General features: G+C 34.6%; 3 protein-coding genes across 6 annotated transcripts; 1 reads left to right on the forward strand and 2 right to left on the reverse strand.

The window, feature by feature from the left end:
* Positions 1-22777: 22777 nt before the first annotated feature.
* Positions 22778-25378, reverse strand: LOC18430259 (protein LURP-one-related 8). The gene is made up of 3 exons (XM_020664900.2): positions 24945-25378; positions 24185-24400; positions 22778-23268 (listed from the first exon to the last, which is right to left on the reverse strand). The coding sequence occupies exons 1-3, from the start codon at positions 25311-25313 to the stop codon at positions 23143-23145; spliced, it is 711 nt and encodes a 236-aa protein (XP_020520559.1). The 5' UTR covers positions 25314-25378; the 3' UTR covers positions 22778-23142.
* Positions 25379-36024: 10646 nt separating this feature from the next.
* Positions 36025-52627, reverse strand: LOC18430258 (1-phosphatidylinositol-3-phosphate 5-kinase FAB1B). 3 transcript variants are annotated; one of them, XM_020664816.2, is made up of 12 exons: positions 51111-52627; positions 50229-51023; positions 49480-49633; positions 46472-46816; positions 44041-44727; positions 43573-43904; positions 42938-43064; positions 39915-40085; positions 37849-39444; positions 36980-37246; positions 36394-36708; positions 36025-36236 (listed from the first exon to the last, which is right to left on the reverse strand). In XM_020664816.2, the coding sequence occupies exons 1-11, from the start codon at positions 51554-51556 to the stop codon at positions 36409-36411; spliced, it is 5220 nt and encodes a 1739-aa protein (XP_020520475.1). In that variant the 5' UTR covers positions 51557-52627; the 3' UTR covers positions 36025-36236; positions 36394-36408. The 3 variants fall into 3 exon arrangements, with proteins under 3 accessions (XP_020520475.1, XP_011621967.2, XP_088715693.1); XM_011623665.3 differs by having other exon boundaries at positions 36025-36708; XM_088859567.1 differs by lacking the exon at positions 51111-52627 and having other exon boundaries at positions 36025-36708; positions 49480-49644; positions 50229-50353.
* Positions 52628-60593: 7966 nt separating this feature from the next.
* On the forward strand, positions 60594-68531 carry LOC18430257 (bidirectional sugar transporter SWEET16). Of its 2 annotated transcripts, XR_016050225.1 has the most exons (7): positions 60594-60644; positions 60801-60837; positions 60958-61168; positions 61353-61514; positions 61612-61719; positions 63640-63706; positions 67967-68531. XR_016050225.1 is itself a non-coding variant. In XM_011623600.3 (6 exons), exons 1-6 carry the CDS (start codon positions 60611-60613, stop codon positions 68207-68209), a joined length of 795 nt encoding a protein of 264 aa, XP_011621902.1. In that variant the 5' UTR covers positions 60594-60610; the 3' UTR covers positions 68210-68531. The 2 variants fall into 2 exon arrangements, 1 of the variants encoding a protein (XP_011621902.1); XM_011623600.3 differs by lacking the exon at positions 63640-63706.
* Positions 68532-72089: the final 3558 nt, after the last annotated feature.

The raw sequence follows: 72089 nt of genomic DNA on the forward strand, positions 1-72089 counted from the left end.
CCTGTATACCACTAAAGTCGGTAACTTCTATGACTTCTCTAGTGTAATATGTGTGATTGTAATCTATCTTCTTTACCTTCTTTTTATCCTCCTGAGTGGAAGAAATTTGCAAGTCTCTGTATATGTAATCAGTAAGTTATGCAATTTAAATTTGTCTTTACATTTAAGATTTGTGATTATACTCATACATCTTGGATTATATTTGATATTTCTGTACTTCCAATAATTATCATTTTATTCGTATTTCTCTATTATATTTCTGTTCTTCAACAACTAATAGTTTATAATTCCGCAATCTTTTCATATTTATTATAGACAATTAAGTAAAAAGAACTAGGGTAGATTCTTGGGCTAAAATGGTATCAGAGACCTAGAACCCCCTAGGAAATCCATTACAACTTATGCTCGAAACTCTCCTATAAACACTCCATCACCATCAAAACCACAGATGGACGGATTTCTACGTACATCTGATAATATTATTATACCACAATATAAACAAGCTGAACCAGAATTTATCCAAGTACTACAGCTTGAAGAAACATTCACACGAGATGATATTATAAATGATTTTCTATCCCCAGAAAATGATAATATTAGAAAATGGTATGTTAAAGAATTTAAACCGAGATTAGTGGAATTATTTCATTCTCAATTTAATAAATGGAGACAAAAGGGTAATAAAGGAAAATGCTTTTTTGATTGGTTAAGAGATACTCTTAAACAACATAATATACCAATTCCTGAGTTTGAACTAAATACAGTAGAAACCCCATATATATATATATATATATATATATATATATATATATATATATATATATATATGAAAAAGTCTTCCTAACGCCTATAAATGAAAATAAATAGTGATTTCGCCTACCCTCATCACCATCCAAGTTTCATCTTGAGATCACGATTATTTGGTAGTATTTTATTTTTAATTTTTTTTTATAAATTGGAATGACCTGAAATGTAAAGGATATATACATCTTACTGAGGCACATCTAATAAAAATATAAAAAAAATTATCTGTGAAAAAAATTGACCACAATACCCTCGAAAGTTTTGGGGGTATTTTGGTTAATTTTTTTCATGCCAATTTTTTTTTTGTTTTTTTCAAAGATTGCCCTATTTTTTATGAATACACGCTCCAAATTTCAGGTCATTCCAATTTCTAAAAAAAAAATGAAAAATGAAACACTACTAGACAATCGTGACTGCACGATGAACTGTGGACGGTGATGGGGTAGGCAAAATCACTGTTCATTTTCCCCTATAGGCGCTGCGTAGTGTTTTCCATATATATATATATATATATATATATATATATATATATATATATATATATATATATATATATATATATATATATATATATATATATATATATATATATATATATCTAGGATTTTGTTAGGCTACACCATTTGGAGATGTAAACCCTTAAAGTTCTCAATATTTTTTTACATTAAATTACCCTTGAATTGTAATACAAAAGTTATCATATAGGGGCATTTTTGGTCATTTAGAAGGGTAGAATGGATATTTTTATAAAAAATAATATCATTCTATTAATAAGTAAAAACAATTAATGCATCTTGTGGGTGATGCCACACACCATATCGGCGATGTCATTGTCCACTATTGTTAATAAATATTTTTGTTTTTATTAGGAATTTTTAGTTTATCTTTGACTAATTACTTAAAATACCCCTAAACAAAAAGTTACTATACTATAGGATAAGGGTATCTAAATGTCTGAAAATGTTGAATACTCTAAAGGTCTACGCCACAAGTGGTGTAGCCTAACAAAACCCACATATATATATATATATATATATATATATATATATATATATATATATATATATATATTAATAAAAGTGCATGAAAAATGGACTTGTAAATTTTTTTTTGTGATTTTAAAACAACAAAACATGTGGAAAAAGTTTATATAAGGTTGTAACCTTAAAATGTAGAATTACACATGCACCTCAAAAATCCATTGGAAAAAATTGTTTTAATGTTGAAAAGACCTCTAATTGATCATTTTAACAATTAGATGTGTGAGTATGAAAAAAAAATAGATTTTGAGTTCAAAAAATATTGCATCTTACAATACATTATCTAGACCGTCTATTTTCAAAATTTTCATATATTTATAGATCTACTTGATTTTAACTATTTTTTAGTTTAAAATTTTGTAATTAGATATAAAAATAGATTTTGAGAAAAATTACATACATATCCGTTATAGTTTCTGTTATTACGGCTCTACCAAATAGCTTATGTTATTACCATTGTGTTTGTTTTTTTATGTCAAAACAAAAATTTTAAAAAAAAGACGACTTTAACTTTTTTCGGTTGTTGAACAACCGAAATCAAAATATTTTCGGTTGTTCCATCAATGTCGGTTATTGAAGAACCACTCTTGTGGCATATTTTCTCTACGTCTTTGAAGTCATAATTATCCGATAAAATCAAAAGGGAACAACTTGTTTAAGCACTAAATTTAGGAGAAATCTTAGGATTATGAGATTAGAAGATTAGGAGAAATCTTGTGGCATATTCTCTCTCTACCTCTTTGAAGACTGTTACCCTGATTTTATTGGATAACTATGGCTTCAAAGAGATAGAGAGAGAATATGCCACAAGATTTCTCCTAATCTTCGAATCTTATAATCCTAAGATTTCTCCCACGCCACAAGAGAGAGAAAACATTTTTTCTTTATTGAAGAACTGAAAATTTAAATTTTTTGAAAGAACCGAAATTGGTGTATTTTCAATTGTTGAACAACCGAAAATACTTAATTCGCTTGTTCAATAACTGAAAAAGAGTAAAATCGTCTTTCTAAAAAAAATTTGTTTTGACATGAAAAAAACGGATACGATGGTAACAACCGAAACTATTCGGTAGAGCCGTAATAACGAAAACTATAACAGATATGTATATAATTTTCCCTAGATTTGGAGATAATCCTAAAAAATAAAATTCACCAAAATTACATGTTATAATAAAGAGAATTTATCGAAAATATACCTATATTTTTGCAAAATTTGAAAAAAAAAAACAAAACAAAACTTTCAAAAACGCTGTCTACACCATTTCTCACTATTTTTGGGTTTTTGGACGAAAATACCCTTCACGGTAGTCTTTCTATTTAAGTAACCGTAAAACTAAACTAAAACCTTTTAAGTACCATAAAAACTAACACATATTATACAGCATTTAAAATGCCGTAAACCATTTTTTCCTTCTGTTTATATTTATCTCTTTCATCTCTATTTTTATATTTTCTTTCTCTCTCTAATTGTTTTTAATATTTGTCTCTTCTTTCTATCTCTAATTCTTTTTTATCTCTTCTTTCTCTCTCTCTAAATCTTATCTCTCCTTGGGATATTTCACCTTGTCCAAATTGGCTCCTCTGAGTAAATCAAATACTGACGACCTGGCCATGCAAAACAGAGGACATGATCTATCTACAGAAAGGATCATGATATTATAGAGAAAGAAAGAAGAGATAAAAAAAGATGAGATTGTAGAGAGAGAAAGAAGAGATAAATATTAAAAAAAATTAGAAAGAGAAAGAATAGATAAATATAAAAAAATTAGAGATGAAAGAGATAAATATTATTTAAAAAAACGATGACGATAAATAGAGATTGTAGAGAGAGAAACAAGAGATAAAAAAGATAAGATTATAAAGAGAGAAGAAGAGATAAATATTAAAAAGAATTAGAGAGAGAAAGAATAGATAAACATAAAAAGAATTAGATATGAAAGAGATAAATATTATCTAAGGAAACGATGATGATAAATATTAAATAAAGAAATGATGATGAGATTGTAGAGGGAAAGAATAGATAAATATTAAAAAGAATTAGAGAGAGAAATAAGAGATAAATATTAAAAAGAATTAAAGAGATAAATAAGCGATAAATATTAAAAAGAATTAAAGAGAAAAATAAGAGATAAAAAAATAACTATTAAAAAAAATTAGAGAGAAAGAAAAGATAAAATTAGATATGAAAGAGATAAATATAAAAGAAAGAGAAAATGGTTTACTGCATTTTAAGTTCTGTAAAATATGGGTTAGTTTTTATGGTACTTAAAATGTTGTATAATGGGTTTTAGTTTTTACAGTTTAAATACTGTAAATGGCTTTATGGATTGCTAGAGTTTTATTGTACTTAAAATAAGTAATATTACTTGAAAAAAAAAAAAAAAAGTGTAAAAGAGGTTTTTGAAAGTTTAAATTTTTTTTTAATTTTACGACAATATAGTTATATTTATGATAATTTTCCTGTAATAAAACTTGGAGGTTTGCGCCTTACTTGGTCACACGCATCACGCATGAACCTAAAGGCCGAGGTTTCGCAGTAGCGTCTGCTGTCCGGCCGCCACTTTCTCCACCCGTTCACTAACGCGTCTCCTCAACCGCTTGAGCTTCCATGATGGCGCGTATTTGCGTTTTCTAGATATTTCAAATATTTTTATAGTTCCTTTTTCTTGGTCTTTTTGAGTTTGGGAGCCCATTTCGTTTTGTCCATTTAACATTAGCTTGTTCCCGCACGATCACATCGTGTATTAGGCAAAAGAGCTAGAAATTTTGTCATCTCAAAATTTGGGACCTAGCCCAAGCTTTGACAACGTCGAAATTTGAGTTCTACGCGCTTTATGCCAAAGAAGCAAATGGACAATATCAAGGTTTAAACTTTAAAGACACACTTAGGTGACCCGTATCGCCCTTGTGGAAAATAGTTTTTGGGCTAAGCGGATTGGCGGTTCGGATCGGTGATCTGACTTAGTGAACTAACGTATTAAAATTTTAACAAAAATTAATAAAAAATTTTTAAAAAATATGGGACTCAAATTTTAGAAACAAGGTTTGTACCCGGATTGACCTATTATTCTATGATATAACCAAGTGGTTCTTGATATTTAGTCATTTGAACCAGGCTTGACGGTTCCCTATCCAAATTGATTGGTTTCGATTCGATTTGCCGATTTTTAAAACCATGGTGGGGCTCAGACTTTTGATAGAACTAACCGGTTTTGTTAGAAAATTCACTAAAATAGGCTGGTGGGAATGGCCGGTTACCAATATTTAGTTAGAACTAGACCAGCCCCAACGAATGGCGATTCAAACCACTAGGTTCGCTGTTTTTTAAACTTTGAACAATATGTTTCCGCGGGAACAGGAAACCATTTTGAGTTTTTATTATTTGTACGATAATATATTCCTAGACGCCTATATTGACGCTTTCAATGCATTTGCTTGGAAAGCTGCATGGCTGGTCTAGAGAAGGATCCCACTTCCTTTGCCCGACCACGAAAATCTCATAATATCTTTCCTCTCTAGGAAATCAAATATATATGATACCTAATAATCGCTAAAAATTCAACGATACCCCTCCCAATCATAATCTCTTCTCATTTACTTATTTTTCTTGGTAACTAAGAGCCTAGAGACCAGAATCTCAATTGGTGCAATTATTGGGTTCAAATATATAGCGAAAGGGAAAGGTGCACAATGACCTTTTAAGGGTTTAGAACTTTAGATTGAACCAACCTCATTCAAAGCCCTGAATTTTGCTTCTTATATTTAATTTTTTTACTTCAAAATAATTTTACTATAAATTTTGGGTTATAGTTTCATTTTTATAAGTAGAATGGAATAAAAGTAAATAAAATATATATTGAGTAAGAAATATTGTTCAAAATAAATTTAGCGGTATTTTTATTTAAAATATCTTTAATTATTTTTATGTAGTTATATTTATAAAAATGCACCTACACCTCAAAATTCAGATGAATATATTATTTAGATAAAAACAAACGGTAAAATATAAGAATAATTTTTCACAGTTGGATATGATCATATGAAATCTCAACAATTAAAAGGGTGCTTCTCCACCCCTCTACCTTGTGAAGGGATACAATTCTACATCGAGTTAAAAAAAAATTGATAAAGAAAGTTGCACCAACTGTGGTCCTCATCCACACCTTACATATTTGTCCGTTAGGCTTCGCAAATTGTTGCAGTTCAATGAGCTTTTAGTACATTTTAATATGTATTGGTGGTACTCTAAAAAAGAATATTATCCAAAAGCCTCATAAAGCGACAAGTGGCTTTTACAATGTTCCCTAGCATTTTAGAGATTAAGTTTCGACCTTTGCGAGGCTACAAAGGTCACTCTCTTCTAAGTTATTGAGACCAAAATTCTTAAAGGTTGGCATCAGGCTGGGCTTAGTCCTGGTGCGGCTGTTGTACCCATAAGCTTGGCCCAGGTCTGACTCTATTTATAGGACCGATTCGGACTAGGCCAAAAGCAGATAAAATACAAAAAAACAAGAAAAAAAAGGTAAGGCAGAGCAAAATGAGCCGTGACTAGTAGTAGCCCAGCCCGCCCTCGTGCCATGGGCTCTACTTGTTTTATGGCCGAGCAAAGGGCCGGACCGGGTTGACCGACCAATTACCGGCCTATCTATAAAAGGAAGATTGCCTGAAAAATTAATAAAGGTTGGCAAAAATCAATGGCTCCTATGCACCAAGAGATCCTTATCAGTCCAATACAATGATTTAAAATATTGAATATACGAATTCATGTTAGGTGCAGTATGCAAATTGTCCTACCAAGACCAGGCAAGGTTCTTCTCCTCAAATTAAACGTTAAAAAAAGATGCACTTGGGGACAAATAAAGTGAAGGGTAATATTGATATTTAGGGCAGTAACGAAGAGCATTTACGGCATCCTCTCACTATAAAAGCAGGGCTTTTCCTTGGTAACATTCATCCAGCGTTCAAAGGGAGCTCCTGCGTATTGCAGCAAAGTATCAACAAGCTTCTGCAACACGTGCGAATTCCGAACACTTGATCGCAATGGCTCTCCATCTCTCAACAAATCTCAAGCCTGCCCTCACACAAGCCTTCGCCTCTCTCAACAGGTAGAGAACTTACCCTTCTCTGATTCCCCTGTTTATTCCTTGCTTTTATTGTGTGATCACTGAGTTTTTCGAACTTGGGTATTTATAAAAACGAAAAATGTACTCTTTTTATTTTTCTTTTTTTAATTTAATTGTTTTTTCTTTGGTATTTGGCGCTCAAACTCTTTCATTTTTTTTTTGGCTCAAGATTAATGGTTTGTAATGTTTAACAATTCAAATAACTAATTTATCACTTCTCTGTATTTTTCAGGCGAGGATTTGCGGCAGCGGCAAGCGCGGTCTCGAATATGATGAGAGAGAACCGGCCGGATCACCTTAACAGAGTGAATAATAATAAAAACAGCAGTAACAAGGGATCAAAATCGTCATGGATGCCTGACCCAGTCACCGGATATTATCTTCCTGAGGACCATTTTGGAGAGACTGATGTCGCACAATTGAGGGAAGAGCTCTTAAACCAAAAAGGCGGTGGCCAAATATGAAAAATGATGGGAATATACGGATTCCCCCTAATCGATTTTGTATCGCTGGTTTTATTAACTACTTTGTTTTAGCCTACTTTTGCTAATGATATGGATTTATGGGGTTAGTAATGGCAGCATGATGGTTTTAATTTTTAAAGCTTAGAAAAGAAATCAAGCGTGTGTGAGACAGAGAGAGGATTATAATTTTTCATAGAGAGAGAGAGAGAGAGAGAGAGAGGGATTATAATTTTTTGTTTGGGTGTGGTTTGCAATAAGGGTGCAACCTTAAACAATCAAATTAAGCTGTACTCTCCAACTTTTCCTTGAGATGCAAACTGGGGAAGGATTGTGCGATAATCTATTGTTATCATTACAGTTTAAACTCTAAAAAAAAATGTTCAAATCAAGCGTATGTATAAAGGACGGTCCATATGTTACAAGATGTACTTTTTATTAGGACTTCAAATGTCTTTTGTTTTTTTTTTTTTATCAATACATCTGGATATTGATCGAAGAGGAAGAAGGAACTTTCTCATTGCTGTACAACTTGTGTTTGATGCATGAAACTTATATAGTAAATAGGTTTCGAACTTCCTTACTCCTTAGTGTTTAAAATAGGAAAGGGTTTGTTCCCCAAACTTTATTATGCCTCTTTTGTATTTATAATTATATTTGTATTATATTATATATTATTTATTTATATTAAAATTATAAAAGTATTTATATGTTAATAAATCGCTTGAATTTGCCGATTTTCTATGACTCCTCTATTTGATGATGAAGCCATTCGGTAACCATTCTCGGGAGATGGGAATGTGATTTTGGCCTGCCTCTTTGTTTTCAAGCCTTTAGCCATCTCGTATTTTTTAGTGATCAATGTAGCAATGTTTGTCGTTTCTCTCTCTCTAGAACTAAATGTTTCTCTCTTCAAAGAAAATTTCTACTTTTCGTGGGCACGGTTTGATTTATTTCACTAAAATTTCATTGGTTTTGTGCATAGGTTGTTAGATTGCGTGGGGTTAAGGCTCTTTTATATTTCAGCAAAATTTTGTTATATGGCGAGCGAAAATTGTGCGGGCTATGTCCAGGGATTTCGGTGCTCCAATTTCTCTCATGGGATTGCGAAAAATATCTACACCGTTCAAATAAGAAGCTTGCAGCTCAAACTTAATAAATAAGGCTGCAACCCTATGAAAACCGCATCCAAAGATAAATAGATTTTTATATATAAAAGATAAATAGTTAATTTGTACTCGTTTTTTTTTTCAAAAGTTTTCAATTTCTAATAAATTCTCAAAAAAAAAAAAAAAAAAATTTATTTCTTAGAGAATTACGAAACACCCCTTAAGCGGTGTGGACTTGGCCCACTTTCTGCGTCAGCATTAGGACCGGAAAGGTTAGTTTGGTCATTTCTCATGGAAAGTTATTCTTAGCACGAGGAAGATGAATTTGGTCATTTCCCGTGGAAAAGTTATTTGTAATCAGTCGTCAGCGGACGCATGTACGAAAATGCCGACGTTTGGCAGTTGCGTTTCAAAGCCGGGCCGCTCATTTTCCCACTCTTTTATTGACACGTGTTCACCACCAGTTGCCCCTTAATTGGCACTTCAATTATGCCGCATATTTGCGCTTTCTAAGTACTTAAAGGCCACGTATCACTTACTTCTATTCTCTCGATGACAAATTTCGAATGATTTTTTTTATTTTAAATTTTAAGAATCACTCAAGAATCCAAAAGAAACAATTAAAATTTTAATTTTTTAACACTTGCATGCCAACTCTTAAAAATTGAACAGTTTCTATTCAATCTTAAAATATTATTTTGTAAGTGTTTAAATGATGCAATTAGAAAATAATTTTGTTTAAATAGGTTATATCTTTAAAATTTGAGGTCAAAAAATTAATCTTAAATCAGTTTTATCTTAAGGAAGTAAATCGAGAGCGTACTTCCAAATTCCAACATAGTATAATATTTTTTTTCTTTAAATTTTTTTTACTTCTTATTGTATATTGAGTAGTTATAAGTAATTACGATCTCTTTATATTAAAGAGATATTATTATATAAAATTTCAATAAAAAATATTTTTAAAAGATTATTAAGTGATTTTTTTGTGTCAAAGATAAATGATCTCATTATATAAAATTTCAATAAAAAATATTTTGAAAAGATCGGTGACACGAGTCGCTCCATTCGAAAACCAAACCAGCCTAGATTAGACGATCGGTGGTCCACCTTAGTGCACTAGTGGATAAAAAAACTCAAAAAGTAAATAACAAACAAATTAAAAAATATTAAAAATAAAGTGGGATCCAAGATTTAAAAACACGTTTGGCAACCTAGATTGCCCTTCCTGAAAATAGGTTCCAAACGGTGGTATCGATCGGCTATCCGACCTCGTGAATAACAGTGCAAAAAAAATTTAAAATATTTTTAAAAAGTTGGATCATTTATTTGAAAGAATCTGCTAGTTCTAAATACTTAATCATAGTCGTAGCCGATTTTAAAAACTTTTCTTTGACAAAATTGGTAGATTCTATCATAAAACTTGCCAAAAGGGACTGGTGATAATTGGCTGGTTTCCGATATTTAGGTAGAACAGGACGAGCCCCATGATTCCCATTCCGAGCTTGGAGGTTTGCTGAATTTTAAAACCTTGAACAATATGTTCCCGCAGGAGCAGAAAACCATTTTGAGCTTTTACTAGCTGTCAATAATGTAAGTTTAGACACGTGCTCTTTTGACGCGTTCAATGCATTTGCTTCGGAAGGCCTCCAGGCTGGTCTACGGAGGGATACAGCCTAACCACGAAATTCTCATAATATCTTCCCTTTTTCGAAATTAAATAAATTTGATGCCCAGTAATCGCTCAAATTTCAATGATACCCCCTCCCAGTCAGGATCTTCTCTCTTTTACTTATTTTTTCGTGTTAACTACGAGATTAGAGACCAGAATCTCAACTGGTGCAATGATTGGGTTCAAATATAGCAAATACTTGTTAAAAGGTGCACAAATACTTGTTAATGGTTTAGATTAAACCAACCTCATCCAATGGTCAAAACTGAATTTTATTGTCAATTTTTTTTTACTTTTTTTATTTAAAAAGAGTGTTAATATGAATTTTGGGCTATAATTGCGGTATTATAAGTATGGAAAAAGTTTATATAAGGTTACAACCTTAAAATTTAGAATTACATATGCACGTCAAAAATCCATTGGAAAAGGTTGTTTAATGTTAAAAACCTTCTAATTGATTATCTCGACATCGAGATGTGTGAATATGAAAAAAAAAAAGAAGAAGATTTTGAGTCTCATAAATAGTGCATATTGCAACACATTATCTAGAGCATCAATTTTCTAGATTTTCATATGTTTATAGATCTTCTTCATTTTAACCATTTTTGGAGTTTAAAATTTTATAATTAGATATTAAAATATATTTTTAGATAATCCTAAGAATTTTTTACACCAAAAATGCATGTTATGATAAAATTTTCGAGGTGTGCCTTAATTGGATTGTTTAAAGTTACAACCTTATAGAAACCACACCCTATAAATATATTTAATAAGAGTAATACAAATATTTGAATAAAAAATATTTATCACAATAAATTTTGGGATTTTTTATTTAAAATATATTTAGTTATTTTATGTAGTTATATTTACACAAATTCACCTACACCCCAAAATTCAGATAAAATATGTTATTTACATAAATAAAATATAAAATATAAAACTAATTTTTTAACTGTTGGATATGATCTTATGAAATCTCGGCAATTGGAAGGGTGCTTCCGCACCCTTCTACCATGTGAAGGGATACTATTCCACAGAAAAAGGCCCTAATTGTTGGGTGGTCCAAACATTCCAGTCAAAAAAATGATAAAGAAAGTTGCACTAACTATGGTCCTGATCCATACCTTACATATTTGTTTTTTTTCTTTCTCTCTCTTGGTAAAACTCCATCTCTCTCTACAACTCAAACTCCATCTCTTTCTCTCTAACACATAAGAATGTGTGCTCGTGTTCCAGCTCAAGCTAAACCCCTTGACCGGTAAACTCACCGAGAAGCGAAGAAAGAAATGGAGTTTTAGAGAGAGAGATGGAGTTTGAATAGGGTGTCATTTTAGTGTTTGTTTGGGTAAAGCATTTATAATCAAATGGATCTAGGGGATTGTAAGATAGCAAAGATGTAGATTTTTTTGCTTACAAGTAGTATTTTCAATTTTTGGATCTCATTATATATAAAAGTTAAAAATAAGGGATAAGAAGATATTTTCTCAAAAAAATATTACCCAAAAGCGTCGGCTTTACGATGTTCCCTAGCATTTAAGAATTAAGTTTCGACGTTTGCGAGGCTACAAAGGTCACTATTTTCTAAGTTATTGAGACCCAAATTCTTATCAAAAGGTTCGCAACAGGCCGGGGCTTGGGCTGGCCAACCTTGGCAACTGTTGTTCCCATAGGCTTGGCTCAATTCTGACCTTAGTTGTGTTAGGACCGGGTCGGGCTAGGCCAAAAACAGATGAAGACAAAATAAAAAGATACAAGAAGAAAAGAGGGTTAGGCCGAGCTAAATCGGCCACGACCAACAGTACCCCGGCCCTCGTGCCATAGTTTGCAGCCTGAGCTCTACTGTTTTTAATGCCAGGCAATTGAGTCGGACAGGGCTGAAGGACCCATTGCCAACCTATATATAAGGGGAAGCTTGCTTGAAAAATAAATAATGGTTGTCGAAAATCAATGGCTCCCAGTCACCGAGAGACACTTCTCACTCATGTTACCTGTAGTAGGACAATTTGCATACTACAGGTAACATGACTTCGTATGTTCAACGGGAAGAGAACTTAACCTTGTCTGATTCCCCTGTTTATTTCTTGCTTTTATCGTTTTGGACATTGAGTTTTTCGAAATGAAAAATATACTCTCTTTTTTTTTTAATTGAAAACTTTTTTTTCCATATCCTGTTTTGGCCCAAAAACTTGCATATTTGGGCTCATAACCCTTTAATTTTTTTTGGGTAAAGGTTAATGATTGGAAATGGTTAATGATTCAAATAAGTCAGGCGAGTATTTGCAGCAGCTGCAAACGTGGTCTCAAATATGATGAGAGAGAACCGGCGGGATCACCTTAGCCCAGTGAACAATAACAAGAACAGCAGTAATAAGGGATCAAAATCGTCATGGATGCCTGATCCAGTCACCGGTTATTATGTTCCTGAGGACCATTTTGGAGAGACTGATGTCGCACAATTGAGGGAAGAGCTCTTAAACCAAAAAACCGGTGGCCAAATGTGAAGATTGATGGGAATATATGGATTCCCCCTAGGCGATTTTGTATCGCTGGTTTTGCTAACTAGTTGTTTTAGCCTTTTATTGCTAATGATATGGATTTATGGTGTTTGATAGGTCTTGCTTACTAAATGGGTGTATGCTGGTTTTAATTTTTAAAGAGAACAAATCAAGCCTAAAAAATAGGGGGGAGAGAGAGAATTTTAAATTTTCGTTTAGAGAGAGAGAAAGCCCTCACAGGTGCCTAAATGACTAGTACACAGCATTTTATAGAAAACAAAGGGCTTCTCATCCTTCGATGTGGGATGATTTTCCACAAAAAGCCATTCAAGCAAGATGATTCAATATGTATTATATTATAATTGCTAATCAAACACATCAAGTGATGTGGTGGTGTTGGTTGATAACTTTGAATTTTTGGGTGGGCGTCTTGAGTTCGAACCCTGCGTGTTGTCGTTTATAATACAATATTTTTTTTAAGATAAAGATAAAAAATAAAAAGATTTTCAAGATAATGAATAAAAAACTTGAAATAAAATAGAAAAAATAAAAAGCTTTTCTTATTGTAAAAAATACTTAAAAAATAAAAAATAAAAATCTTTTCAAGATAAAGATAAAAAATATAATACAACATTTTTTTATTTTTTTTGTAAAAAAAATACAAGATAATGAATAAAGTATTTCTTGCCAAAAAAATAAAACAAAAGGCATAAAAAAAATTTTGACAACAAAAATAAACAAAAGCAGAAAATACTGTTGTAAAAAATTAGAAAAAATAAAAAATAAAAGGTTTTTCAAGATAAAGATAAAAAATATAATACAACATTTTTTTATTTTTCTTATAAAAAAAATACAAGGTAATATAACAAGTATTTTTTGTAAAAAAATAAAACAAAGGGCATGAAAAAATAAAATGTATTTTGGCAGCATCATTTTTTTTTTCCTTTTAAAAAAAAATAAAAAGTAATACAATAAGCAAAAAAAATATAGTACAACGTCTTCTTCTTTTGGCAAAAAAAAGAAGAAGTTAATCAATAAGTATCATATTTTTCTTGTAAAAACAATAAAAGATAACACAATAAATATTTCTTGTCAAAAAAATAAAAGGTATTTCTTAATACAACCTAGGAATAAATGGTCTAATATTATTTTTTATTTTTATAACATGATGGTCTTTAACATAAATTTAGTAATATTAATTTAAAGATAGGATTCGTACAATGAAGCCATTTGAAATCTCTCTTTCTGCTAACAATCTTTTCTACTAGTTTATTCTAGAAACCTAAAAAATTAAAGAAAATTAGTACGCATTTTAATAATTACTAGTTTATTCTAGAAACCAAATCTTTTATTTTATTTATTAATTATTGTATTATAAATCATGTAGTGTATTATTTTTCTTATAGTTGTCAATACTGCATTTTAAATTAGATGATATTATAAAATATTTTGGATTTGTTTGTATTTATATAATAAAATAATTATAAAATATTGTTGGTGTATAATATTATAGTTAGTTAGGTTGTAATAATTTGGGTTTTTTTAACGGATTAAGGTTTTCCGCCAATTCGAGATTTTAGTGGCCAAATTTTCATCGATTTAGTCAACTCTTTATTGTAGCCCATATATGATTATATAATTAATCCATGATAATTCTATGATTTCTTTTGTGTGATGTAAATTTAATGGTCAACATAAGTTTATACAGGGAAAGAACATCTCAATATTCATAAATTGATGAAAACAATAAAAGTTAATAATGTAGTACCACCATTTCTTATTGGATTCCTAAAAAAACAATATTTATAATGAATTTTAATAATATTTTTGAATTTTTTTAAAGCTTAATCCCAACGATTCGGCCAGATTCTTGATTCGAATTACTGATTCACCGATCTGAATCGATTTTTGAGATGCCCAATCCGGATTACCGATCCGCTTTTTAAACCACTGTTTTAAAGTATGGACCTTATTTGAACTTTCCCCTTTTCGTTTAAAGAAGTAACATTTAGGCGGATGCAATTCGGCATGTGCCGCGGTAGAGACGAACATGGATATACCGTCGCGGAGGATATTATTAGGATCGAGCCGGTTGCTTTACCATTAACGGTTAAAGTGCTTACCGAAATTGTGGGGTATATCCTAGTTTAAATTGATTCGATTATGGTTGTTTTTTATGGTAAAAATATAACAAAAATTATAATTAATAATTTAAAATTTTGAACTGTATTGCAATAGTTCGATGTTAAAAATAAGAGAAAAAATATTAATTATTGGGCACTTAAAATGTAGATTTAAAGTGCATTTAAAATATTCATTGTGAAAGGTTGTTTTGAAATTAGAGTTCTCTAATTGATCATCTTGACATCGATATGCATGAATAGAGAAAAATAAAAGATTTTCAATCTTAAAAATATTGCATCTTGCAATGCATGATTGGACTCTTCATTTTTAAGATTTTCATATATTTATAAATCTATTTGATTTAAGCCATATTTGGAGTGCAAAATTGTAATTAGAAATAGAACTGAATTCTCAAGCAATCTTAAGAATTTTTAACGCCAAAATTATATCTTATTTGGTGGTGCACCTTACTTTAAGTGTTTAAAGTTGTAACCTTATGCACATTGCACCTATATGAATTATATTACAACAATGTCATAATTAGTTTAATGCATCAAAACTAGGTTAGTGAACTAGTTAAAACCAGTTACATATTAATTTTGGCTGGTTAATTATCGGTTTTGATTGATTTCAATCAATCTTTAATTTAGACACTTAGGTACCAATTGGAGGTGAAATTGGTTAAATTGTCTGATCCAATCCAGATAAGTATGGTGCAGATGCATAGCTCTCCTTGATTAATTTCTAAGTCCCATTAGAAATTAAAAAGGGGCTCAAGGTTAGGTGGTTAAGGTGGTGGGCACCAAACACAACATCTTGAGTTCTATTTCGGTAGGGATCCCTTCCCTGTTGATTTGTTAAAAAACAAAAAGACAGAGCCCTCCAAACAACAATGAGTGGAAATATATATAATGGTATCTATTGTTTATACTAGGTAACTACAATAATTATTGACTGTTGGATGTGAAATCGGGTAGTTGAGATGTGTCATTGATCAAACGCAATGTTTAAAATAAAATTCCTCCAATGTTGTGACATACCTCAATCTATTAGATTTCACGTTGAATGGCAAAAAAATAATTGTGACCTCATCGTACCAAAAATATAAAATTTTGTAATCAATTGGGAAGATATCGCACACCGTGTGGACGCTTCTTTGTGAATCTAACGCCGATGAGAAGATCGATGACAATGTACAAGAAGCGTCAACATGGCATGCGTAGATGAACCAAGAAGGGGAAGTAAAATTTGTATTGCGCTTCTCATGAAACCCGTTCATTGGAGGCCTGAAACCTGTGCGAATGGTGCAGTCGTAATATTCCAATTTTAGTTCTATCTTGAAACTACCACTTTTAGAAATGACAAAATTTGGGGCAATTACTTGGTAAAAATCGTGTTTTACTTGTATTTATTATTTATGCATGCAGTTTTTATAAGGGCCATAGCTTATAAAAAAAAAGAAAAAAAAGTAAAGCCTCACCTAAATAGCAATCTCTTAGATGATTCTAAAATCTATTTCCACCATTGATTAAAAAAAGGTATAGATCTTATGGATCCGTAAGCACTTGAAAATAGATTGTCTGAATAATATATTATGGTGTATGCTACTTTTAGGGCTGAAATCTTAACATTTTTTCGCAACTATGATGATCAAGGTCGAGATGATTGATTTAAAAGTTTTATAACGCCGTAACTATAATTTACGAAAAGTTTTGAACTGAGGCTTTACTTTTTTTATCCGTAATCTTGCCATTTATAGGGTTATTTGTAAGGTTATTAACTGATACCCCTTTAACTTCATTATAATCAAGTTATAAAAGACAAGTTGAATTTCCTAGGTAAACATTCATGAACTTCTATCATGGCCGGTTCATAGATTCAGACATGGTCTTTGCCATTTTATTGATATCTATCATCAATGCTAAGTTGACCTGCAATTCATTTGTCAAGAAAGACTGAATATGGAGTCACTTAACACTAACCTAAGTAGGGATAAATTAGTTAGAAATTCACATTCATACACATAGTGAGGCAAATCCCTGGGCTCTACTAATGCTTGCGAAATACATTTGCAAACCAAGCTAACCAACCAGCAAGAGTGTGTATAATAACTAAAGCCATACCTCTATTCACACCGTTCACATATCAAAAAATAAAATGAAAATCATATGATCCTGTGGAGCATATCAACATACACTTGGGCAAAATCCTATGGACCCCAAAAATTTGGTGATATAGCTTCCTCTTCCTGGCAATCAAAACACAAATCCATATGCATTCTCCATGTGCTTGAAAAAATATCGTCCTAAGATGGTAAATCTATGTGTTTAGAAATTAATTTTTTTTTTATTTTTCAAAATAATTATTTGGTGATTCTAAAGTGATCCCAAATTTCAGATCAAAAAATCCCTGGGGTACCATTTGATTTTTTAGCCATATTGTAATTTGGGCGTATTTGGAAATTTCTCACCCGCAATTTGACTTTGAAAGATGTTTGATTCTTCAATTTGAATTAATAGAGATTTACATCCTGTTACCCAAAGATTTTCTGTTATATATTCATATATTATTATTATTATTATTATAATTTTCAAAATGACCCAATTACCCATATTTCAAATCTTCAGGATCCCAAATTTTGTAAGGGGGGGAGTTCGTAAAATTTTGGATCAAAATTCTGGATCTTGAAGATGGGTCTTGGATTACATGAATATGGTTGTGTCCTCTATCCTTGATCTTTCGAGTTTTATTGATCCGAGGTTTCCTCTTGAATACTCTGGGGGGAAGTTCACCTAGAAAGTTTCTTCTAGGGTTTTTGAGTCAGGAGGGATATTCTTCTCCGGATGGTTTCATCTTGTAGAGGGGTTAGGTGTCGGAGGCACCTAGGATTTAGTGGTCAGCGGCTTGAGGCTAGGGTTAGGGTTTCTCTCAGCAGAAAGGCACTCGATTATGGGGTTACAGACCCTGGATTACCCTCGAGGCATCTTATCTAAAAATTGTTTCATGTGGGCTGGACTGCATGTTTACATATGCAGTTCGAAAAGTATAAAGCATCTATCTTAAGAATGGATGCAAGTAGGTGTTCTATCTAAAAACAATAAAAACTAACGGTCCAAATGTTTTCTTGCTAGAAATATTATTTTTAGTTTTGAAATTTACTTATTTTTTCATATTCATGATTTCCATGTTAGAGATTACATGCTCTTAAAATTTAAGTCCAAAAATCCATCTCAAAAATAAATTTATTAATAGGGCCGTATTTCTACGTATACGGGTTTAACCGCATAGAAACCAAATCTCTTTCTAAGTTAGGGAGAGAGTGGTCTAGATCAGATCTGGTCCATCTGTACTCTGGTAATGCGGTCCTTGTCCCTGAACCTTATATAGTGCACCTTTCCGATTGGATAGGTCAGATTCTAAGTCCTAGGTCAGGAATATTCTGAATTTTTCCTTGGACTCAAGACACGGCTATTTTGGGTTCTAAGCCTCCTAAATGAAGTACATGGACTATCCTATCACTGGACCATGGTTGAGACATGGGCTATGATTCAGTGTGTCCTATGACTTACTAGGCTACTATGGTTCAAGGTTCAGGGGCTCAGAAATAAAACCATTATTGTAGGGGTGTCTAGATGGAGCTAGAAAAATTTTCAAAGTTTTATAATCCAAAATTTTCACATGAATTTTGGATATTAAGATCGTAGATAGGTGGATTTTGGAAAAAAACATAACACTACCCAACACCACCTAGTCATGACTGCTACTGCCACCACGACAAGTACTATACCACCACTACTATCACCACACCACAACCACCACCACCACTCCTCTACTACGACTACCTACCACTACCACCTCAATTGCTCCACTACCACTGTCACCACCACCACCACAACCATAGTGCCTCCATCATTGCGCCATCACTACCACTTCCAATACCATTACTTCATACAATAACAATTTCTAGCTCAAATAGAATCAAAATCCATAGAGAGCAAATGGCAATTAACCAAATTGCCATTTGATTAACTACAACTTGAAAAAATTCCTTCTGTTTTCAATCAAACCATCCCTTAAAAGTAGGTATTTAGCCAGAAGAAATTGTTGTATCGAATGGTCCTGCAGGATTATACTGCACACCTTCACTACTAAAAATGGGGGAAGAATACAATCAAGTTCATCTACTCGACATTGCCATGTGTAAAACCAAATATAAACAATAACATAGAATAAGCGACCACTAACATTCCTAGACATCCATTGACCTTCTTGACCCCCTTGTCTCAATGTAAGCTTAGCATCATATCTTCACTAATCACACAATTCAGGCCCACCTCTAAGACATCGATATATGTTATACAAAATATAATTAGTCATATAGATTAAACAACCAATAATATTCCATGATTAAGAACTATACAAAATATAATTAGTCATATAGATTAAAGTACCAATAATATTCCATGATTAAGAACTAACTGGAAATTACTTAAGACTTGCATTGACCCCCTTATCCATAAAAAAAAATTTGCATTATGTCTACATGAAACCATTTTTCAACTCTTACCTTTTTATCTCTTTGATCTGCTTATTGTTAGGCTTTTCAACAAACCAAGCTAGCTCGGTTGGGTTCTCAAACAAGCTAAGCTTTGACCATTTTTTCAGCTCGATAAGCCAAGCTGAACCTACATGCTTTTTGCTTGACCAATATTTTGTCAGCTTGACGGGCTAGGGCGCAGGCCAAGCTGAACCCGCAAGCCGGATTCTAAACAAGCCAACCTTAAGCTTAGAGTAGCTCGGTCTGAGAATGTTTAATATTATGTATTTGGGCCCTCAATGGGCCAGGTGGCCCAGCCAGGCCCTAAAAAAAGTAGGGCTGGGCTACAAATTGCACCTCGAGAGTTGGGCTAGAGCCAGTGCCTACCCAAATCGGCCCGGCCACGCCTGGCCCTTGTATTTTTTTTTTTTTTTCGCCTTGGCCCTGTAGGGTCGGGCCGGCCCTATGGGGATAAGGGCTGAGCCAGGGTCAGGGCTGGCTCTCCCCGCTGCTAGTATGTATATTGATGGTGAATGGGTCCTCGAGAGCTAAGTTTATGAGGTCACTCTTAGTTGCTGGGTATCACATTAAATAAGGAGTTGTTAGTTTTATCATCTTGATCCCTAAACTTTATGTTAGGGGTGATATTTGTATAAGGTGCCTTCCTTATTTTGTGAAGTAAGATGCACACTTAAAATTTGCTTACAGATGTAGTTCTGGTTATGGAAACTTTACGATGGCTTGAATATCTTATTTTATTTCTTATTATAAAATTTAGATTTTAAAAAATGATACAAATCAAGCAGATTTATAAGCACTTGAAAATAGACAGGTTAGGTAACTTGTTACAAGATGCAATATATTTTAGGATTTAAAATTCTGTTTTTTTTTTTCGTATACACACATTTCGATTACTGGGTTTTCTAATGTCAAAACACTCTCTTCTAGATGAATTTTAAAGTTATACCTTACTTCAATAGTATAATGTCACCAGCCTTATATAAACTGTTTTTTTATGTTAAATCTCATCTACACTGATAAATATAGCTTCTTAAGAGCGTTATAAACTGGGAATCACCTATCCACAGAAGGAAATATCAAAGAAAACAAGCTTCAAAATGAGGTTAGATCTTAAACCTTTGAAATATGAACCCAACGTCTCAAAACGTGCCAAGAAAACTTCTAAAAAAGACAGAGACACAAACCTTGTGCTTCCACGTCTGTTTAAAAAAACGAAAATTGCTTCATGCAGCAGGGACCGTATTTCTACAGTTGGGGTCCCTGAAGTACAAAGCATCTATCTTAAAGATGGAGCCAAACAGATGTACCATCAATAAACAATTAAAACTAACGGTCCAAATATTTTATTTATAGACTTATTATTTCTAATTTTTAAAATTTATTTATTATTTCATATTCATAATCTTCATGTTAGATATTACATGTCGTTAAAAATGAAGTCCAAAAATCCATTTCAAAATTAGATTTTTAAGAGATGACTCATTTCTACATGCTCATAGAAACCATGTCCTTAAAAAAACCCTGAAAATCTGGAAACACCTATCTGGATCGAGAATTGGTGGTGACCGATCCATTATCTTATAAAAACTGGGAAACGACCCAGTTCCCTAGGAATCACTTGGTTCAACAAATTTCATTGTTTGCATTATTTTTTCTTTTTTTTTTTTTGGACCAACTCTCATACTGGAAAATTGGTGTGGTTCACCAATCCGGATCGGTGATTTGCCGAACCATTCCGGATTTCCAGATGGCTAATTTACCCAGCCAATCCAAGATTTAAAACACTAGCTTCAACAAATGGACCACAGGGCAAGAGATGCTCTGGCAATCTTCAAGCCATCAAACACCCCGACTTGGATCAATGGAAAACAATCGAGTTTCTTGAGAATCACAAATTCAAGATACAACTAAGCCCAATGAAGCACTGTAATTCTTTTTTGATTTGCAAGTTCAGAGAAGCTTGCAGATTTAGGCCTCGCCTCCGTTGCAATTCAAAAGTGACATATTTCTTGGAGATTTTGGTAGAAAGAAGTCATTTGTTTTCAGTCAATGCTTGTGAGAGCTCGTAGGAAAACATTTGACTAAATGAAATCTTCAAAGATGTTTTTAAAGGTCAAACTTGATTTGTAAGCAAAGAATTTTGAAGGCATTGAGAAACCTGCTTAGCCATAGCAAAAACAATTGGAAGATCTAGATTAAAACAATAACCATCTCAAAGTAATCCCAGCAAAAAGTAGTAGAAGAGGAAGCTGCAAAATCAGTACTATATGAATTCAAACTCAAAATAGTTCAGGCTTGAATGAGAAGCTAGCAAACCTCCCAAATCTCTCTCCAAACATCAGCAACCATCATATTGAAGGATGACTACTCATGATCAACCAATGATCAATAGATGCTTATCCGCTTCAACCGACTCTATTTAGAGTTTACAAAAACACTCTGATCTATCAGATATGGACCTTTTAGGCATGACATGAACTTCTATAGCAGAAAGCATCACATAAATCATTTGTCTCTATCTAGGACCCTAGCAAAGATTCATCATGCTCAATATTGGTCAAGCGATTCTAGTTTAGGCATATTGTTACTGTTGTGAGTGAAATTTTGTGTCTAAACCTTAGATCAAATGGGTTTCATGTTGGTATTAATGAGCTTGAATATAAATGAAACACTTTGCTTTTTAGAACTTCAAATTCCTCCCCCAACATAAAACTTAATCAACTTCTGAACTTTATACCATTAGAAATGAGTTTGTTTCCCTCACTGATGTGTTCTCTGATTCATTTGGGAAATGTTCAATTTATTTAGGTCTTGTCAACCAGTGCATGACTTGCCAAGTCTCAGCCCTGCACAAGACTCGGCCAAGTAACTCGCCTCGGCCAGGGGGCGAGTTCCCTAGGTGAGGCCAATTTCTGTACACTGTTCCAAACGAAGCACTTCGAATTTTGGGTCACACCCTCAGCTGTTAAATTTCATACTCGTCAGCAAATGCTTCATATTTTCTTTCTCGAATCTGTTTTTGTGATGCCACAATTTTGTGTTTGATATTCGTCGTTTTGTTCCAAAATTTTGGGCTACTCACGTGTTAAAAACTCTGGTTTGGTAAAATACGCAAGTGGTCTTCTATTCATTGAACGGTATACTTTATAGTGAATAAAGAATTGACCTTCATTTTCATGAAAGGGAAACCTCCTATTCTAAATAAAATTATTTATTAGAAGTTTGAACTTGTTGTAGATCCATATAGATGGAGGAGCTAAGATCTCTCTCTCAATCAATGTGATGGACACATGGACGAGAGAGAGATCCACAAATAGATGGAGTTTAACCATGCCAAAGCCATACAAGAGAGAGAGATCCACAAATAGGTGGAATTTAACCATGCCAAAGCGACAAAAAGAATGTGGTTTTCTTTCATTTCTCATACAAAAAGGAAAAGAAATTATAGATTATCAAATTTCGGGATTTCCCTTGTAGGGGTTTTCTCCCCTTTCTTTTAAAATAAGAGAATAAATTGTCCAATGATACAAGAAATTTCTTTTCTTTGGGGCAGTTCAATAGGGATGGGTATTTGTACACGGTAAGAATGGAACCCAAGACTCATGTAGTGGCGCCCCACCACCCTGACTACCTACTATGATACAAGGAATTTGAGAGAGAGAGAGAGACCTTTTTGTCACTTAGGAAAAGGAAGCTTCTTTCTTCACAAAAGAAAAGTATTTGAATTTGATTTAACTTGTGAGTGAATGTTTGGTGTCAAATTGCGTGATGGATTATAAATAGGGCCATGACGATTGCTTGATCCATTCCGGGTTGTATTTTGAGGTTCAACACGTCTTCTCCCAGCCACACATCCCCCACTCCTGCATGCTTCCTTTTTACCTACATTTCCAACCATTTTCAACATTACTTTTTATAGCTGTCACGCCTCCAAACGTTACTTAGTAAAATTTCAGGGCAAAAAAAAAAAAAAGAAAAAAAGAAAACAAAAAAAATGACTGATATTAGTGTATTAAAACACGAAATAAGGTGTTGAATCGCCAACCCATCATAACGATCTAGATTGGCCGAATCGTTAGAAAAATTGGAACTAATAAAAGATGATATCAGGTGATTTCAGAGGAAGGGTTCCAGAGCCCTATCGAATCTGATCGAGGTTGGTGATTCCAGATCCACATTACCTAGTTTCGAAACCATAAATAACATAGAATATAAGTCTAAATCAATTGACCAATTCCTGTGAGTCCAATAATGCCAAAAAAGGTGAAGCCTACTCATTTTGAAATACGGCTACCACAATCCTAATCTATATGAACTTATTTATTAACATGTATCTCCAAGGAAATTCCCTTTTGGCTTTTGACTCTGATAAAATATGACCATAATCAAACAAACTGACTAGTCATTAGGTTAAGTGCCGTATGTGCCTAAGAATTCCTGCAACGGAAAAGTATTCTATCCTAGAACTTTAATTCCTACAATTTACGATCACCTCCCAACAGACAGATGTCGATAAGGAGCGCTGCTGCGTGAATTTCTTCCTGTCAATGTCATTTAAAAATTTGAGCTGAGGAACAACGATCTCACTCATCCATTTTTAACATCGGATGGTAGGGGAGGTGCTGGAACTATACAACTTCAATTTTCCTTGGGAGGTATTTATATATATATATATATATATATATATATGAACGTGTGAAATCTATACTGTCCAATAAAAAGAGATCGTGTTGAATAAATCTTATTTCTAAAAATAAGATTGCCATCTTGTTTAGAGCTACCAGGTCATATAATTTACCTCGGCTACAAGTGCACCAGAATTGCAATGGATTTTAGACCAGCCTTTCTCTCTTGAAGAACTCAGTCGAAAATTTATTGATCCATCGATCTCTCCGGTGCTTAAATGGGAGGACAAAAGAGCCTTTGTAGCTCTAAACAGGGGCTTCTCTTGCATTTTGCGTGATCCCAAAGTGTCCCCTCTATATGCTTCCCAGCTTTCAAGTAGGCTCAATTTCTAAATAACAAATAAAACATACATAAATATTTACATCATTGAGGAGCTAGAGTTTCAAATAAGCATGATAGTGAAAAACTTTCATGAACTTTAAAAATAAAATTATGAAAAAAATCCATTTCTGAAGTTTGGTGGGGTTTCTTTTTGTAACAAGAACACTGGTTCTTTTGGTTATGGGAGATTGATCCTGTCCTCTTATCTTGAACTTGGTGGTGTACTTCGAATCGAGAGCAGGTTTATGGTGCAACAACCATTGACGACAGACTTGGTTCAGAATTCGACATCAAGTCGAATTGATGCGACTCAGGGTATTCTTCTGAAAAGAAAGGAGTTTGATGAGTGATTTTACTTATTTTTTACATGACTCACTTAGGCCTGGTTTGAACATCAAGTCCTGAATCGATTTGGCAAGTTTTTGGTCTTTTCCACCAAGATGAGAGGCCAAAATGCAAAATAAATAGAAAAACCTTAAAAATAAAGTGAGATAGATTGAAACTGGTGGCTTGAGATCAAGAGTTGTACATGTTAGATGCAATGAGAGTACCTTGCGCCGGATGGTTAGCAGCACATTGCCAGCAGAGTCCATCAGAAAAACAGGATGATCTCTCGAGTTGCAGTAATTCTCGACTCTAAACACCATCCGGCCCTCGCAGTCATAAACAGTGTAGCCATGGCCGTTGAAGACGAGGGATTTGGTCCAGACTGTGAGAGATTCTACCGAGGGGGAGGAGAAACTAGGGAAGACTATACACGGCTCGATTTCTGAAGGCCACACAGACGCCATATTTTGTAGCATTTGCCCTACTGGTTCGCTTCTAGAAGGCCTCAAAAACGCCATTCTCGACATCTTCGGGGCCGGCAGCTCGCTTCTAGAACGCCATAAGTTCGCCAATTTTTTCATTCTTTGCACCATGGATAGAAGACCACAAGAACAATGAGAAGTGAAACACGCAGAACACAGTGTCCATGCATTTATAGAGAGCCAAATGAGGCGTTTAGTGATAAGATGGTCAATAAGGGAGCTGAGACACTAAAGACTTGGGCTGGCATTTTGAATGGACGGTGTGGATTCGATCTTGAAACTTGTTGTAAGGGGTTTTACATATATGATCCAGCCATCGATTTGGAGGTCAAGGGCGATCTGTGGGGATGAGTGGTCAATGTGGACAACGCTGGCTGGCTGGCGGTCCCAAATTGGATTTCATGGGAGGTGGAAAAGATGGAAAAAACGTGAGTTTGAGGAGGTGGAACATTGTGGATCACAGTATTATTGCTGCTCGGGCTGGGAATTTAGTTGGACCCCACCCGACATCCGACTACCTGTCCTAGTCCGGGTCCAATATTTGAACTTGGTAGATCGGGTCCAAGTTCAAATATTGGACCCAAATAGTAAACCGGTTTGGATTTGAGTCCGGGTGAACATGTCCCGTTCTTAACCTGGTTATTTTAAAATATTAAATAATAAATTATATATATAAATTGATACATTTTAATGTAGTAATATACATGTACTCTTATATTATAATGAGAATTGCCCAAATAATTAAATATATATAGTAATATACACGTACTCTTTTATTTTCTTTTTTAATGTTTTATATCCTATATATATTACTAAATGTTGTTATATATATTTTTTATTTTTTATTGTAAACCTTCTTATTAGTCTTAAAATGAGAATTGCCAAAATCTTCTTATTAGCTATTTCCATGTTCTTGGTAATTTTGAGTACTTTTTGGGTACACGTGTTTAGGTAATTTTTTGAGTTTTAGCTAATTTTTTATTTTTTTATGTATAATTTACGCCAAATAAATTCTGGGTCTAGGTCCAAGTCGAGATATTTTAGCTAGACCCCGTCAGGTCTGGATCAAATCCCATCTATAAATTTTGGCTTCAGATTCAGGTCCGGGTTCCGGCAGACCCGGACCCTATCCGGCCCGTTCCCAAATATAAGAGAATTGCTAAAAAAAATAAAAGATAAAGGCAAAAAGGACGCAAAGGGCTGCGTCAGAAGTACGTTAAAGGTGTCCGATGCAAGAAAATCACCGGCACATGCACAAAACTCTCTCTCTAGAAGTCTCTCTCTTAAAAGAGATCACCCCCTCTCTCTCTCTAGGACTAAAATCGTTGCGTGCATCATGTGTGCATTGCCCACCGACTCATGCATCTTTACCGAATGAGACATCTCTCTCTCTTACCCACCAACTCTCTCTCACACACTCACATGCTCTCACACACTCATGTGCTCTTCCATGTACACACATGCTTTTGCTAATGTGAACAAGCATTTCACTAAAGTATACATGTATTTTGGAAAGAATTTGGAAAAAGTTTATATAATGTTGCAACTTTAAAATGTAAATATAAAGATGCACCTCAAAATTCCATCATAAAAGGTTGTTGGATGTTGAAAAACCCTCTAATCGATTATATTGACATCGAGTTGTATGAATATGAAAAGAAATAAAAGATTTTGAGACCTAAAATCAGTATATCTTGCAACACATTATCTGGACCTTCCATTTTCAAGATTTTCATGTGCTTTTAAATCTACTTGATTTGTACCTTTTAAAATTTTATAATTAGAGATAAAAATAGATTCTCGAGCCATTCTAAAAAAAATCTATGTTAAAATTATATTTATGATAAAATTTAGAGGTACGCCTTAATTGGATTGTTTAAGGTTGCAACCATATGCAAACCACACCCATTTTTAATATGTAAGCACATTTGTCATATTTAAAATTGGGTGAATTCAAGAGAGAGAGTTGCATTTGAGAGAGAGAGAGAGAGGGAGGCCAGATATTAAATGGCCCTATAGGCACCATATTTTTAAGTAAGAAAAGGGATTAAATGCCCCTATAGGCACCATATTTTTTAAGTAAGAAAAGGGAATGTGACTTTGTTTCTTTTTTTTGTTGTCGTTGTTTTTATCATGGCGAGAGTCACTGCACCTTAGCAAAGGATAAATGTAGTCATGGCGTACTTCAAATAATACAAATTTGTAAACTGTGGATTGTTGTGGTCTTATTTTAGAGAAAGGTTTCTATGTTTTTTCTACAACATAGAAGTTCTATCTTTTCCCTACCATCCAGTTTTTTAATTTTGATCAAGAGAGTCACTCACCGTTTGATATTAGATCCGACGTCTCAAAGTATTTTATTTTTAATATTTTTATACAAATTGTATGAATATGAAATTTGGTACGTTCCATCTTCTCATTGGGGCTCACTTATAAAAACTATTAAAAATAATTATTTGATAAAATATAATGGTCAAAATACCCCTTGAAATGGTTAAGGGTATTTTGGTCATTTTATTTTATTGAAAATATTTTTTTATTATTTTTTACTAGTTGCAAGTTTAACAGAGGAATGGATGTCCAAAATTTGGTATAAAAATAGTTTATAGAAAAAAATTAAAAATAAAATAGTGTGTAGAGATATGACATTGTGATTGGGGCAATCTTAACCCTCTATTCAGAATAGACGGTTAGATAAGGAGAAAGATAGAACTTCTATGTTGTAGGGGAAGCATAGAAAGCTTGTCCCTTATTTTATGTTTACTTTAGTCTTTGAGTCAATCGCAAAGTCTCAAAAGGGTGTGGTTTGCTGAGGTTGTAACATTAAACAATCAAATGAAGGTGCAAGTTTAAGTTTTATCTTGGGATGCAATAATTTCCCATATGTATACATCTCCATATCGAGTTGATCCATTAGATATTTTTTAACATGAAAGCAACCTCTTTCGAAAGGTGCACTTTAATTCTACATTTTGAAGTTTCTACTTTATACAAACTTTGTTCCATCTCAAAATGGGTTGTTTTGGTTCAACTTCTTAACGCACCAGGTGACGTTATCGTTATATTAAATGAAATTCGGTATTCTTTTCGATTCTTGCGTAACGTGAGCCATTTATGGACCTTTAATTAATTGTTTTCATAAATTCCCTCTTTTCGGTGGTATACATTGTCCAAATTATTTTCCATTTTCTCTGGTAAGTCCATATATTTCTTTTTCCAATCGAGTGACCATTATATTTACTGCCTCGGGTAAATAGTGACCATTATATTTACTCCCCCTGGTATATGACCTATTAAATATGAATTTTTGTTATGAGATTTTGAGGTCTCTTTTAGAAAAACAATATGACCATTTTTTAAAAAATAAAAATCTGGAGTACCTAAACAGCCTGAGTTAATGCCTAAACATAGCAATAATTTCCTTCATGGAGTTCCGGATCGCTTATTTTATTTATAGGATTATATACTATCAAACTATTTATCTTTCTTACAAGGAAATCACAATTACTTTTTAGCCATTAGATATTATATTGGATAGCTTAGGTTTGGACACAAAGTTTCAAGAATTATTTTTTAAAATTTGTATCTAGTCAATAACATGCTCACAATCACCCGATTTAAAATTTAAATGATAAGAGTAACTCTGACCTCCTAGTACAAAAACTAAATGGTATCTTTGTATACTTTTCTTTTATTTATTAAATATTAAGGGTTGTCACCAGGTTGAGTAGGTCACATATCTAAAATGAAGTCCCAAAAATAAGGAAAATTGTTTTATGCCAGCTGGATCCCATGACTACATATGCAGTCCAAAAAGTGTAATGCATCCATCTTAAAGATAGATGCAAGTAGGTGTTCCATCTAAAAACAATGGAAACTAACGGTCCAAATGTTTATCTTATTAGAATTATTATTTATAGTTCTTAAAAATTTAATTATTGTTTCATATTCATGATTTCCATTTTAGAGATTACATGTCCTTAAAAATTAAAGTAAAAAAATCCATCTCATAAATAGATTTTTTAATAGGCCCGCATTTCTACATATGCAGACCTGGCCGCATAGAAACTGGGTCCTAAAAATAATCCTAGCTAGTAGTTTGCTTAGCACAACAATTGTATTGTTTGCTCCTACAAGAGCATATAATCTCATTAGATTAACTATGAAAATAAAGAACAACATTTATATGAAGTTGTAACTTTACACTATAGAAGTAAGGTAGGTGTACCTTAAAAATCCTGTAGAAAAGAGTGTTATGAGGTTGAAAAACCTCCTAATTAATCATCTTGACCTCGAGATATATGGATATAAAGAAAAGAAAAATTCAAGTCTTAAAATTACCTCACTTAATAACAAGTTATCTGGATCATTTGTTTTCAAGATTTTCAAGTGTTACTTGATCTGCTCGATATGTACTATCTTTGAATTTTTAAATTTCATAATTAAAGTTAAACATGAATTTTCAAGCCATCATATAGTTTCGAACACCATATTTACCTCTTCCAACAAAATTTAGAAGTGTGCCTTATTTGTACTTAATGAAGTGCGCACCTTATACAAACCTCATCCTAAAATAAAAAGTTTAGCCAATTATTTAGCTGCTACACATGTTTGAATTATTTTCCATTTTGAAATCCACGAAAGAGCTTTCTGTCAAATAATATAGTATTTCTGTCGAAAAAAAGGAAGAGCTTAGCTTTTGCTTTTAGAATTAAGATTTGGTATTCTACAACTTTCGAATGCAAAGTGACATCATCTCTTGTATGTGCACACACTTAAAATGGCCCAAAAAGGTTACTTTCCCTAGTTGACCTAAAACGCCACAAGAACATAAAGTCTTTAAAGAACATAAAGTCTTTAATATAAGAACAACGAATGAAAATATTATTTTTAGAAAAAATATGTAAAGAGATTATTTACTTTTAATATAAGGAAGTCACAATTACTTTTATCCATCAAATTTTAAATTCGATAGTTGTAAGTGTATCATTGATTAGATTAAAAGATAAAATAATGCAATTTTTAGAATTTGTGACACTTCCTAGCCATCTAGTTTGACATCTAATGGCTACGAGTATTTGACCTCCTTTTAACAAAGATAAATGGCCTCATAGCAAATGAGCTTTATATATAAAGAAACTAGGTTTCGTGGAAGATGGGATTCATATAAGTAGTGAATGCAACAACATGATGTCTAGAGTTCTATTTTCACTGTGTTTCAGATCAAATATTAAAAATAGAGAAATTTACACTAACATCCTTTAGATTAGTATTAAAAAGGAAATCTCTCAAATTTTCTATTTTAGGTGCATACCTATCTCTTCTCTTTACCCCACCCCCCAAATTTTTACTATTTCAGATATTCAAGATCCGAAATCCAAATTACTTTACATTTGACTTCGTATATTAGAAATTGAATATTCTAAGTTAAATTGGTTTTGTATAAAGGGATCTAACTTCGTATCTTCAATATCAGAAGTCACGATTTGATCATCTGATATCTCTTGAAGATTCAAAATGATGGCATTTTCATAAAAAAAAAAGTACACGAGTGTCATTAAAAGTCAATTAAAAAAAAAAAAACTTAATAGTGCTAGTTTAGGGGGACATAGCGCACAAACTCCTGGGCCCCGCAAAATAAGCAAAGATAGAAAGTATGCTTTTGCCTTTCTTGCGCAACCGGCAGTAAAGAGCGACTTTTCTCAAAAAAATTAGGAAAAGACGTCTTTCATCCTCCCACTTTCGTTCCATGACCATAAGAAAAACCCATGAGAAAATACTTCTCCAGTCAAATTTTAGGGTTTTTTATCCACACTTTTGTGAGAAAGATTGTGAGGCGTGCAATTCCATTAGCTTGTGCTCTTGACTTATTTTTTACCATCTTCAGTGTTTGAATCCAACTTACCCACCCATAAATAAAGGAACGAAAACCAGTGGTGGGTTTGGTGGAAATTGAGTTGAGAAGATAAAAGCTGAAGCTGTCCAATCACATATCACATGACACTAGCATTCCCTTTACAATCGTCATCACTTGAGAAACCAGTTAGAGGTGACAATGGACCTGGACTAGGAACAACGGGTAGATCCAATCTGGGTTTAGGAATGGGTTCAAAAATTGGACCGGGCAGGTTGGGTCCCAGTCTAAACTTTGGACTTGAACACTATTATGTTTTCGGTCCAAATTTTGGACTTGAACACTATTTGGGTTTGTGTCCGGATCCAGGTCTAGTTCAAGGTTTGGGCCAAGTCATATTTATATGAAATATATTTAAATAGTTAAGAGAAAAGTTTATATAGAGCCTAGGCACTAAACAATCAAATTAGAGCCTACCTCAAAAATTTCATTCGAAGAGGTTGTTTTGATGCCCAAATATCCTCAAATTGATCATTTCGACATCAAGATGCATGGACTTGAGAAAAAATGGATTTCAAGTTTTGAAAATAGTGTATCTTGTAATGCATTTTTGGACCGTCAATTTTGAAGTTATTCAAGTTTTCATATATCTGTTCAATCTACACTAATTTTGAAGCTTTAAATTTTACAATTAAAGATAAATATATATTTTTAAGGCCAGTCAAAAATTTCTAATATTGATACCACATTTCTAGACAATATTTGAAAGTGGGTTTTAATTTGATTGTTTAGAGCCTCGGCTCTATACAAACCGCACTCATTAAGTTCAATACATAGATATTTTAATTTTGAATAGGGTCTTATTAAATCCGGGTCTAGTTGGGCCCGGTCCTATGCATTGCCACCCCTAAATTAACCTGTCAAAGGGGCATATCACAAGGGCGACTTATATTTGAATTTGTGGTTATGTTGCATGCTTTGTATGGAAAAAATTCAAGAGAATGATGAGTTCCATCTAAATTATGGCATAGGGATTACACAACATCTTCTGTCATGGGCGAAATCAAGGAAAGAAAATGGCAAGGGTAACAAATGTATTGGTGAAAGTATTGGGCTCTTAACCCAGTCCTTTCATATATTTTTTAAAAATAAAGTAACGAAAAGGACATTGGGAAATGCACAAATGATAATCATAGTATAGTCTAATAGTTGAAGCCAACTCTTTCTCCCGCGGGAGTAGAATGTCCATTTACTCCATCCTATAAAACCTTACCTAAAATTAATTTTAGGATCCTCAATTTTGAGGATCTAACCACTTCAATCCATTGATGAACCTCAATAAATAAATAAATAATTATTATGCATAATTATTATTTTAAAAAAATTAATGTCTTGATATTGAATAGAGACCATCTAATTTTTAGATGGTAGGATCTGTGTTAGAGAACTCAACAAATTTCAATTTTTTTTTTTAGAATTATCATCTAATAGTTCTTAAATGGTTCTCAAAATTCAGATAAAAAATCCTCCCAGGTAGGTCTTTTAAGACATGAAGTAGAAGTAAACTATGCTCTCGAGGGAGCTGGTGTACATGCTCACAATTAAAATCTTGGGAAAATATCTCCTTGATTCAAGAATTGAAAATATTACTTGTAAGCAAAAAGTCTCAATATTTTCTATCTTAGAACCCCTTGGATCTCTTTGATCATAAATTTTTGACCCAAACAAATACTAAAATGACACCTTATTCAAACTCCATCTCCTTCTCTCTAAAACTCCATTTCTCTCTTTTTGCTTCTCGATGAGTTTATCAGCCAAGGGGATTAGCTTGAGCTCGAACACGCGCACACCTTCTTATGTGTGGGAGAGAGATGGAGTTTGGGTTTTAGAGAGAGATAGAGTTTGAGTTTTAGGGAGAGAGATGGAGTTTTGAGAGAAAGAGACGATGATGTGTGAGAGAGAGATGGAGTTTGGGTTTTAGAGAGAGATGGAGTTTTGAGTGAGAGAGAGATGATGATAATGTGAGAGAGATAGAGTTTTAGAGAGAGCGATAGAGTCATTTCATAAGTTGTTGAGGTCAATAATACATGGTCAAAAGGATTTAGGGGTTTGAAAGATAGAAAACATTGAGTCCTTTTGCTTGCAAATAATATTTTCAATTCTTGAGTCCGATGAGATATAGAAATTAAATATAAATAATAACAAGATATTTTCCCTTAAAATCTTATAGCTGTAAAATTAACATTCACATAAAAAAAATAAAAAAAGAGTTTATAACCGCTAAATTATGTTTCATTTACATCCGGAAACAGTAAGAAATATTATATACTCCCCCAGGAGCATAGCTCACGTTCACTTCCCATGGGTAAAGCCCTGTTTAGGAGTAGTTTTGAGACCCTAGTGACCAACCTTAAAAGAAGAAATAAAATGTACGCACTCCATAAAAAGTATTGTCATAAAATAGGGAAAGAAGTTTATATAGAGCCGAGGCTCTAAAGTCTAAACAATCAAATTAGAGTCCATCTCAAAATTTTCATTAGAAGAGGTAGTTTTGATTCCTAAATATCCTCAAATTGATCATCTCGTCATCAAAATGCATGGACATGAAAAAAAAATAGAATTCGAGTTTTGAAAATAGTGCACCTTGTAATGCATTATTGGACTGTCAATTATCAAGATTTTGAAGTTTTCATAGATCTCCTTGATCTACACAATTTTTGAAGATTTAAATTTTATAATTAAAAATAAAATTATATTTTAAGGCTATCACAAAGATTTCCAGTATTGAAACTACATTTCTCGACACTATTTGAAAAAGCGCTTTATTTTGATTGTTTAGAGCCTTATGAACTGCACCCTAAAATTAAATAAAGTCCATTATATATTGGGTGTGGTTTTTAAACAATCCAATTAAGGCGTACCTCCAAATTGTGTCAAAGCATGTCAATTTGATAAAAAATATATTAGGATTATCTCAAAATCTATTTTTATATATGATTATAAATTTTGAACTCCAAAAATGGTTAAAATCAAGTAGATCTATAAACATATGAAAATCTTGATACTAGACGGTCTAGATAATTTATTGCAAGATGTACTATTTTTGGGACTCAAATTTTTTTCTTTTTATATTCATACATCTCGATGTCGAGATGACCAATTAAAAGTTTTTTCAACATTAAAATAAATTTTTTGATGGATTTTTGAAGTGCATATGTAATTCCACATTTTAAAATTGCAACCTTATATAAACTTTTTCCTATATTTGGATGGCGAGATCAAGTGTTTAAAAACTTAAAATTAAGTTTTTGCAAAATATTTCTTTGGTGATTCTAAAGCAATTTCTCAAAATATTCCTTTGGTGATTCCAAAGCAATTTCTAGAAATTTCAGATTAAGAAATTCTTCATAAGCAGGTTTTTGCTCAAAGCAGCAAGTGTACAGCGTGCTCCCACGGCAGTACACTCATACGCACTCAAGAACTAATGAACTGGAAGTATCCCAACATGCAAGCACTCTATTCATACCATGAGTTGGTTTGCCTCAAATCTCAAGATACCTTGTAACATGTACTTACAATTTTCATGGTCTGCTGTTTCCATGAGTAAAACTAAAAGATGTAGGGGAATCATCTGGTACAGCCGAATCCGACTCACTATACAAATTCTGTTAATGTAATAAATTATGAAGATATATATTCACTACACTTCAAAATATATATGTATATATGTAGACACATATTTTCCATTGTGGTTAAACTGTTAAAGTTGAAATTGAACCGAGCATCTCTTGATTGTGACACCCTTGGCCTACTCAAATTTGTGATGACAGCTTCTGCCTAACTCCTGCTAATTTACAGGAAAAAAAACAGAAACCGTATGGGCGGCTTTGCTGAAATTGGTTGCTCTGATCCTTGTCAAATCTTAGGACTAGCCCAGAGTCACGGCGGATTTCTATGTTTTTAGTTTCTTTTCTTTCATTTAGTTTCAAAATGGTGTCAAATCTTAGGACTGGCCCAGAGTCGTGGCGGAATTGTATGTTTTTAGTTTGTTTTTTCTTTCATTTAGTTTCAAAATGGCTGCTAGACAGACAATTTCGAGGTATTTTCATTCATGGTAAGAAAATTCAACCACCCTCACAATCGATAGAACTTCCTGTTGTATAACATGTTCAAACAAAAGTTGAGGGTGAGAATCCAAAAAAATAAAAATAAAGGCATATAATATTCAAACTTATATTTGTATTCGAGTTATTCTCAAATGTCGTTAAATCTGTTCACACTATTTTTATGTTAGTTCATTTCCTATTAATTGCAAACTAGCTTTTCTCACTTTTTATTTCTTTATGTTTTGTCCAGTCTTTGTTCATATTTGATTTTTCTTGGTTAGATGGCCAGAGGAATGCTGGAATTCGAACCTTGGCAATCTACATCAAACCAAGCCTTCAAGCGAAGTGCCTGAACTCTTCTACCATAAATATTATTCCCAGCAATTCAAAATCTGAGGTCGTTAACTGGTCAAAGGACGGCGTAGTACCACCCACCATCATAGCATCATCTTCAATTCATCTTTCATGCACACCATCACTTCTATGGGTGCAGTTTGCATACCGATGCAACCGTAGGTGTAGAGGTAAGGTGCACCTTCAAATTTTATCGTGATATATAATTTTGATGTAAAATGTTCTTAGGATTATCTTAAAATCTATTTTTATATCTAATTATAAAATTTTAAATTTCAAAAGTGGTTAAAATCAAGTAGGTCTATAAACACATAAAAATCTTGAAAATGGACGGTGTAGATAATATGTTGTAAAATGCGCTATATCTGAGACTTGAAATCTTTTTATTTTTCATTGTCATACATCTCGATGTCGAGATGATCAATCAAAGGGATTTTCAACAATTAAATTACCTTTTCCGATGGATTTTTAAGGGGAATCCGTAGTTCTACATTATAAGGTAGCATCATTCATAAATCCCTTGATCATAAATCCCTTGATCTCAGTAAAAAAGAATTGAGTGTTTGGCATGAGAGTTAGCTCTGATCTGATCACTAATGTCCAAGATTTAACTCACACTTCACAGTTGACCGCCACAAAACAAGATGAAAATTAAAACTGCCTTTGCCTTCCAGTTGTTATCGCATGAGGCACAAGAGGTTGAAACTAATTACATCGGGCCTGATAGGTTGGGAATAAAACAAACCATCATCAGAGTTCAGCTTCCAAATGACAAGGAACAAGGCTTGTGATATTGGCTTTAGATTCTGCATGAATAGAAGTAGCAACTACCCATTTCAAAACAACTAGAGCCCATCATTTGTCGAGCTTGACTTACCCACAATTTTAAGCATTAGGAACCATCCCCATTCGATCTTGAGAGGGCAGGCAAGATGGTAAGTGGGGACCACTGATCTGGTACCATGAGAAAATACGTGGACATGGCCTTACGAAATCGCTTCTTGTATTGCATGGGAGATACGACAGTTGGGGACACATTTTTTGGGCCACCAAGAATCCCAGACGCTTTAACCCAAGTCTCCAAGTGCTTATCCCATGTATACTGCCTCATAAAATCAATAATTCCAACTACCAATTCGTGCTTCTCCTCGTCGACGCCAACGAGTAAAGAATAGTCCATCACATAGATCGACTATTGAAAATATTGCAGGAAAAAGGCGTTAAGTAATAATAGAAACAGGAGAGAGAAAAAGAGAGAGAGAAAGAGAAAGAGAGGTAAAATCATTTGAAGAAGAACATGCACCGAGTAATTATGGCCATGGACACACTGGGAGGGGGAGGGGGAGGGGGAGGTGGAGGGGGAGGCAGGGGGGGAGAGAGAGAAGTTTTTGTTTGGAGGAAGGGGGAAGAGGTTGGGAATGTTGGGGAGGAGAACAATTAATATGAGTCTTGAGTATACTGACCGCGAGGAACGAAGTGTCATTCCATACAGCTCTCTCTAACAACCGTTTGGCTTTGTTCCCAACAAAAATTGGAGAGGTTGGCATGTCCTCAATCAGGTTCTGGTCCAGCAGAACCTTGTTTGTCCCACTGGAATCAGGATTGTATCGTGACCTACAGGATCCTTTCAAGTCATAGAGACGAGTAAGCTTCCGTCCACGTGTAAGGTTTTCCATGATCATTAGGTCCATCCTCACCTCCTTACCTCCTCTCGGGTGCTTCGAAGTAACCTTCCATAAGGACGTTTGAGAGAGAGAGAGAGAGATTTATCGTTAAATTTTTTTAAAAAAAATTGTTCAAAAAGAGAAAGAGATGAGAGAGAGAGACAGAGAGAGAGAGAGAACATAACCATTAGTCAAGCAGTTTTGGTGATTTGAAATAAAATTTACATCAGCTGCAAAATAAACCTATACGCAAACAAACAACCCCATCTTTGCTCAGTTTTCTATAAATCCTTTATATTGTTTATTTGAAAATAATGTGTGTATGTACCGGTTTACCCAACTTAATTAGTGTAATTGCATTGCTTCAGAAAGCCTATAAAACAACGAAAATAAATAAGAACCAGATGCAATCTAGTGTTGAACATTCACAATGGTAGTATGGAGTCCTTCCCGTGATGATCAGTTACTGGTTATGCAAGTTCAGCTCTCAATATATGTAGCCAAATTTTAGCACAAGGAAAATATATAAAACTGCAAAATTTAGTTCTGATTACTCAATAATAAAGAAATGAACCAATCAAAGTGATCAAATTACAACCTTTTGGATGCTTTCAAACAGAACCCAACTCCCAAGATGCACGCAAGGAAGAGGAGAAAAGCATAGGTACCTGATATATACCAAGAATCTTAGCCAGAGAGGTGGGGCAACCAGTGGTCATGGAGTTAGAGAGGTACTTAAAGTACTCTGGCGCGAATTTTATGAAAGACTCAAGCTCTGTTTTTGTCACTTGTTTAACTATGAATCTATCATCCAGAGTCTTAGCAAAGAACACCTTGCTCTTCCCACCCTGAGCACCCCATTTCTTGCACCGACTGATCGAAGCCACATACTCCATCTCAGATGGGCAACACCTCCTTCTCAAAGCATCGAACTGTTTTGCATGATAACAGGTGACTATGTACTTCACTGTGCCCAGTGAGCTCTCGTCTTTGAAACAAACCCTAACATGCACCCCTTTACAGTGCTCTACAAGAGGAGAGCTTCTACTACTGGAAATAGACATATCTTCAAGAGAACTGGAGCTTCTATCCCTGCTCACATTCTCAGCCATGAACTCAAATGACCCTTCAAAGGAATGGAGAGAAGGTATAAAGGATGAGAACTCAGAAAAGGAAGAAGTGAGAGACAAACCACCCATCTCTCTCTCTCTAGGCCTCTCGCCCTCATTGCTTATCTGGGAATGATAGTCTGAAGAGACAAGAGCATAGGCTATCATGCTTGTGGGTTCATCATCATAAATGGGGATAACTGCATCATTCATGCCTAATGGAAGAAGAAGCCTCGCGCCACCTTGGTGTTCCGGCCCATAAAGGGGTGACACATGGGATAGATTGTATTCACCAACAGAGACTATATTCTTACTGTAAGCATTATAGAAGTTGAGGAAAGGGGAGTTTGAGCTCATCCTAGCATCAATCCCATTGACTGGTGATGTGGGCTCGCAGGCCTGGACCAGATCAAGCCCAGCTTGTTCTTCCACAGTGCGGACTACTTTGGACTCCATTGCTGGGTTACATTGTGCAGCTACTGTATTAGAGTTACCTCCTAGAACCACATCTAGGGCATGAGAAAGGCTTTCCATAATTGAAAGCTCTCCATCTCCTAGATTAGATTCCTGAACATCTGGAATGTCCCAAGATCCTGTAATCTCAGCAAGCAAAACTCCCTCTGGAATGGTATCCATACCAAGTCCATGGCTCTCTGTCACATAATCCTGGAAGCTAGCTTCTTTCTCAAAATCATCTGACTTCGTACAAAAAACTTCCACATTTGGAAACTGTAAACGACCACTGTCAACATTCCCATCATAAAGTAATTTACAGTCATTAGATACCACTACCTCCCCCATATGTGTATAGTGAGTGTTCATAAAATTTCCATTTGTTACAATCAAACTATGTTTTAGATCTAAAGGTGCCAAGCTGTCCATTTCATCGTCATCCTTATCCATTCCATGAGTCCCCTTTGCCCATCCTTTCTTCTCTTTCTCATATGCTAAGGAACTATTAAGCTCTACTGACAGACCATGAACTGAACTACACAAGGAAGAGTCCTTGTTGATTGATACATTTAGGAAAAGCAAGTGATGGTCCCAAGCATAAGACTGAAATATCAATTTCCGTCTCAGTTTGTTGATTTCCAATATGTCAGCAACTGGGTGTCCCTGCTGAAGATCTTTCTTCATTGCATTGTTAAGGAACTCCTGTTTCCATATGATATGAACACATGAATGTTATAGGAGAAAGCTGAGTATAAAAAAGAAAATGCTATGCCAAACCATGTGCTAACAAGAATGAGTATTATACAAAGTTAATTATAGAAAGCAATAGTTTACTAGGGTCATCACCATCCAATAAAATGATGGAGGGTGGAGAGATTGGGATGCAACAGGACATGACCCTAATGGTGGCTCTCACTCTCTCTCTCCATTACCTCTCATAATTTCATTGAATGGCGATGACCTGATGTCTAAGATATTTTATAATCCCCTAGATTTATAGTATATTTTCCCCTAAATAAAAATCTACCTGTTCAAAATTTTTCTCTTTAGTTATGTAGAGTGCTCCTGTTAACCAGCAGGAGATTTTATTTTGTTCAAATTTTTTCTCTTTAGTTATGTAGAGTGCTCCTGTGAACCAGCAGGAGATTTTATTCTTGTGAATTGCTACTCACTTCAAATTCAGCCTTCTCTTTCTGAAGCACAAATTTAAGTTCTGCAACATGCCTTCTCAATTCAAGCATCTTAACACTATTGCAAATGGTTCCTGAGTTTGAAACTTTATGACCAATTTGATGTAGCAAATTAGATACTTCACTGAAAAGGATATCTGCTCTATCAGCCACCTGCACCATTTGAAAAGCTTCAGATTATGTGATTCCTAGAAAATGCAAAATCTGAAATTAAATTTCAGTTTACATAACCAACTTCAGTTTTTGGAATTAAATTCAGTGCATAACCGTATCTCTCACAAATTTTATGAACATCGCAAAATCTATGAGTTAGGAAAAAATTATGATATTCTGAGAAGTCAGAGATTGTGGGTACTGTACGAAACACATGGAGATCATGCACGGGAAAGAACAATTAACTATTCAAGACTTGTAATGAGGGAGACATAGTACAGATCAAAGTACAAAGAAACTGAGGGGATATTTGGGTCTTTCTACAGTTGCATTCAAATGTGCGTGATTCATGGGCAAATGCCTCATTTCTTTTAATTTTTTTTATTAAATTCAAGGATGTATCTTTTTTTTTGGATTTTAAGGGTTTATTTTTAGGGTTTTTAAGTCTTTTAGGGATTCTAGGGTCTTCTCATATTTTTAGGATTTTTTGGAGTTGTTTAGAAAAGTGGTTAGAGTGTTGATGGAATATTTTGTTTTATCAGGGGCAAAATTATCTTTATGAATTTTTGTTTTAAGTTAGGACTATTTAGAAAATCTTATTTTGGTGAAGGGAATTATGGACTTTTGTACTCTAGTTAAAATATAAATAAAGGTGTGACGCTCCCTATGGGCATTCACATGACTTTATTTCATAATAATGGAAGGAAAAGCCCCAGGCTTTCGAAACTGTAGTGGGGTTAGGGAAGAAACCCTAAAACCCTAGGTTTCTTCGAATAAATGCTTGTGTTTGGCTTGTTTTCTTGCTGATTTTATTATGAGATTGTCTACAAAGAGACTATTAGTTACGGTCCCTTTATCATAAAACAAATAATCTTTGCAAAGAGAAAAAAGTGTTGATGAGTACACAAATGAATTTCATCAGTTGATGGCATGAGGTAATGTGGTTGAAAGGGAAGAGCAATCCCTAGCTCGCTATATTGGGGGGCAAAGAACAACTATAAAAGATTTGGCAGTTTTACAGCGTTACTTGACTTTAGATGAAGCTTACAACATAGCAGTTAATGTTGAAGCTCAGTAGAGGCACCCATCATTAAGGTGAGGTGCAGCCCAGTGTGGTACCGTCGCAGTGATTTTTGAGGAAAAAGGGGGAATCGCAACCTGCTGGCCAGTCTAAACTGCAGGATATAAGGAGTGTTGAGGCCAGTTCTAGTCGCTCAAATTGCCCAAGTAGTAGCGTCATTAAATGCTTGGAGTGTTTGGGAGTTGGACATGTCTCTTCTTAGTGCCGGAATAGAAAATTTGTGAACCTTTATGTAGAGTTTCTTTAGGAGAACAAATAGCTATTTTTTTATGGATCCCGTTTATGATGAGGAACTTGAGGTAGAAGAACCAAAAGTGACATTTAATGACCATGGGGAGGCTTTGGTGATTCAACACAACATGATTACACCCCAAGTAGTAGATGAGGAACTGCAAAGGGATTTTCTTCCCCAAACCCTCGATGTTTGTCATGGGAACTGCAAAGCAATTTTCTTCCCCAAACCCTTGATGTTTGTCGTGATTTCATGGATGCTCTCATCTTTGATGAGGGTCCTATCATTCATAATGATTTGATGGATGATATCTATGGAGCACAGTCAAATGAAGAACTCTAAGGAGAATCAATAGGTGAGGTTGTCGGTTTGGTCATCGAATATAGTGCTCGTCATGAAGGTGCTCTCTTGGGTTGAACCAAGCGCATGTATCATAACTACTTGATTGATATACAAAGACCCTTTCCTTGATGTGCTCTCATAAGAGTTTACGACTGTATCAATTGATTGCAAAAGGCTATGTTTCAATGGGCAATGCTTCTATCTTCATTGGGACAATAACCCAAAGGTCACAGATTCAAGGCTCAATCTCCAATTTGAAGAAAATGATGATTTTAGTGCAGGATTTATCTTAGTTTATTCAAAAGTTGAGGACAAGGTCTCTTTAACCAGGGGAGTTTGATACAAGGGAAAACACCTCATTTTTAAATTTTTTTATTAAATAAAAGGATGATTTCTTTTGGGGACTTTGAGGGTTATTATTTTTGGTTTTTATGATTTTTAGGGATTCTAGGGTCTTTTTATATTTTCAGGATTTTTGGGCATTGTTTAGAAAAGTAAATAGAGTGCTCATGGAAGACTTTGTTTTATAAGGGGCAAAACTATCATTATAAATTTTTGTTTTAAGTTAAGAGAATTTAGTCAATCTTATTTTGGTGAAGGGCATTATAGTCTTTTGTACTCCAATCAAAATAAAAATAGAGGTGTGGCGCCCTATGGGGCATTCATGTGACTTTTATTTATGAAAAAGGAAAGAAACGCCCCAAGCTATTTGAAACCCTAGCTAGGTTAGGGAAGAAATCATAGGTTTCTTTGAATAGATGCTTTTGTTTGGCTTGTTTTGTGGTTGACTGTTTCCACCAATTTTCCTACATCAATATGTCAGAGGTTTCAATCGCTAACATAATAAATTAACTCTTGACAGTGATATATGTTGTATATGTAAATCGGATGTGTGGAAATAGACAGAATCCATACATGAAAAGATAGAAAATAGATAGCAGTTGTTAAAAGAATGCTTCAGACTTTCCTAGAGAAATTTAGAATAGAGAAGAGACAAGGAGTGTAGAAAATAGTTTTAGGGTTTCTAAAGAGAAATTAAGAACCAAGAAACTCTGGCCAAACAAAGTACAATAAAAGTTTAGCTGAAAGGCAAATTGTTGAATTCAGAAGAAACAAATGGTAAGTGCAGCTGCGATATATAGATATTGACAAGATAAAAAATAGAAAATAATTTACAAAGAATAAGAATCACAAAACCTCAGTAACTTCCTTCTCAATCCAGCCCACTGGGATGGGGTTGCTTAAATCAATTATTGAAGGAGGCAAATGCACAGAGTGAACATCAATTGATGCATAACGGAAACAAGCAATCATGCTGCCAAACCTGCTCATTTGTGACACAAACATGAGAACCACGTAAGCCTGTCAAAAAAAAAGAAAAAAAAATTACAGAGAAATAAGTAATTAGATCTGATTTTGAAGTACTTTACCAAACTAGCACATGCTAATAATAGTTGAGTGGTTTTTGAAAAGGAAATGCAATGAAACAAAGGAAAATCTAAAAAGACAAGAATACACTTATTTCCTCATCCACAAAGTGTCTCACAGGTTCCCATCCTTCACATTCCCCACAGGCCAAACCCCCTTTCTTTCCTTTGCTACAAATCACCTGGCCATCCCTCTCTCTCTCTCTCTGTCTCTCTCTCTCTCTCTCTCTCTCACACACACACACACACACACGTACAATGCAGTGGATTAGCACAATATTGAAACATGTTCAAAAGAGTAATTATGCCACTAGGGTTTTGCAAAATTTTTAAAAACCAGAGCTACATTTGTAGTTATCCCCTTTCCAATCTCTCCAATAACAAAGTTGGAGCAAGCTAGCATACCCATAAAACCTTAGGCAGTCCCTATGCAAGGAATGACCACAGCTAGCCACCTTGCTAGCTGCAGCATGATTGGAGAAATTGAGCTCCAAAAACTTTCCAAAAGACAAACCCCATGCAGCATCAGACATCACCACTCTCCTCGTAGCTGGGGGGAATCCAAAAGTTCTAGGACACTTTAAGCACCTATGCCACATCCAAATCTTTCCCTCCCCTTCCCCCTTTAGAGGAAAATCAACAAGCTTCTTAACAGAGATGGTAAGGCTTCCCTGTCTGTGAGTGTAGCTGTGGACGTGTGCTTCACTTGGTGCTGAACATGAGCAGCACTGGAAACTCTGCACCAGTCAACAAGATTGCTTCTAAATTTAAATGAATTGATGTTCATTGTGCTTCAGTCCACAAGAATTTATTTGAGGGGTTCAACTAAGGGACAGAAATCTAAATGAATTGAGAAACAAATAAGCATTCGACCTGGTCAAATAAGTTGTCTTGTAAGAAACGTCCCAAAGGCTTGTCAAAGCTTCCATAGTACTTTATCCTTAAGAGATGGGCACGCTCACATATCGTCCCTTTCCACACACAACGTGTTGAGAGAGAAACTAGAATGCTCTGTTGGTCAGAAGGCGAAGGTGGGAACTCATCATTGAAGAGTGTCTCCTCATAATGAGAAATACTTTGATGATTAGGGGATCCTGCCGCTGTTTCTCCAAGAGATACACCTGGGTTTTCCCTCACCTGATCAGTGCCCAATTGGGTTTCATCAAAGACAACCTTTCTCCTACCTATGACCTCCTTCACACCCCCATTTTCAAGCATCAATGGTCTCACAGATATTCTCTTGCTACCACTACGAGGACTGGCATCTGATCCTGTTGCACAAGCTTTACGCTCAGTGGAGGAGTGGTTGGAATGTGCAGTTGAGCTATGCATATTACGTATTTGTAAATGATGAATAGTGGAGATGGACCTATCTAAACTGGGAGGCTTGTCGGGTAAAGCTACAGTTATGGGAGAACTGAGGGGAAGTTCAGGAAGGGATGCCCCTTCATCTGCAAGAAATGAAGTCTCTAGTGCCAAATGATATGCCGCAAAGACTCCATACTGGACCACATGTTTTACTTTCTTCAACTCATCACTATGAGCACCCTTTAGCAAGACCTGCAAAATAACAGAAACTAAAATCTGGTCAAACACATGAGTTCCGAAAAAATAATTCATACACGAAAGTAATACAATGAAATGCTTCAAGTTAGCCCTTGTGAAGCTCAAATCTACATCCTCTCCAGCATTGCATCATTCTTATGATTAGATGGCATTATATATTTTCTATTAATGATGCTCTTATGTCCACTGATTCAAAGCATGAATCAATGATAAACAAATATCACAGAGATGTGTCACTACTACCATTTAACACAGGGAACTGCTTTCTGAATGAACAATACGCGTCTGAATGAATAAAGCATAATAAGGCCACTTACAAGCTATGCTAAAGCATGGCATGGAAATGCATCCTCTTGTTATATAGGCAAAAGAATAAACATTTCAGGATACAGACAACACCATTGGATTCCTCACAGAGTCTTTACTACCGAAATGGTTGACCATTTATATACATAAAGCAACTCTTGTGAAACATGGAAATCATATACATTTCTGGGGTGGTTTAGGGGAGTGAAACTGAAACATAATGTCGAGGGTTACAATTCCACTGCTCATCCAATACACACAAACATACATGCCACATGCGTTTCATATGCATTCTTGATAGTAAAGCATGAGTACAATAACTGATGAATCATCCAGCCAGACTTAAAACTTTTGAACAGAAAAGAAAGAGATGAGCCAATAGGCAAAAGGTGGTATCAAATGGAATTCATACGATGTTCTCAAAACCAAGTACTTAATCTTGTCGTCTGTAATCCACAATAGTTATGCAGCCTACATTCCTCTTCCAAATTAGATGCCATGCACCAAACTGAACAACTTCTCGCAGACAAGAATAGCAGGAAGTATCCAAGTCATAGAAACTTTTGTTATGTGCTCTCCTAACTTGTAATGCTCCATTATTACAAGGAAGAAAACAAAGAAAAAACCAGTAGAGCTTCACATATTATTGGAGGAACGTCAAGGGTCATACCCTTAGACCAGAGCCTAAGGAACCCTATTGTTACAAAAGAGAAGACAACATTTAAGAATGTCAAGAGCTCTACAGTTTCTGGTTTTCCCTCACAACTACATTTCATAATAATCACAAGCTATTGCCATTTTGTCAATAGATTTCCTGGAGAATGCAGCTATATATAGGCAGTCCAGCCATCCAAACAGCATTCTAAAAAGGCATTAGCCCATTGAGTAGTTGAGATGAGTCAAGTATCTAAAGAAAACCCCAAAGGATAATGTCAACATTCTCTTCGGGAAGGTAATCAAACTTCAAACTGAACTTCTCATTTTTTCAGTTTCCACTTTTAACTTTGGCCCACTCCTAGAGTTCAGATCAAGCCAAAAGAGTTCATCTATTTGCCGAAACTCATACCAAGCCATGCACGCTTGTGATGCCACAAGTCCACAAGTATTTCTAGGAAAAAAATAGTAACTGCTCCTATAAGCCACTCTCCTGAGGTGCTCATTCACATGTGCAAAATAATTGGTGCTTTCACCTAAAGAAGATTTACTCCAACAAGTTAAATGGCTATCATTTAATCATTATTTATAATGGAAATAAGGTTTGTGTTCCAGATTTGAAAGAGTATATCTATCATACAAGACAAAATAATATCAATTTCGATCCCAAGAATCAACTTATTTTACAGGGTTGATTTCAATCATAAACATGAGATTGGTTCAGCTGTCAACGTGAGCATTCAGGACACAATTGGGAGAAAGATCGTAGAAGACCAACCGTGCAACCCAAAGGCTTTGGGCAACCCTGAAAAAACATCAAAGTCTTTATCAACGTTTTGCCAGTTTGTCCACTGCTTTTATGCTCTTCGGAAAACTTGTCAGCATGGAACAGTTCGCAATAACCCAACTTTGGGGAAGAAAGACTATCAATAGAAGGAACAATCTGAGCACCAGTGCACCGTGCTATGCGCTCCAGTAACGGCCTTTTGACATTCAAAACCAAGGCTATATCTTTAGCCAAAAGATAGTCTTGTGCAAATCGAGAGACAGCTTTCTCCACCAGAAGAAGATTCGGGTGGTGGGCTTCTATTTTTGCAACAGCCATCTTCAGGTGATCCATTTCCTGAAAAGAGGCAATGCCGCAAATCCAAAGCAGCCAATTACTTTCATCAGGAACCAAGAAAAACATGTTAGAAAGTGCAAAGTTCAGCAGAAGTAAATAGATGCTGCAAAGATGTGAATAAAAACAACATGCTTAATACAGTATTACAAGAAATCAAACACAAAAGAAATTAAAAAAAGAGTACTTTATATTACAAGAAATAACTGATATGGTAATCATGAAAGAAAGACCTGTGTGATCATTTACTGGGGAATATATATATATTTTTTTTTTCCTTCATCTCTTTCTTTTGGCAAAAGATCACTTACATGTGGTCTCTATTATAATAAGATAAATTTTAAAATAAAATCAACATAACAATAAAACCAAGATCTTAATAACTTGATGTCATTGAAACAACTATGCACTATGCTTGAGAATAAACGATAAGATTGCAAGAAACAAAAGGAAGAGTGCCGGAGATTACCTCAACCGGGCTTATTACACCCCACACTGAGTCACCACCATCCGATGGCGCAAGATCAACGGTCTAGCTTCAATCTCTAACCGGGAAAGCAAATTTCGGCTAAGCCACACCAATGGAACATGAACCCCTTTGATCACAAACTCAAACCCTAGGTGAATAACCTAGTTTGAGAGAGATGGATTCTCTTTTTGCTAAACCCTAAAACCCTTAGTCATAAATCCATATTTAAGAGATAGGAGAGAAAAACTTTATAACCTAAACCCTTAGGTTCTTTCACATTGTGGGAGAGAGAGATCAAACATGAGAGAGATAAACTTTCTTAAGAGAGAGAGATAGAAAGATAAGGTGTAGAGATTTTTTGGTAGAGACAATCCCTTTTTATAGGCTTTGAATAAGATTAAGGTTTCTTAGGGTTTTCTTTGGCTTGCCTCTTCTTGTGAGATTAAATATAGACCGTCGATCAAGGGTGACTTTTGGGGTGAGAGATCTGAGCCATCCATTCCATAGATTGGTCATCAACATTATGGAAGGTGCATGAACCGTTATCCCCTTTTCCTAAACCATTTTCTCATCAATAGAAATTAAATAAGTTAAATCTAATCAAAATATTGTGCATACCATAAAATTGCACAAGTCTATTCAATCTTTCCACAAACTCTTTCAAAGATATATCAAGTCTATTCAATCTTTCCACAAACTCTTTCAAAGATATATCAAGTCAATATTTAGTCAATATCTTCCAACCATATGGCCACATGCCATATCACCAAAAAATAGGAAAGAGAATAAGGGTGGGGCATGCCACCCAAGGGAGGCACTCATGGGCCCCACCTTCTAAAAATATGGCAGGCCCATGTGCACAATGGGCCTCTATGATATTTTATATATTTAAAATTAATAAAAGGATTTTAGAATATTATTTGAATATTTAAACAACTGTAAAATCAATATCTTTAATTTTATAAATCCAAAAATTATAAATAAAATATCCATGGGTTCATAAAATTCAAATAATAATCTTAAAATAATTTTCATCATAAAACAAACACAATTAAATTAATTTGATGGGAAAAAGATCCATATGGTTTAGGAATCAACAATCATGGGGCACTCCACCTTCAATTGTGGACTACAGACCACACTTGCTTTATCAGACCGATCCAGTGTTTTTCATGACCCACAGTCCAAGCAGGGGCTCATTAGAGGGTCACCAAAGTCTGGCCGATGGGCCAAGGGATCGCAATCCCAGTCTGTGGATTTCAGGTCCTCCTTTAGAGACAAATCAAGGTCACCAAGACCTTATGCGACCACAGCTCTATGGTGCATAGGGGTATCTCTCGCACATGCATACGCTTCACCCTAAAAGGTGGATTTCTGGCTTTTCCGAACGATTTATCGATATGCAAGCCGTGTGATGGTACATAGATGAGGTTTTGGCCCCTGTCTCTGTAGGCCACCATCACACACAAGGGTCACACAGTCCCTCGGCTCACTCATCCAAACATGTTCTCCTACCATATCAAGGGTCTAACCCATAAACCCTCATCGGTTTGTTCTTCATGCCCAGGTAACATGGATTTTTTCCAACCGACTTGCCTAGATCGTTAAGCACAGAACGGTATCAGCAAACCTTCGTTTACTTAGTATGGTCCACGAGGGACCACACTCCCACTGAGTTCATATTCCTCTATATCATTTCATTTTACAAGCACTCATAAGGCCGTTAAAGGCCACATAAAGCCAACAAATCACAATACCAAAAAAAAACAAAAAAAGAAACTTTCGAACAATTGATAGAACTAAACGAATCTGTTAGAGTAACTAGTTACTACTACAGAGGTGCCAAAGTCCCTCTTTGAAGAATTAACACTTTTTTGAATTATTAAAGCGTGCCTATAGTATTTCTTACTTAGCACAGGTATCAGTCCAAGATAGTCCACAACATTTTATTTTAGGAAACAGTTAATGCCCTTGTTCCATTTCAAAGTTCTTGGACATTTTAGTTAATAGCGCAACAGACAGAAACAGTGATAGATATTTGGCTGATATTACCAAAACTATGTATTGGGAAAATCTCACTTCTGAAAAGAGAAAGAAATACAAGCCAGAAAATCGTGCTTACTAATGTAGACAAAGAAATAGTAATCGGCAAATGTAGCTACTAAGAATCAGGAGGGAGGGGATAGTTATGACTCACCTGCTGCAATAAAGTATCAAAACATGACAACTGGTTTGAGACTCTCTGATACTCAAGCGCTCCCCCTAGGAGAAGGAGACGAGCATTCTTGAACCTTGATTTCATGCGTCTGTGAGCCACATTCTTCTTACAAACAACCCCTTGGATCACCTCACTGTCAATGGCCTAAGCTTCATCAACAACCCAAACAAAAAGTGGAGTTCTAACTAATTATCCAACAAATATAACTTAAAAAAATTAAAGAAAAACAAAAGCTTTGCAAAAAGCAATGCCACAGTTTTGGCTTCCGAACAAATCCGCTCACGACCATGAACCATCTGGTGAGTACCATAATTGTCATTTAAGAACCAAACAAAATGGAAGGCTTCTATGTACTACAATTTTAATTACTGAAAAAGTAGAACTAAATGGAAAAAAGCTGACTCATGAGCATGATGTCGCTCATACATGACTGTTATTGAAGATCAGGAGATTTTGAAACATATCAACCAAGACATCATCAACAAATGACTTCATTATGCGAAAGAACTACCAAGTACCAACAAAGGATTTTTTGGGAATACCAACAAAAATATTGTCAATGAAAAATCTAATTGTGAAAAGAACAAGAAAGAACACCAACTTAGTATTTCGAAGCATACCACTAAAAGAATTATCAATGGATAACTCAATCATGAAGAGTTCAAACTTACCAAAAAGGAAGCACAGCAACATATGCAAGACCAGGGGAAATAAGAAAGATGCCTTACCTCTCACTACGAAGGCCACAAGCCACACATTTGACCTTCACATAACCCCCAGGATCCATGCCACCGCCCTTGCTCATGTCTGGCTTTAGAAGCGTTGCAGCTTCCCAAGACAAAGAGGTGACAATCTCCAACCAACTCTCTTTATCCCCTTCCTCACCAATAGGTAGGTTCTCACCCTCCAAAAGCTGAGCTATAAGGCCCCTGAAATGCCCCTCAACCACACTTTTCATGGCCTTCCTATGCATTTCCCCTGAATTATCCCGATTTCTCGGCCTCTTCGTACCCAAGGTGCTTGAGCATCGCAAGTATGGCCGCTCCCTCGGTACCTCAATATGGCCATCGCCATGATCCATGCCATCATCATCATCATCATCATCAAGAAGGCAAGGCTCAATCTCCTCATCTTCATCATCTGGCTCAGGAGGAAGCCAAAGAAGGCCATTGTTATCAAAATCAACATCTTCGTCATCTGGAGTACGCTCTCCACATACAGATGACTCAAGATCCAATTCTTCCTCCACATTATCAGTGGCATTATCAAGGTCCCCATGACTCACTTCATCTATAGCAATTTTATTAGCAAAATCAACAGAATGATTTCTTGCTTCCTCCTCCACAAAATTATTGTTGGGAGATGAGATGAGGGGACCAAAATCACTTGGATAAATTGATGGGGTTGACAAGCTTTGTTGGTCTAATTCAGCGGAGCTTAAGTAGCATCTCGGCTGCTGAATATCTACCAAATCTCCCTCAGAATGATAGGTATAAGAAGAATCACCATCATCCTCCTCGCTCCTACAACCAAAGGAGGCAGGCCCAATGCATAAGATGCAAAACCCATCTGTCTGTCTAAATACTCAATTCAACAACATGCAATCATACCTGTTTGCAGAGAAGCGACTGTAATTGTTCGGCAATGGGTATTCTGCAATAGAAGCTGGCGACCTTGGATCTGAAGCCACCGAAACGCTATCGATTCCACTCTTTTCCACCGAAGAGTAAGATGTCGATGATCTAGGCAACTGAAAACCCAATAATGGAGAGGAGTCATTCTGCCTTTGCTTAAAGCAATAGTTGCAAAGCCTAATCCTTTCCCCTGCAATTGGAGAAGGAATCGAATTTGAGGTGCATTTATTGCAAAAGATTCGGCCACAGTTTCGACAGTGGTGGCGTCGATTGAAAATGGTGAAATGAGCATCGCATTCATAGCAGACACGACAGGTGTGGTCGGGCATCCAAAAGTCTCGAGATGGATCGGTCGTCCGGTGTATCCATGACTTGAACGCATTGACGAGTTCTGAGAGCTTGTCTTCTTCTCGACCTTCCATTAACTGAAAGGCCTTGTCATGTTCGTTATAGCTGAACTTTCTTTCACTAGATTGTTTTCCATCTCTGTCTAGATTTCCCAGTGTGTTGCTCTAATCTCTGCAACCTCCATTTGGATTCATTCTTGGGCTTGCTGTTTGAAATTTGGTTCTCTTGACCAATTCTGAAATTGGGTTCTCTCGGCTCTACGAAATTGGATTCTCTTCCCCAATTCTGCAAATGGCGTCTCTCTCGTTTCTCTCTAAAATAGGCTCTGTGAAATTGGGTTCTCTTCCCCACTTCTGCAAATGGGTCCGTCTCTCTCTCCAAAATGAGGGATTCACACCCTTTCCGAAATCTCTCTTCGTGAATCCCCTCTCCGAAATCTCTCTTCAAAATTACGAATTTTCTCCGTCTCTAAAATTACGGTTCCTTGGTTTTGTGGAGATTGAGGTATCTACTGTGTATAATATTCATGTTCATCATACATAATCAGCAGCCACTGTATTCGTGGAAAGCCAATCCACCACCCGCTTGTGCCTTTCTCCCGACATTTAAGCTTCAGGTTCAACCTGTATCGGAATCATTCATCTCTCTCCTCATTCCTCGCACACATCTCCCCCATTGAACCGGAAACCGAGTCATCCCTCTTTCTCTCTCTAAAAGGAAAAGGTGGTTTTCTCCCCCCTTTCTCTCTCTTCTTCCTTTCTCTCTCTTCCCTTTTGGAGCGACGATACTTTTGCGCGTGACGTCCATGGAGCTCAAGTTCAATGCTTCAACGCTCTGAACAAATGTCTCTCTCACCATCTCTACTCCTAATTTTTGCTCGTGAATTCTATGTAAATAAAGTTTCAAATTTTTCAATCCAAAGCTCAGAAGAATTTGTGCACAGAGAGAACGAATAATTGATAGAAGATCACTGAATCATGTAGGAATACAGAGAAAAGCGTGCAAAAATGAGAAGTTATGTTTTTGGGTTTCAGAATTTCAAATTGGTCGATGCAAAACAACCGTTGGAACAGAGTTTGGACATTTGTACTACGAAAATGTGGAAATATAAACCGAGAGAAACTCAAAAAATAAAAGGGGCAAGTTAGGACTTTGGGCGGTTCCATAGGGGCACAAGGTGCGCATCTTATACTATATAAAAATTAATATTTAAAACTAAGTTAATTTTTATGAAATAAATAACTAAAAAAAGCGTTGTTTATCCAATCTCTTAATTTGAGCCAATGTTTATAAAATTTGTACAATTCAGAATCGCTCGAGTTGAACCTGATCCAAGAGTATCGGGCCTGTTCAAACACTCGGGCGAATCAAATTTTACCCTCATTTTGCATAGAAAATAAAACTTAAAAATAAATAGATTTATGACCTTTTTTTTTTTTTTTTGGGTCAAATATTTGATCCAATCTATCTGAAACCCCAAATAAATGTATTTGAAAACCGATTGATCTATTTTTATCCATAAATAAATTTAGTCTCATGAAAATTCAATTTTTAGGAGATATTTCCATAGAAATATCATGAATTTTCAGCCATAAAAACTCGATCCACCCTTCTCTGAATTTCTCTCTTAAATCACAACAAAACAATTTTGAAATAGTTTTAGATTGTTTGTGTCTGATCCCTTTAGAAAACCCATATCGTGATTTGTTGGATCAATGCCATTGTTGGACAAGATAAAATTCTGGAATTTTTTATCTCGGAATAAAAATATTTGATTTCGCCTTTATTTTTTACTAAAGTCGTTCAAATTTGTTGCAATGTGTCTCTATCATGTCGATCTACAAAAGATATAACAACGTTTTTTTTAATTAAAAAAAAAAAAACATTCAGGATCGATTATGTGTTTTTCTTGTTTTCACTATTTTTCTGTCTCTTCATTCCCAAATGTTCTTTTATTTTTTTATTTCCTTTTTATTTTTATTTACATCTACTTTTAGACTAAGGAAAATGGTTTGATAGGGCTGTAGCCCTATCATCTTTGATGCCTTCTTCTCTTCTCCCTTCTCTCTTCCCTCTCTTCTTCTTTTCTCCCTTGTTACTCTCTATGTAACAACTTGTAACTCTGAGCTTTTACTCCTTCTTAATGAAAGTCAATGTTAACGCTCAAAAAAAAAAAAAAAAAAAGCTCTGGAGCCCTATCAAAATAAGTAAAGTCTCACCTCATAACTCATCGAAATTCGAGCATTGAAAAGCTTTTATATCGATCATCTTAGTGTGAGCATTATAGTTGTGAAAAAAATTAGGATTCAAAGCTCTATAAATAGTGTATATGGGTAACAAATTATCTGTATTTTTTTTTAGTTTCAAATCTTATTGTCAGTGTTGGAAATTGATTTTAGATCTATCATGGAGATTTCCATTGCTGAAAATGCTTTTGGGATGAGGATTTAAAGTGAGGCTTTATTTTATTTTCATAAAGCCTAGGCCTTATAGAAACTTGATCCATTTTAAAAAAATTTCTAATTTTTACTTTATTTGTTTCTTGTTTTTTAGAAGGGTTGGCCATAGGTGGGCTTGGCCCTAACCCTGCCTAGTGGCAAGGCCCTTTCAGCTTGATCCGGACGGGGCCTAGCCTTAATAATATTAATAATAATACTCATCATCATCCATCATTGTGACCATCAAAACCTTATAAAAAATAAAAAGTAAAAAAAGGAAATACGGGTGCCGGGGCCTACTAAAACACAAAGACAATAACAAACCGGCCCTGTGATGGTCCCAGCCTCAGGCCACATTTTATGGGCCATGCTTTTGGTTTTTCAGGATCTAAGCCAGGCCACCTGGCCCATTACCAATCCTATTTTTCAGTTTGGAGTGGGCTGACCAGCCAAAGTTCTTAATTTTTAAACAATGGCAGAGTTATTTTTTAGTTGCCGAGTGGGTGGACCAGCCTTTTTAAAAATAGCAAGAGCGCTTGCCTGTAAAGAGATGTATAGATGTGAAAGAATGAGACGAGAAACTTGGGCAAGTTGGAGTAACTGGGCCTCAACTATCTCATGTTGGGTGTCCAATTCGGATATTTTTCTTTTAAAAAGTAATATATATATATATATTGTTGTGTTTTATTATTTTGGCAAGAATTGCAAAATATTTTAGCCATGAATACTTTTTTTTATATTTTTCCTTTTTTTTGGATTTATATTGAAAATACCCCATCACAAATTAACCTTTTCAAAATCCATATTTTACTACTTTTTTTACCTGTATTTTGTTTAACTGTACTTAAAACATAGGTTTCCTATCTTTAGGATTTTATTAATTTTTTTTCAAATACGTTAACACTTCTCTTGCTACTAAATTACTCGGCCTAATTAGGGCCAAATTCTCCAGACTCAAACCGAGTGCTCAGCTCAGGCATGGCCCGAGCACAAGGCCCGCCCAGTAATTCGAACACATATGTACGAACATGTAATACTTGAATGCGCTTACACACGAGATTGGAAGGATTGCACAATTGCCTGCCTGCCTGCCTACCCTTCATAAAGGTCACAAGGTGCTCGTGGAGCGTGTCAGAGACAATAAAAGCAGGAAAAGACGAAAGCCATAATTGTAGTGAACGAATCACTCACCCCCAATGGTTTAAAAAACGGATCGGTGATTCGGATCGGGTTTCCAAAAAATCCATCTGGATCGACGAATCGGCGATTCGGATCGAGAATCGGATGAATCGGTCAGAATAAAGTTTAAAAAAAATCCAAAAAAATTATTAAAATTTATTATAAATATTGTTTTTTAGGAATTCAATAAGAAATGAGGGTACTCCATTAAGAATTTTCATGTTTTTGAATGAATATACGAATAATGATATGTTCTTTCCTTGCATGAACCGCCATTCAGCATTTAATTTACATCACACAAAAGGATAAACATATAATTATCATGGAATAAGTATATCAACATACATGGACTACAATAAAGCATAAAATTAGTAACATATGATCTAAAAATAAAATGATAGACGACGTTATTGTTCTTCTTGGTCACGCTGGTGCCATTGATTGAATTCGTTTAACAATTCATTGATTCGATCTAAAAACGAATCATCGATATTAGCAGGCGTCTGACTATTCCCAAATCACTGAGTGTTAGTGTTTTGTTGTGTTTCCAATCTAAAATCCCCGAAGATTGTCCATCCTTCATGCTCACCAGCATGGTCGTGCTCATCCCTACACTGTTGCTGTTGGGACTCAATATGTGAATAATATGGCTGGGATAGGGTGACCTCAGAATCATCATCTCTCTCATTTTCTCTTTGAATAATATGGATTTAAAAAAAAAAAAAACAAATTTTCTAAAAAATCGATCATGGATTAAAAAAAAAAATCACAAATTTTCAAAAAATTCTATCATGGATTACAAAACAAAATTCGATCATGGATTAAAAAAAAAAAATCACAAATATTTTAAAAATTCTATCATGGATTACAAAAAAAAATTCGATCATGGATTAAAAAATAAAAATCACAAATTTTCAAAAAATTCAATCATGGATTACAAAAAATTCGATCATGGATTACATAAAATTCGATCATGGATTACATAAAATTCGATCATGGATTACATAAAATTCGATCATGGATTACAAAAAAAAACAAACAAAAAAAAACAAAAAATTCAATCGTGGATTACAAAAAAAGAAAAAAACAATTCGATCATGGATTACAAAAAATTCGATCATGGATTACAAAAAACTCTATCATGGGTTACAAAAAAAGCAAAAAACAAAAAATTCGATCATGGATTACAAAAAAAAAAACAAACATTTCGATCATGGATTACAAAAAAAAAACAAACATTTCGATCATGTATTACAAAACATTCGATCATGGATTACAAAAAATTCTATCATGGGTTACAAAAAAAAAAAAAAAATTCGATCATGGATTACAAGAAAAAAAAAAAAACATTTCGATCATGGATTACAAAAAATTCGATCATGGATTACAAAAAATTCTATCATGGGTTACAAAAAAACAAAAAATTTGATCATGCATTACAAAAAAACAAAAACAATTCGGTCATGGATTACAAAAAAATCGATCAAGTATTACAAAAAAATCTATCATGGATTACATAATAAAAAAATAAAAAAAATAAAAAAAAATAAAAAAATAAAAAAAAATTCCGTACGGGACTCGCCGATTCACTGTTCGGACTCGCCGATTCTGTACAGTGAATCGGCGAGTCACTGTACAAAATCGTCCGGTTCTCTCTAGAACCGGACGATTCCCGTTTTTTTCGCCGATTCGATCTGTCCATGGCGATTCCTGAGTCGAACCGGGCGAGTCCGGTTTGACTCGGCGTTTTTTTAAACACTGCTCACCACAATATGTGCCTTTCACAAATCACAAAAGACACTATCGGTTGATAATAGTAATTAGTAAATCAACATGCATTATTTCCCTAGAAAAAACTTAGAACAGCATAAAGAGTATAATTCATCATCACTTTCGAAATCTTTTTCTAATTAATTGGGCATACTACGCGAATCCTGATTTGCTATTCTGCTTTATTGCAGGTTCAAGATTTATTATAAGTTTAGGTAAAATTTTATATTGGCAGCCTGCTTAACAAAACCCATCCCTTTAACCCGAGCATGATACGGGTTAAGAGAAAGTTTAAGGTTCTCACTATTCTTAGACCAACCCAAAGAATTGAGTTGTTGTCCGGAAATTCCCAACGTGCAATGCATATCGGAATCCCAAATGCCACATGTTTTATTTTATTTTTGTTTTTAAACTGCAAAAATATAAGCTTTTTCGCTAGTGGAATGAGTAACTAAGTTTATCAATGAGGTAACTTCCTCTCTTTTGCGCAGATGATGTCTTGTGTTCAAATCATGAAAAGCAACTAGCACGATCGAGCTCTGGTCGATTCAAATGTCATAAATTGATTTTTTTTTGTTTTATTATTTTCGAAATATTATTCACATGAAAAGTAGGTGAAAAAGTTTATATAGAGCCGAGGCTCTAAACAATTAAATTAGAGCCCACCTCTAAAATGTAACTAGAATGGATTGTTTTTTTATTCCCAAATATGCTCAAATTGATCATCTCGACATCAAGATGCATGGACATGAGGGAAAAAATAGATTTCAAGTTTTACAAATAGTGCATCTTGTAACATATTTTTTGACCGTCAATTTTCAAGATTTTCAATTTTTCATGGATCTGCTCGATCTACCCTATTTTTTAAGCTTTAAATTTTATAATTAAGGACGAAAATATATTTTAAGGTTATCACAAAGATTTTCAGTATTGAAACCACATTTCTCGACACTATTTGAAGGTGTGTTTTACTATTTGAAGGTGTGTTTTACTTTGATTAGTCAATTTTTTTTAAATTATTTTTTATTTCTGTTAGTGTGCCACTTGTTGGATGCATAGACTTTTCTAGTTTTTGGGTAAAAAATTCTAAAAATCAAAATAAAAAATGATTTGTTAAGAGATTAAAGAAGATTTCGTGCATAGAATTAGAGCTGGAGATGTGCTTCTAGAGTCTTACGTGATCGCCGTATGCCAATGAAGCTAAAAGGAAAGTTTTATAGGACGATTGTAAGACTAGTCATGCTTTATGGAACAAAATATTGGGTTGCAACAATATATCTATAGAATGAGTGTATTGAGATGGATGAATGATTAGATAAGAAATGATAGAATTCAGAATGAATACACACACAGAAATGTATCGAGGTGGCTTCAATTGGTGATAAGATGACGGTAAACGTATGTAATACAATGTCAATTAGTAAGGGCAATCTGATTTAAGTGAAAGTTTTTAAAAAGACAATGAAAATGTCCAAAAAGATATGGAGAGAAGTAGTAAGAAGAGATATGACAGACTTAGAATTTGACGGAGAACATGGACCTTATGACTCTTGAATAGGCCTCGATATTCAATTGTGACCATCATAAAGAACCCGTGCTGCCTCCATATGATCTCATTGTACACCACCCCTTTTATGGAAAAGTGCAATTTTCAGGACTCTTCGCAGAAAACGAAAAAAAAAATCTCAAATGAGGACAGAAAGACTTAGGTTATTTCTTAAAATGGCGGTTTTTTTTGTGATAAAGGAAGATGTTCCACACACAACATCCTCCTTATTAAAGAGAAATAGGATCTCTTTGATGAGTGCAAGGACCGTGAAGAGAGAGAGAAAATGGAAGCAAGGCAAACTATCTTTTTTATTTATTTATTTTCTTGAATATTAACAAAGCAAAGGCAAACTATCATGTCGCGACGTTGTGAGTGAAAACCTAAACAAAATTTATTGATTGCAGCTAAACTCTAGTGTTGATCCGAAAAGAAATGCATAAAATTAGATACAAGTAGATCATTCAATTTTGAAAATATTTCACGTGTAACACCACTCGCCACGGTTTTATTTTTAATTTTTATGTAAAGCTTCTTGGCTTAAAATTTGTGGCTTGCCCATTTTTTACATAAACCCGACTAGAAAATAGAAATAATCATATTCGATAAAATAAAATAGGCGAATATCCATGAAAGTTATATAGGTATTTTGGTCATTTACTTTTTATTAAAAATATTGTATCTCATTTTTATTAGTGGTAGGGTGCTGCAAATTTTATGTTGAGATAATTCATAAATTACAAAATAAAAAATCAAATACTTTGAACCATCCAAGATCAAATGGTCCTAAACTAACAAGATGGGCAACTTATGTGCATAAGGCATGTGCTGGGTATAAAGGCGCTGCACTCAGACCATTGTGTCGCTTGAGGTGCACATGGATCACAGGTGTACTGGTGCTGGAGGGGCGGTTGCTTACTAGATTCGGAAGCTCAACGACTGGGAACAGAGGTATTCTAACACACTAAACATCCATTTAGATCATACAGCTAGTACTAGCAACCACATATCTCATTTCTACTTTTGATATAAGAAGGTCACAATTGATTCTAGTCACTAGATGTTGAATCTGGTGGTTAGAAAATACGCTAATGATTATATTGAAAATGTAATACATTTTTTCAGCTGCTTGACAGATGAAAATGATTGTGACCTTGTTGGAGCTGAGGTAAATAAAAAAAAAAAAGGAAATAAAATCCAAAACAATATTTACCTCCTCAATCTTTATTTCAAGCAACTATACCATATTTCTACTAAAGTGGTATATGCTATTGCATGTGACGAAAACTGAATAGTTGAGAAATTGTTGTGTCCATTCCAAACACCAAAATAGAGCAAACCAAGCCAAACTTTTTGCAGGTATGCGGCATGCCTTTAAACAAGAGTATCACACCCTGATACTGCTTTCTCATAATTGTATCTGCTTTTCATTACCACCAAAAACGTGGCCTGCCTAACTCGTAAAAAAATGAAATATAAATTTTAATGTGAAGCAAAATTTGGCTTTATTGGTTTTTGAGAAAATATCTTTATATTTCGTATTTTTAAGTTTTTTTTCACAATAGACTTAAAGTTTTAAAAGATATATTAAGACATAAAAATTATAGATTTTGTGTCTTCTAACTTTCTGAGTTAATTTAAACTTAGTTTTTTAGGCCAAATAAATCTAAAAAGACATGTATTTTTTAATAGCCATCCCCTCAAACTTCTAGAGAGAGAAGGGCTTCATGGAGGTGAGAGGTTATTGAAAGGAGAGAGAAAAAGGTTTCATGGAGGTGAAAGGTTATCGGGAAGAGAGAGAGAGGTGTTTGGAGAAATACTAGAAGAGATAGTAGTATTTTCAGAAACACAAGAAGGCAAAGAGAGTGAGAGATGCAAAAAAAGAGAGTAGTTTAAAATATATAAGTGAAGAGAGAGAAATGATTGGATTTAAAAAATGCATGTCTTTCTCACATTTATTTAAGTTAAAAAATGCGTTACTTAAACAAATAAGTTTTAAAATGGTCGAAAGATATCTTTATCTTTTGAAACCTCAGATTTAGCAAGAAATAAAGCCTAAAAATTTAAAATATGCGTGTCCGGGCGCTAATGAGTCAGCTGCCTACAAAACAGTTTTCCCTTCTTCTTTTTTTCCTATAATTTAACCTATATAAAGACCACATGTCATGCTCTCTCTCTAGAAGAGTTTGGGCGCCATGGAAGACTTAAGCTTCTTCTTTGGCATTCTGGGTGAGATTCATTTGTTTATTTTCCACCTCATAATTCGTGACCTTCTTTGGTGTCTCATTAACTATTCTATTATCTCTCATATTTGTTTTTTCAATAATAACTGCTCCGGTGAATTTCTTTTTCTTCTTCTTCTTCTTATTTTTTTTTTCTTTGCAGGAAATGTGATTTCGATTCTGGTCTTTGCATCGCCCATGTAAATGCTCTCTCTCTCTCTCTCTCTCTCTATTTCTGATGAAATGGTGCTCTGTGATTTCGTTTGTTGTGTTTTTGAGAGAGAGAAAATGCAGATTTTTATATTGGATTTGAATTGCAGAGGAACATTTCAGAGAGTGGTGAAGAAGAAATCGACAGAGAACTTCAAAGGTTTGCCATTCGTCTGCACTCTTCTCAGCACGTCGCTGTGGAGTTACTATGGACTCCTCAAGCCAGGAGGATTGCTCGTTCTCACTGTTAACGGTGTCGGTGTCGCCATGGAAGCCATCTACGTCTCTCTCTTCCTCTTCTATGCACCCAAAAATGTCAAGGTCCTTCTCTCTCTCTCACGAACATGAGTCCGAATATCTTGGCTCTTGAACACTGCTCTGTGAATTGCACGTCACTATCATACATTCATGTTCATCAAAATCACACCCTATCTCTCTATCTCTTTCTCTCATACAAACTAACATATTGAATAATTTGAACCCCTTTTTCTCTCGTAATTTTCAGGTGAAGACAGCAATGTTGGTGCTCGTTTTAAATGTGGGATTTTTGGGACTAGTGATTATGGTAACTATGCTCCTACTCCATGCTCCTCTGCGTCTCCAAGTGGTGGGCTTTCTAAGTGCTGCCTTGACTCTAGGCATGTATGCTTCTCCAATGGCGGTCATGGTAAACTTCCATTGCAATAATATACTCTCTCTCTAAAAGGTCATGAGCCAAAATCTAATTCGTTGGTTCAGAGAATTGACGGTTGGATGGGTTGCAGAGGAGGGTGATAGTTACGAAGAGCGTGGAGTACATGCCTTTCTTCCTCTTCTTGAATGGTGGGGTTTGGTTCCTGTATTCGCTGCTCGTCGGAGACTTTTTCATTGGGGTGAGTTCTCTCTCTCTCTCTCTAACGCTTTCCTTTTTTCCCTGTACCGCTCTCTCTCAAGCGCAAAAAGCGTGGCAAACTGAACGGGTCAAATGTTATTTAGTCCTGCAGGTATCCGGGTCCAAATGATTTGGACCTGACCCGCTTTCGGGTCATGGTCAGGATTGAACCGATCGTCCCAATATGAAGTATATATATTCATTTTTTTAATTTATAGACTTAGCTATAGGTCGGATCTGAGTCCAAATACCTTGGATCCGATTTGGGTTAACATCCAAAACACTTGGACCTAACCCAGATCTGGGTTGAGCCCATGTGCGAGTGGAACCTAGTCAAGTCGAGGTCCACCTGCACCCGAGCCGACCCATTGCCACCCCTCGCTAAAGCAATGTCTAGAAACTCGTCCCAGGCGAGTGGGTTGCTAGTATTGCAAAGGGCCACCTGACATTAAAAAAATATTAAATAATTAAAATAAAGTTAATAAAGGTCAAATTACACAAATTCCAAAGTAGCTTAAAAAGCATGTAAAGTACCAAAACTAATTCATAGGTGAAAACATTTTTTAAAAAATTACAATAATATAAAAATAAAGTATATCCGAAAAAAGTCACCAATCTTCACTAATAATATCCAAATTATATATAAAAGTTTTATACATCAATCCCATGTTTTTATGTATTTTTAAGACTTTCTTTTTTTTGGTATACCCGGAGTGGTACCGAGCAACTTAGTGTAGCTGGGCTTGCCAAGTGTCCGAGTCCGAGTAACTCCGCCTAGTCTCGAAACTCTGGTACACTTGAAATTTTGGAGAAATTTCACAATAGCCCTAGGTTTGAACCTCACAAATGTACTGATCTATCAAGAGATTGGACGGTGGTAGACTCTCATGACTCCTGTGGTAATATACTAATATTACACGTACCTTAATTTTAATGGGGAATAAATTCATATAGAGCCGAGGCTCTAAACAATCAAATTAGAACCCACCTCAAAAATCTCACTAGAAGAAGTTGTTTTGATTCCTAAATATCGTCAAATTGATCATCTCAATATCAAGATGCATGGACATTAGAAAAAAAATAGATTTCGAGTTTTGGAAATAGTGCATCCTGTAACGTATTTTTTGGACTGTAAATTTTCAAGATTTTCAAATTTTCATAGATTTGCTCGATATACACTATTTTTAAAATTGTAAATTTTATAATTAAAGATGAAAATATATTTTAAAGCTATTATAAGGATTTTGAGTATTGAAATGACATTTCTTGATACTATTGGATTAAGCTTTAAAAAAAATCCAAAGAAATTATTAAAATTCATTATAAATATTGTTTTTTAGGAATCTAATAAGAAATGAGGGTACTCCATTAAGAATTTTCATTTCTTTGCATGAATATGTGAATATTGATATGTTCTTTCCCTACATGAATTATTGTTTATAACATGTACCGATGATGATGATTAAGTATATCATCATACATGGGCTACAATAAAGCATACAATTCGTAACAAAGACCTAAAAATAAAATGACAAACGACGTCGTTCTTTATCTTGGTCATGCTAGTGCCATTGATTGAATTCGCGTGACAATTCATTAACTCGTTCTAAAAACGACTTATCTAAATTAGTGTGCACCTGACTATACTCAAATCCCTGAGTGTTAGTGTTTTATTGTGGTCCTAATCCAAAATCCCCGAAGCTTGTTCATCCTTCATGCTCACATACAATGTCGTGCTCATCCCTACCCTTTTGTTGTTGGGACTCGATATAGGAATAATTTGGCTGGGATTGGGTGGCCTCAGAATCATCATCTCTCTGATTTTCCCTTAGACACCCTTCCTACTCTCTCTCATTAGGATGAGTTCATAGTTCCATTGGAGAGTTTGGCCTAAACTTGGATTTCTCGATTGAAATTGAAGGTTGATTGTTGATTCCGCGTCATCAAATGATGGTGACTTAGTGTGGGGTATAATAAGCCCGATTGAGGTAACTTCCGACACTCTTTTTTGTTTATTGCATATTTAATTATATTGTTTTACATTCCCAAGCATAAGAAGTAGTGATCATTTTCTTTGTTTAAAGGAAATTAGTTTGATGACATCAAGCTTTTAAGATCTTGGATTTTTTGGTTTTATTTTCTTTGAAACAAGAGTTATTATAATAAGACTACTTGTAAGTGATCTTTGCCAAAAGAAAAGGGGGAAAAACACACACACACACACACACACACATACACACACACACACACACACACACACACACACACACACACACACACATATATATATATATATATATATATATATATATATATATATATATACTTTATTATGATGTGGTTTCTATAAGGTTGCAACATTAAACAATCCAATTACGGCACACCTCTAAATTTTATCATAACATGTAAATTTGGTATAAAAAATTATTAGGATTATCTGAAAATCTATTTTTATATCTAATTATAAAATTTTAAACTCCAAAACTAGTTAAAATCAAGTAGATCTATAAACATATGAAAATCTTGAAAATGGACGGTATAGATAATGTGTTGCAAGATGCACTATTTCTGATACTCAAAAACTTTTTTTTTTTTTTTAATATTCATACATCTCAATGTCGAGATGATCAATTAGAATGTTTTTCAATGTTAAAACAATCTTCTATGATAGATTTTTTATGGGCATATATAATTCTATATTTTAAGGTTTCTCGGCAAGATCATATTAGTCTTTCTTTCATTGGTATCATAGCATAGTTACTTATTGTTATTAGGAGTATTTTCTCTTTATTGAGTCTAGATCTAGCTTGGGAATAAAAAATATGGTTGCCCGTACCTTCGTCTCGGAGATCCTAAAAATCGAAATGTTTGATGGGATCAATTATGCCTCTTTGAAATGAAAGATTGGGTATGTTTTTTATGATGAACACTTGTATGAGATGCTCTATGAGCGTCGTCATCATCTTCCAAATGACAACTCATCTCAAGCAATCAAAGATGAATTTGCTACTTAGAAGAGAATGAACTTAAGGTGTAAGCACATCTTTTTGTGCACTATGACCAACTCATATGCTTCTAAGTATGAGACATTTTTTACTACAAGTGGAATCTATGATAAACTTGAGAGAGAATATGCGGATCCCTCTCTCATGAAATAAGCAATGGATATGTAAAAGAATAATGAAGATACTCGCATGAAACCTATTGAACCCATACAAGTGATTCATCTCACGAATTCACTTTCTAACTCATGAAAGACTTTTGTATCCACCTTCTCGGCTAAAAGGAAGGTCCCAAAGTTGAAGGACTACATCACGACAATCAAAAGAGAAGAAGAAAGGAGGGACTCAAAGCTGTAAGGGAGGTCATACACATGATAAAATTTCCACCAACTTTTAAACCTAAAAAGGGAAATAGTAAAAATAATTTTGGAAAGATAGGATACAACAAAAAGAGAGATTTTGGAAATAAATGAGGAAAGAAAAAGACTAAAACTTGCTTTATTTGCAAAAACGTGGGTCACATAGTCAAGTATTATCGGTCAAACAAATTTGGTGGGACCAACATGAAACTTGCTTACGTAATCTTTGAGACGTTGCTTGCCAACCCCAAGGGAGCTTCTTGGTGTCTGGACTCGGGAGTTACGACTCATGTCACAAACTCCAAAGAAAGCTTCTGCTTTTTTACTCCCATGAGGCCAGGAAAACAATATATTTATATGGGAGTGAACCAAAAGACCGACGTGCATGGAGTTGGGAATTTTGAGTTTGAATTGAAGAGTGGAAGCTTCTTGATCCTAAAGCAAGCATTTTATGCTTCCGAAATGAGAAAGTGCTTAGTTTCGATTCCCAAGATGGCTCTAGCGGGATTTGTGATCACTTTAGTTGAAGAGAAAGTGTTAGTCAAGAAGGGTAAAAATGTTGTTATGAGCGGACGTCTTGTGGATGGTTTATATACTATTGAAATGAAAGAGAACATTGCGTATGTCTCGTCCCCTAATGGTTTGGATGCTACCCTATGACATATGAGATTAAGACACATTAATTACAAAAAAATGAAAAGACCGAAAGATGATGGTATTCTTCAAAATTATAAAGGTGATTTATCAAAGGTGTATGTGTCTTGTTTGCAAAGAAAACTAACAAGGAAAAATATCACCGGGGGCAAAATAGTTACTAATGTTTTAGAAATCATTCATAGTGACATATGTGATCCTAGTGTAGTTACCAAAAGCCACAAAAGATATTTCATTACTTTTGTAGATTGCCACTCGCGACATGGCCATGTGTATCTACTACACAGAAAATCCGAAGCCTTATAAAAGTTTAAATAATAGAAAGTTGAGGTAGAAAATCAAAGTCCTTGGAACCGATAGAGGGGGGAATATTCATCCTAACTTTTCAAATAAATTTGTGTTGAAAACAGAATCATACATCAATACATCATACCTTATACTCTTGAACAAAATGGTGTAGCTAAGAGATGGAATAGAACCTTGGTTGAAATGGTAAGGAGTAAGATAAGACATGCTATGCTCACCTTAGATTTTTTGGAAGAAGTCGTGTTGACGACATGTTATATCCTTAATCAGAATCCCACAAAAGGCGCCCTAGTTACTCCTCACGAAATATTCAACGGTCATGCTCCCTCCCTTGATCATCTAAAAGTTTGGGGTTGCTTAGCCTAGGTCCTAATCCCACACCAAAATATGACCAAACTTCAACCCAAAACTGTAAATACCATTTTTATTGGCTACCCAGACCATGATAAGAGGTATCGATTTTATATCCTTGAAACCGGGGTGGTTATTGAGAGCCGCGATGCTTACTTTTTCGAGGATGAATTCCTTGAAGTAAGATTGAGTCACAAATAAGCTGACCTCTTTCAGGAGGTAATAAACAACAGTGTTTCGAGAACCTGAGCCTGAAACTTCAAATAGACTTGAGCTTGAACCCGAACTCTCAAATCAAAATGAACCTGAACCCAAACTAAGACGAAGCAACCGAATTAGTAGACCATCTTTATATCTAGAACACTTTGTTTACCTACGGGAACATTATGATAGAGTTGGGAAAGATCCAGATTCTGAATCTAAAACTTACCGTGAAGCATTGTCTTGTCCTGAAAAAGAGTATTAGGTAGAAGCCATGAATGACGAATATACTTCTATTAATCAAATCCATGTTTGAGAATTGATGTCACTACCTTGAAAACGTAAGGTTATTGGATGCAAGTGGATTTTCAAGTAGAAGTTAAACTCGAAAGTGAAAATATAACAATACAAAGCTAGGCTAGTTGCAAAAGAATTCACCCAAAAAGAATGGATAGATTATGATGAGACATTTTTCTTAGTTGCCAAATTTGCATATATCTGGATCCTTATAGCCATAACAACCCATTTTGATTTTGAGGTTCATCAGATGGATGTCAAAACAGCCTTTCTAAATGGAGGTTTAAAAGAAATCTACATAAGTCAACCTGTTGGATTTGAAGAAAAGGAAAAGGAAAACCAACATGTAAGCTTAACAAATCCCTCCATGGCCTTAAACAAGCATCGCGTCAGTGATACATAAAATTTCAAGAGACCCTAGCACTTGCGGGGTTCTCTACGAATAATAAGGATTACTGCATCTATCAAAAGATCAGTGGGAGTAATGTTTTTATTTCCTTTTATGTGGATGATATGCTAATTGTTAGTAGCTCGATTGCCCTAGTAGTAGAGACGAAAACATTCATTGCACAACACTTCGATATGAAGGATTTTGGAGAAGCTTCATATGTGTTGGGCATCAAGATAATAAGAAACATAAAAAAGAAAATTATCCAACTTTTCCAGGCAACCAACTACAACATGATACTGGAAAAGTTTAATTTGGATAACTGTAAACTCATTTCTACGCCAATAAACCAAAATATGAACTTGAAATTTGGACTTTCAAAAAGCCGAATGAAAAAAAAAAAAAAAATATTGGCGTTTTGGTGGTTCAAATATTGTAATTCCAAACACAGTTTTTATTTGTGTTTTGGGGGTTTCACATTACAACTTTTGAACTGCCCGAATGCTTATTTTCTATTGTGTTTTTGGTTGTTCAAGCTTGAAATTTTGGGTGTCATGCATCATTTCTTAGTTACGAAAATTATTTCGGGTTCGTACGTAAATTTCCCAACAATAAACCTTGTGCCTTACATCGTCCCTGTCTTACTTATCATTTGCTAATCATCTTCACACTCTCATTTATCATCTTTAGGTACCTAATGGGATAGGATTCATACTAGGAGCCACACAACTAATTGTGTATGCAGTCTATCGGAATTCCAAGAGCACGGATCAGAAACCGGACATGGAGGAATTGGATACCAAACACTGTTTTGAAATCGAAATGCCTCGCACTGATAAAAATCTAGAAAAAGCTGAAGATAATTCGATCGAAAATGTGAATCTCCACAAGGTAAGAAGCCCCCCAAAAACACGCAAGCAAGACAACTTCTAGAAGATGCTCAAGTCTCTCCCTTCCTCGCAATTCGAATTGCATGCAGACTAGCACCGGCTTTACGAGGGGAGGAGAAGGCGAAACAGCTCGAGCTAGAGATGAGGTTTAGAAGATCAATGCGCCATGAGATTTCCATATTTTCATTAATTTTATTCATGTCTTGTAAATGTGGTTTGGATTTGGATTTCGATGAATTTATGTGGACATGAGTATACCTAGTGAAGTGGTTCTTCATCAGTACAAGGAGCTATATAAGGGATTAGTTTAAGCCCTGTAAAGTAGATTACTCTTATTAATGTCACTACTTTGAGCATTTTGATTACACAATTTAATAATTTGAGTTTGGAATATTCCAAGGAGATGCCCTGAGTTTGATAAGCACATGAATATTTCCAAGACATACTGCCCCGGAAGGAACTGGACACCAATGTCCAAGTCACATTAGCCAATTGAATCGGTTAGGGATTTAGTCTAATTAAAATAGGTTCAACAGACAAATTAATCCAAACCTGATTTAAAAACTAGAGAAGAACAAGAGAAGAAGGACAAGGTTTCTATATTTTCCCACTGTATAGAAGTTCTATATTTCCCCAATCCAGCAGCCCAATTTACATAAAATAAGCCATTGCCTGTGTGATCTAGATCTGATGCCTCAGAGTATTTTATTTTTAATTTTTATTCTAGAAATTATGTGAATGTGAAATTTGGTACGTACCATCATCTCAATGGGGTGCACTTAAAAATAAATAAAACAAATAGTATTTTCAATCAAATAAAATGATTTAAATACCCCTAAATCTATTAGGGGTATTTTGGTCATTTTATTTCATCTAGAATATTTGCTTTATATTTTTTGTAGTTTTGTGTTCAAGAGAAGAGTGGACGTCCAAAACTTTGTATAATAAAAATAAAAATAAAACAGTGTAGAGGCATGACATTGTAATTTGATCAATCTCAGTCGTTCATTCACATCTGACATCTACGTTAGGATAAGTATGGAAAGCCTGCCCTAAGAAGAAACCTTAAATAAACTTTTTCCTATGGGAAATAGTGAAAAATTTTAAGATTGCAACTATAGAAAAATAGGCATTCCTAAAAAATCCATAAAAAAAATGATGTTTTAAAAGGTGAATTATCCTCTAATTGATCATTTCAACCTCAAGATATACGGATGTGAAAACAAATAAAAAATAAAAAATAAAAAATTAAAGCACAGAAAATGATACATCGTATAGTACATTATCTAGACTGTCTATTCTCAAGATTTTCATATGTTCATAGATCAACTTGATCTTTTTCTTTTCCTATAGTACTTTTTTAGTTTTAGATTTCATAGCTGGATGTGAAGTTGTTTTTTAGGTCTTTGTTAAAATTTCCAACACAAAAATCACGTCTTTCGATGAGCTTTGGAAGTGTGACTTAATTGGATTTTAATGTTGACACCCAATACATATCACCCCCTTTAAAATATGGATTATATTGCAAAAAAAATTGTCCAATGTTCTTTAGCGAGTCCAATGAGCCAAACTCGTTAGTCGGACAACACAAAACGTATCAAATATTAATCTTATCACTTTTTTAACTAAATCCATATTTATAAGCCGAACTAGCTAAAGCACCAATAGGCAATCTAACTAACTAATCCAATCTGGTCATGATAACAATGGTTTTTAATTTGAGTGTGGTTTGTATAAAGTTGCAACCTTAAACAGTCAAATTAAGGCGCACCTCCAAATTTTATGATAGATATAATTTCAGTGCCAAAAATTCTTACGATGGCTTGAGAATCTATTTTTATCACTAATCATAAAATTTTGAACTCCAAAAATGGTTCAAATCAAGTAGATCTATGTATACTTGAAAATCTTAAAAATCAACGGTCCAGATAATATGTTACAAGATACATTATTTTTAGGACTCAAAATCTTTTTTCTTTTCATATTCATACATCTCGATATCAAGATGATCTAATAAAGGGTTTTCTAACATAAAAACAACATTTTATAGTGAATTATTTAGGTGCATCTTAATATTACATTTTAAAGTTGCAATTTTATAAAAAAATTAGAGACCAAAAGGGAGTTTTTATTTCTCAGAAGAGCTATTGGCACCCATTCGTGCTTTTGCTATTTCCATCTAAAACAAGTGCCGGGATATTGAGATGTCTTTTACGTCTGGTTTCAATAAGGTTGCAACTTTAAACAATTCAATTAAGGTGCACCTCCAAATTTTATCATAACATGTAATTTTGATATAAATTTTTTTTGGGATTATTCGAAAATCTATTTTTATATCTAATTATAAAAGTTTAAAGTTAAAAAATGGTTAAAATCAAATAGATCTCTAAACATATGAAAAACTTGAAAATGGACGGCCTAGATAATGCGTTGCAAGATATATTATTTCTAGGACTTAATTTTCTTTTTTTTTTCATATTCATACATCTCAATGTCGAGATTATCAATTAGAGTGTATTTCAACATAAAAACAACCTTTTTCAATGGATTTTTAATGTGCATCTTAGTTCTGCATTTTAAGGTTGCAACCTTATATAAACTTTTTCCTTTACCAACTTCTATGGAATAACTGCACATTACCCACAAAACTAGGCTTGGCCATGGGCCAAGCTTGGCTGGCATTCGACCCTAGGGGCCTAGCTCAGGCCTTGACCCGATTTTATTTTTCTAGAGTATCATAAAAGACATTAAAATTTTTAAAGTACGTAGCTAGGACTCAACTTGAAAAATACTAACTAGCAATTATAGATAATATCGGTTACAATAAAGTGTACGTTTATATTGTGGTCCATATATTATTGTTTTGAGGACAATCATAGTCTAAAGTCTAAACATATATCTATCGTAAGGAAATGTATGTAATGAGTCCATTTATTTTAGAAACAAGGAGGTCACAATTGTTATTGACAATTAGATTTGAAATTAGGTAGTTGATGATGTGTCACTGTTTGGGCACAAAGCTCAAAATAAAACTTATCGAATGTTGTGACACACTTTCATTTATTGAATTTCACATCCATTGGCTAAAAGTGATTAGGACATCCTTGTACTAAAAATAAATGGTTTCATAATATACAGTCTCATTTGTATCACCGGCTCAACAACAACTAGTGTAAACTTTTGAATATTGAGAGGATGAGAGACTAGAAGGATTGATTTTATGTAATAGAGAGGGAGAAAGCAGGATTGACTAGGGCAAAGATATAGCAGTATTGGGATTGGTTTTGTGCAGGGAGGGGGAGCGTTTGTGTCTCATGCGAAAGAGGGGATGTTGCAATATGGGAATGTTTATTATGAGACCATTTACTTTTAATATAAGGAGGTCACACTCACTTTTAGCCAATGGATGTGAAATCCAATAGATAAAAGTGATTCGCAACATTTGAGAAATTTTATTTTGGACTTTGTGCTTTAATAATGATACATTTTCAACAACCCAATTTCAAATTCAACGGTCATTGATGATTGTGACCTCCTTGTTTCAAAAGTAAATGGTCTCATTATGTACATTTTCAATGGGATTGTATTTTGAGACTATTTATTTTTAATACAAAAATGTCACAATCATTTTTAGCCAATAGATGTGAAATCTAATAAATGAAAGCATCGACCTTATACTATATGGAACTAGTGATAATTTATTTTAAAGGGAAATCTTACTCCCTATGTATAAGGAATATATATATGCCACTATCTCGTAGCCGTTTGATCTAAGATCTAATTTCTCAAAGTATTTTGTTTTTAATTTCTTTTTACAAAATCATATGAATATAAAAAGGAAATTATCACAAATATACCTTAATTTAAGCTTAATTGGAAAAAAAAAAAAAAACCCAAACTTTTATTTATCTCATATGCATCAT

Source organism: Amborella trichopoda, chromosome 2 (assembly GCF_054954075.1).
Source record: "Amborella trichopoda isolate Santa Cruz 75 chromosome 2, AtrichopodaSantaCruz75HAP2 v2.0, whole genome shotgun sequence".
Classification (NCBI taxonomy): Eukaryota; Viridiplantae; Streptophyta; class Magnoliopsida; order Amborellales; family Amborellaceae; genus Amborella; species Amborella trichopoda.

Bases quoted from the DNA above. Each gene is read 5' to 3' on its own strand.
- LOC18430259 (XM_020664900.2), bottom strand. From the start codon at position 25,313: ATGGTGCAAAGAATGAAAAAATTGGCGAACTTATGGCGTTCTAGAAGC. The intron at 24,401-24,944 runs GTACTCTCATTG...TTTGTTATTTAG, and splicing joins TGCTAACCATCCGGCGCAAG to AAATTGAGCCTACTTGAAAG. The intron at 23,269-24,184 runs GTAAATTATATG...TTGGAAATGTAG, and splicing joins CTGGTGCACTTGTAGCCGAG to GTAAAAAGGAAGCATGCAGG.
- LOC18430258 (XM_020664816.2), bottom strand. From the start codon at position 51,556: ATGGAAGGTCGAGAAGAAGACAAGCTCTCAGAACTCGTCAATGCGTTC. The intron at 49,634-50,228 runs GTAAGGCATCTT...GGCCATTGACAG, and splicing joins TGTGGCCTTCGTAGTGAGAG to TGAGGTGATCCAAGGGGTTG. The intron at 44,728-46,471 runs GTTGGTCTTCTA...GTTATTTTGCAG, and splicing joins CAAAGCCTTTGGGTTGCACG to GTCTTGCTAAAGGGTGCTCA.
- LOC18430257 (XM_011623600.3), top strand. From the start codon at position 60,611: ATGGAAGACTTAAGCTTCTTCTTTGGCATTCTGG. The intron at 60,645-60,800 runs GTGAGATTCATT...TTTTCTTTGCAG, and splicing joins CTTCTTCTTTGGCATTCTGG to GAAATGTGATTTCGATTCTG. The intron at 61,720-67,966 runs GTGAGTTCTCTC...TATCATCTTTAG, and splicing joins TCGGAGACTTTTTCATTGGG to GTACCTAATGGGATAGGATT.